This window comes from Nicotiana tabacum, chromosome 8 (genome assembly GCF_000715075.1).
Source record: "Nicotiana tabacum cultivar K326 chromosome 8, ASM71507v2, whole genome shotgun sequence".
Classification (NCBI taxonomy): domain Eukaryota; kingdom Viridiplantae; phylum Streptophyta; class Magnoliopsida; order Solanales; family Solanaceae; genus Nicotiana; species Nicotiana tabacum.
The window spans coordinates 17,094,827-17,166,915 of record NC_134087.1 but is presented as its reverse complement, the minus strand read 5'-3'; the positions used below and the strand labels follow the sequence as shown (position 1 = coordinate 17,166,915).

At 39.4% G+C, this 72,089-nt stretch overlaps 2 protein-coding genes across 3 annotated transcripts; one reads left to right on the top strand and one right to left on the bottom strand.

Moving 5' to 3' along the window:
- The first annotated feature begins 26,867 nt into the window (after window positions 1–26,867).
- Window positions 26,868–31,954, top strand: LOC107796614 (D-aminoacyl-tRNA deacylase). 2 transcript variants are annotated; one of them, XM_016619406.2, is made up of 9 exons: window positions 26,868–27,204; window positions 27,949–28,129; window positions 28,243–28,385; window positions 29,740–29,803; window positions 30,003–30,055; window positions 30,330–30,385; window positions 30,759–30,833; window positions 31,399–31,584; window positions 31,753–31,954. In XM_016619406.2, the coding sequence occupies exons 1-9, from the start codon at window positions 26,905–26,907 to the stop codon at window positions 31,838–31,840; spliced, it is 1,146 nt and encodes a 381-aa protein (XP_016474892.2). In that variant the 5' UTR covers window positions 26,868–26,904; the 3' UTR covers window positions 31,841–31,954. The 2 variants fall into 2 exon arrangements, with proteins under 2 accessions (XP_016474892.2, XP_016474891.2); XM_016619405.2 differs by having other exon boundaries at window positions 30,753–30,833.
- A 12,262-nt stretch (window positions 31,955–44,216) lies between these two features.
- Window positions 44,217–45,715, bottom strand: LOC107780876 (dof zinc finger protein DOF5.4-like). Its single transcript, XM_016601486.2, has one exon. It carries the CDS (start codon window positions 45,535–45,537, stop codon window positions 44,569–44,571), a length of 969 nt encoding a protein of 322 aa, XP_016456972.1. The 5' UTR covers window positions 45,538–45,715; the 3' UTR covers window positions 44,217–44,568.
- Window positions 45,716–72,089: the final 26,374 nt, after the last annotated feature.

The following is a 72,089-nucleotide window of genomic DNA, read 5'->3' as shown; positions in this document are numbered from 1 at the left end:
TTTCCTTTCGCATTTTTAAATTTTCACAATAAGATCTTCAATGTTCAAAACAGTTATGGAATTTATCAAAGCATTTCGACTTTCCCTATAAATCTTACTCTTATTATTTTCTCTCATTACTTTACTTATACAGCATTACTATCACCTATCTTGATGAACCAATGACTGTGACGTGCAACAAAACGCAACAAATGGACATAGATTCAGAGGAAGATGATATACCAGAAGAGATTGTTAAAAAAGTCAAGAATTTCGAGAACAATCCTAAGTCCAACTTAGACGAGACTGAGATTGTTAACCTGGGAGATGCAGAAAACGTCAAAGAAACAAGAATCAGTGTCCACTTATCGCCATCAGAAAAGAAGGAATACACAGAATTTCTAAGGGAATATGAAGACATATTCGCTTGGTCGTATGATGACATGAATGGTCTGAGTACATCTATTGTGGCTCACAAACTTCCAACCGATCCAACATGTCTACCGGTAAAGCAAAAGCTCAGAAAGTTTAAGCCTGACACGAGTTTGAAAATCAAGGAAGAAGTCACTAAGCAAGTCAAAGCCAAGGTTCTCGGGGTAGTAGAATACCCAACATGGTTAGCCAACATTGTTCTAGTACCAAAGAAGGATGGGAAAGTCAAAGTCTGTGTCGATTACCGGGATCTCAACCAGGTCAGTCCGAAAGACGACTTCCCCTTGCCAAACATACACGTCCTGATCGACAATTGTGCCAAGGATGAATTGCAGTAATTTGTGGATTGTTTTGCTGGGTATCATCAGATCTGGATGGATGAATAAGATGTTGAGAAAACGACTTTCATTATGCCGTAGGGAATGGACTGCTATAAGATGATGTCGTTTGGCCTGAAGAATGCAGGGGCCACCTACATAAGGGCCATGACCACCATTTTCCACGATATGATACACAAGAAGATCGAAGTATATGTAGATGATGTTATCATCAAGTCCAAGAAAGCCACTGATCACATGGAAGATTTGAGAAAGTTCTTCAATAGACTGAGAAGGTACAACCTAAAACTGAATCCCGCAAAATGTGCATTTGGGGTTCCTGCCGGAAAACTACTTGGGTTCATTGTAAGTCACCAAGGAATAGAACCAGATCCATCAAAGGTCAAAGCTATTCAGGAATTGCCACCGCCAAAGAACAAGAAGGACGTAATGAGTTTCTTGGGGAGACTTAACTATATCAGCCGGTTCATAGCACAATCTACAGTTATATGTGAGCCAATCTTTAAGATGTTGAAGAAGGATGCCACTACCAAATGGACTGATGACTGCCAAAAAGCCTTCGACAGAATCAAGAAGTACATGTCAACACCACCAGTCTTGGTCCCACCCGAGCTAGGTAGACCTCTATTACTCTACCTCGCAGTATTAGATGGAGCATTTGGTTGTGTTCGAGATGATGAAACGAGGAGGAAGGAGTAGGCCATCTATTACCTCGTAAGAAGTTCACCCCGTACGAGGCCCGGTATTCTCTGTTAGAGCACACCTACTGTGCTTTGACTTAGGTAGTTCAGAAGTTGAGACATTACTTTTATGCCTATACTACATATCTCATATCAAGGATGGATCCTTTAAAGTACATCTTCCAGAAGCCCATGCCCACTGGCAAGCTAGCCAAGTGGTAAATCCTGTTAAGTGAGTTCGACATTGTTTGCGTAACTCAGAAAGCGATCAAGGGACATGCATTGGTAGATTACCTTGCTAAAAATCCCGTGGATGGAGAGTACGAACCCCTGAAAACATATTTTCTTGACGAAGAGGTATTGTTCCTAGGAGAGGAACTTGCAGAATCCTATGATGGTTGGAGAATGTTTTTCGATGGAGCAGCAAATTTCAAAGGAGTTGGCATAGGAGCAGTCCTAATATCAGAAATCGGCCAGCATTATCTGGTGTCTACCAAACTCAGGTTTACTTGCACCAACAACATGGCCGAGTACAAAGCCTGCATCTTAGGGCTCAAGATGGCCATTGACATGAACATCCAAGAGTTGCTAGTAATGGGGGATTCAGATTTGCTTATACATTAGGTCCGAGAAAAATGGGAGACCAAGAACTCCAAGATACTCCCTTAACTGCATCATGTACATGAACTGAGAAAGAGGTTCACAAAGACAGAGTTCCAGCATGTTCCTAGAGTCCAGAATGAGTTTGTCGATGCATTGGCCACCCTATCATCCATGATACAATATCCAAACAAAAACTTCATTGATCCCATTCCGGTAAAGATCTATGATCAGCCAGCTTACTGTGCTTATGTCGAAGAAGAAGCAGATGGAAAGCCTTGGTTTCATGATATCAAGGAATATTTGGCAAAAGGAGAATACCCAGAACTTGCGAACACTACTCAGAAGCGCACACTTCGAAGGTTGTCCAACAATTTCTTTCACAGCAGAGGAATCCTATATAGGAGGACTCCTGATTTGGGATTACCAAGGTGTGTCGACACGAAGGAAGCATCTAAACTATTAGAAGAAATCCATGTTGGGACCTTCGGCCCGCATATGAACGGTTTTGTCTTAGCAAAGAAGATACTCTGTGCTGGATAGTTTTGGATGATTATGGAGACGGACTGCATCTACCGCTATCAGATACATGCAGACATGATAAAGGTACCTCCAAGCGAGCTTACTGCAACAAGCTCACCATGGTCGTTCACTGCTTGGGGCATGGATGTTATTGGACCAATCAAGACTACCGCCTCCAACGGGCACAGGTTTATCCTAGTAGCAATCGACTATTTCACCAAATGGGTCGAAGCAGCATCTTAAAAAGCAGTGACTAAGAAAGTCGTGGCGGACTTCATCCGCGACCGTATCGTTTTTCGGTTCGGGATTCCTGAATCAATCATCATTGATAATGGTTCCAATCTCAACAGTGACCTGATGAAAGCCATGTGTGAAACCTTCAAGATCAAACACAAAAATTCTATAGCCTACAGACCTCAGATGAACGGAGCAGTAGAAGCCGCCAATAAAAATATCAAGGAGATACTAAGGAAAATGATAGAGAAGCATAATCAGTGGCACAAGAAGCTATCATTTGTTTTATTGGGATATCGCACCACAGTCCGCACATCAACCGGGGTAACCCCCTATATGTTGGTTTATGGTACAGAAGTCATCATTCCCGTCGAGGTGGAAATTCCCTCATTAAGAATCATACAGAAAGCAAAGCTAGACGATGCAGAATGGGTAAAGAATCATTACGAGCAGCTAGCTCTTATAGATGGAAAGATAATAAATGCAGTTTGCCACGGTTAGCTTTATCAGAACGGGATGTCCAGAACCTTCAACAAAAGAGTCAAGCCAAGACAGTTCACACCGAGGCAGCTAGTATTAAAGAAAATTTTCCCGCATCAAAATGAAGCCAAAGGGAAATTCTCTCCCAACTGGAAGCGTCCGTACATAGTTCATCGGGTTCTAACAGGAGGAGCCCTCATACTTGCGGAAATGGACGGAAAAGTCTAGCCAAAGCCGATCAATTCAGATGCAGTCAAGCACTACTATCTGTAATCTTTATGCTTTCCTTTGTGATGTAATTTGAACCATGCCTGACCTGATTCCCATTTAAGAGGAGATACATAGGCAGCCCTATGGGTTCGGTCACAACTCAACAAAACTTTCATTTCCCCCCGCAATTGGAAACTGGGGCAGAATTTTGAGGAGGACCCTCAAAATTCTGAAGTAAATTTCAGCCAATCATCGCTAGCAGCAGTCAGAAGCAGCAACCCAGTAAACTGGGGTAAAATTTTGAGGAGGACCCTCAAAATTTCGTAACAAGGAAGGTTGCAATGTCTTGGACCACGTCACAGTCGCCGGCTCATCTAAAAGTTGTTCTTGATTTTACACTTATGTCATATTTTTTACAAAATCATGCATGTTTATTTCTAAAATCACTTTGTTTAGCAACGCTACCCCAATGATACGTACAGTATCACCAGATCCAAGCCGAGCAGGTCAAGCAGAGCCAACAGGGATACGAACTAACCTCCCCCCTTTACAAAACTCACGATTTTCTTTGGATGCAGGCACTTAAGTTGCAAAATAATCAAATATACTATACAATCACAAGATACAGTATCCCCGGCAGATACAGTATCCCCAGCAGTCACAATATCACCACCTATTGCATTTCATGGGCTGAAAGATCGCCAAATTGTCCAAAGGCATCATTGTTCGGAGGCACCATTTTCATAGCCTGAGAACACCATGCCATGGCCTAGGGTTGTGCATTTGGATTGGATATCCGAAATCCGATCCGATCCGCTCAATTTCGGATTTCGGATTTCGGATTTCGGATATTTGGATCGGATTCGGATTTGATTTTTTAAAATTTCGGATTTTCGGATTGGATTCGGATTTGTATAGTTTGAACCCGATCCGATCCGAAATCCAAATTTATTAAGGGAATAATAAATACTAATTTTATTTTTAGGGTTAGGTCACCTAACCCTTATTTCATTCTACGGTCTGCCTCCGTCTAATTCTCAGAAGCAAATTTTTGATGTTGCTGCGGTCTGCTACTCACTTTCTCAGTTAACCCTTCTCACTTTCTCAGTTCCCACGCCTCAGCTCAAACTCAGTCCTCACTTCATAGCTTCAGTCTTCACTCTTCTTCACGCCTCACAAGTCGCAGACTCGCAGTGTCGCACCCAGAGACTGCTGTGCTGGTGCTGCTCACTTCAGTCTTCACGTGACACCTCAAGGCTCAAGCTGCTCCCTCCTACTCGTCGTTTCCTCTAGCTCGTTAGGGTTACCGTCTAACATAGGGGACTATTTTATTGGGCCACATTTTGAATAATTGATCCAACAATTAGCGGAAAATGACCTGAACCGCTATGGAACCCTACCCGCATCGAAATCAGCTGTTGAGGGTCTGCCCAGTATTAAAGTTAATGAGGAATTGCTTAAATCTGAGCTGGCACAGTGTGTTGTGTGTAAGGATGATTTTGAGCTAGGGTTAGATGTGAAACAGCTGCCATGTAAGCATGTTTATCATGAGGGTTGTATTCTCTCGTGGCTTGAGTTGCATAATTCGTGCCCTGTTTGTCGATATGAGTTGCCAACTTGGTTCCATTTTGTGTTTCTGCTCTTCTGCTATGCTTCTGGTCTTGTAACTGTTAGCTATGTTTCTGTTATGCTTCAACTGCATAGCTTTGAATATTTTTAAAGACTGTCAGCTTTAACCAGTTACAATACTATACAGTTACAATACTATAAGTCTATACTATTAGACATTAGTAACATTTATTAATTGGAATGAAGCCAAAAGTAAAATCTTGAGGTGCTGTAATTTATAGTCATTTGTTTGCTATTTTTGGTCTTTTAAATGCTATTGTATTATGTAACAGTCATTATCCATATACAGTTATACACATTCCTTAATAATACGTACAATCCGATCCGAAAATCCGATCACCAAACCGATCCGAAATTTAAAAATCCGATCCAATCCGATATAATTCAGATCGGATTCGGATTGCAATTTTTGGAATCCGAAATCCGAAATTTCAATCCAAAATATGCTAAATCCGATCCGATCTGATCCATGCACAGCCCTACCATGGCCTGAGGACCGCCCCCTCCCCCCCCCCCTTTCCTTTTTAATCTCTTGCATATAATTATTCAAAGGCATCATGGTTCGTAGGCATCATTCTCATAGCCCGAGAGCATCATTTCATAGCCTGCGAATCCTTTATTATACACTCCATGGTCCAGGACACCATGGTCTGAGGACGTCATCCTAACCGTCCGAGGACAAATATTCATGATCTGACGGGAATTTGCATCATGTTTAATTTTATGCACAATATATGCTTGTATTGTTTATTTGTAGGTAAACTGGCGAGCAACGGTCATCTCATCAGGAGCGATCCCGCTCGAGTTCCCGCATCCCTATCAGGTTTCAGCCATCCACTCCAACTTGAATATTGCGTCTGTTCTTGAAAATCTCCATCAAGCCTACTCCGCCGATGGATACTGAACTACATATGGCTTGATTTCTGTAAAACCAGGGATATATAGGCAACTCAAAAACTAGAGTACGGCCTAAGTCTCCTCGAACCCTTTCGTTCGGTCAAAATTGGCCATCATATCTTTACCCGACAAGGGGCAACTGATGATACCCAATTTTTGTCCTGTATATTTTTAATATGCAAAATACTTTCAAAATAGCATGAATATACATATATAAGTATGTCCCAAGGTTTTAATATTTTTCTCTTAATTTTAGGGATTTTTAAATCAATTTATTGCCTTGTTTTAGCAAGAAAACCCCAATAATTATTTTCAAAATTATCATTTTGGTAATTCATCTATTGGATTCTCATACTTGCATTAAATGTAGCTAAAATAATTTTTGCATATTTTTTATAAATTTATTTTGTATTTTTAAAGCTAAATTGCACGTAATTGCGATATTAGCCTTTTTAAAGATTTAATGGTGAATATATTTATAAAATTAACTTCAGTATTTTTAGTTGGATAATTATGTATTATTAATCATTTTAGTGCTTTTAATTTATTTCTGAAAATCATTTTACTATTTTTATAAAATAAATAAGGGAAAATGGTTATTTAAATGATAGCCCCATTTGTATTTTAATTTTGGCCAGATTTGAACCCCTAATTAAACCCAATCTCAAACCCAATTACCCAACCCAAATCCTAAATCTACCCGACCTACAACCCATTTGAATAACCCGCCCGGATCCCCATTTAATCCAGATCGTTGATCAAAATGATCAACGGCCACCATTCACCCTTCCTAAATTAAACCAAACGACCCCCCCCCCTAAACCCCTCTCATTTCCCTTACTCAACCGACTATCTCTCTATCTCTCTATCTCTGGTTCTCTCTAGAACCTTCCACATCCCCATTCTCTCCGATGAGTCTCATCCATCTTCTCCGGCCATCTCCTGGCCTGAATCTATGATGGTCTCACCACCTACCAACCTTCTTGGTGTCCTAATGCACCTTAATCATTAAGTGGCGACTTTTCAAATGCAAACCCAAATTCTCAAAAGGGAATGAGTTGTCCTCCCAAATGTCATAACCCGATTTCGCGAGAAAAAGGGGGGGGGCGACATGAACTAGTGGTGGAAGTTAGGAGGGTGAATAACAGGTTGATGACTATTAAGCTAGTTATTGGAGGTTTAACTTTGAACGTTATCAGTGAGTACACACCCCAAGTAGGCTTGGATGAGGAAGTCAAGAGGCGTTTCACGGAAGATTTGGATGAGAGGGTATGTGGTATCCCGCATACCGAGAAGCTTTTCATATGAGGAGATTTTAACGGCCACATTAGAGTGACGTCTGGGGGAGAGGTATGATGATGTGCATGGTGGCTTTGATTTTGGAGATAGAAACTGAGGAGGAACATCTCTACTGGACTTTTCTAGAGTATTTGATTTGGTGATAGCAAACTCGAGTTTCCCAAAGAAGAGGGAGCACTTGGTCACCTTCCGAAGTTTGGTGGCCGAGACTCAAATTGATTATTTATTCTGTAGGAAGCCTGATAGAGGTCTTTGCATGGATTGCAAGGTCATCCCGAGTGAGAACCTCTTGACCCTTCATAGGCTCCCGGTCATGGACCTTGAGATCACGAGGAAGAGGAGGAAGAGGGCGATATATAGCCGATCGGTTCCAACCCTATACCATTATAAAGTGGCAAGAGCGGTCGATGCACCTTTTAGCCAAAAGGTCGGGATCGAATCCACAGAGAGCTAAGATATATATGGAATTGGGTTCCTATCTAATCTAGCAATGTGCGATGTTCTTAATTGCACTTTCAATCATTCTTTGTTTGTTTACTATTCTACTCTAATCCTAATGAAGCAGGAAAAATAAGCTAAGTATAATATTTTTGTAAGGATTTCTTAATTGGTCTAAAGGCACTAGGGAAGTGACTTACACCTAGGTGGATATCTAACAGGATCTAAAACTTAGGGCGAATTTGTTATAATTGGGATCATGATATAGCCATTGCACATAACTACTCACTCTATACCTCTCGATAGTTTGAGTGACTTTGCCCTAATTGGCTTTCTCAAGCCCAATTGGGTGTTCAAACAATGCAAGTAAAATTGGCTCAAGTCAGATATTACTATCTCTAGATTTAACCCTTTAATTGGGGTTATCAATCTCTTGAATGCACCCCAATTCCTTGTTGGCCTGAATTTCCTAGACTTAGTCTCTCTTTCTCAAGAAGAGCCTAAGTCAAAAAGGCACAGATCAGTGTTTGCAACCACCAATTTAACATTTAAAGCATAAATCAAGCCAAATATTATTCATCCATAAATATTTAAGCCCTAAAATTGAAGACTCATTAAATACCCATACTAGGGTTGAGCCACAACCCTAGCTAATGGATTTAGCTACTCATAATCAAAGAAGAAATCAAAGATTTAGATGAAATACAACCTATAAAAAGTAATTACAAGAGAAGAATGTAAGATTAATGGTTAACCAAGCTCTAAAATTACTCAAAAAGGCTAAAAATAGTTGTTCACATGCTCCTCTAAACAACAGATGACCTAAAATTTTGAAAAGGGACTATTGATACACAGCTAAATTTTCTGGACAAAATGCCCTTACGGAGGTTCTGCTAACAGTGGAAAATGGACTGTTGCAGCGCTATAACTACCGTCGCCGCGCAAAAGCGAGCGCGGACCACGGTCTTCAATTTTTAGCTCCATTTTTGGTTCTCTGAATCTGGCTTCCGCTGAGGACGGTAACTTCACCACGGCCATGCAAACACTACCGCTGCTATGCAATTTCACCTCGGGGAGCGGTAACTTGTTAGGCCCAAAATACAGCTCTCTGAACTTTACCACTGTTGAGAGCTTAAACAATACCGCCTCAGTGGTAGACCCTCCGCGTCCGCGCCTATTTTTCCGCTGTCAGCGCCCCTTGTGACTTAGCTTTTAACTTGTGCAGGTTTCACTCCTTTATGAGCTGGTTTTGACTTTCTTGTCTCTTTTTGACCAAACACTACAAACAAGAATAATAAGCTAACTTTCGGGAATACTTGTATACACTTTTAATTCAAAAACACTACCGCTGCTATGCAATTTCACCTCGGGGAGCGGTAACTTGTTAGGCCCAAAATACAGCTCTCTGAACTTTACCACTGTTGAGAGCTTAAACAATACCGCCTCAGTGGTAGACCCTCCCCGTCCGCGCCTATTTTTCCGCTGTCAGCGCCCCTTGTGACTTAGCTTTGAACTTGTGCAGGTTTCACTCCTTTATGAGCTGGTTTTGACTTTCTTGTCTCTTTTTGACCAAACACTACAAACAAGAACAATAAGCTAACTTTCGGGAATACTTGTATACACTTTTAATTCAAAACTTAAGCAAAAAGGAGCATAAAATAGATTAGAATCCCTAGTTATCAACTCCCTCAAACTTAAGCTTTTGTTTGTCCTCAAGCAAACAAAGTAACTCCCACCTCCTTAAGATAAAAGAAAGGAAAATTTCAGTTGTCCTAAAGTAACCTCATCAAGAATCAATTGGGACTAACAAGTACCCTCAACTCAAATTCATTATTAACAATACACAACCTTTTTTAGCACCATGGCTATAGTGCGACACAAAAGCATCAAGAGTTGACTCAACTCATCAAGGAAACTCTTTCTATTACATTGGTCATTGTGGAACCCAAACTCATACTCCTCAACTCTCCATAAGCAAACCTCACTTTTAGATTGTAGCACTCAGAACGAGGATTGTGGAAAACACACTCATCTATCTCAAAGGAAGGTTACTTAACAAGGTTTAGCAAGTATGCCTATAGGATCTCCAACACTTCGTTATTATTGTCCCATCACCTTCTGAACTAAGTGGATATCAGGTCTATAGGACCCTGTCTAAACACTTAGGCAAGCCTTAGAGTAATAAATGTAAGCTAGATCCGCTTTTGCTAATCGCTACACTCAGCAGGCAAGCCTGATTCGGACTTCTTACCTGAGTTATGTAATAAACTAAACTGCCTCAATAATTAACTTCCCTCATCTTTATGTGCTTTAATCAGACCTAAAAAGTATGTGTAAGCCATGCTAGTTATGTGCTTCTGTTCAAGGAGGTGTATTTGAGCCTTTGTCTGTTTACACGTTTCCCCTTATATGCCATATTATCTGTTTTGTATGTCGCCTTAGAATTTTTTCCTTTGAAACTTACAAATAAGCCTAACATCCCTCCCCTTTAGTATTAGTGGTCCTAAGTGCCTCCAGGACTGATAGGAATGGGACGGGTAATAGCATGCAATAGTGTTCGAGACCAATCCGCGCTTTAGTACCTTAAATGGGGTGGGAAAGGGTAGATATAGATATGACGACCACGCGATAATGTTACGTGTAGCCCCTCATTGAGGAGTGATTACTGGATATTGTATGGGGTTATCCATATTAAATATAAACCTAGGACCCATTTCTTTTATTTGCAAACTCTTTTTTTTAAACCGCTTCTTTAAAATGTTTTTCCTTTATGTTGAAATCCCCTCTTATTTGAGCCTTATTGACTATATGTTAATTGCACCCCAAATTCACAATAATTGTCTGGCCGGGAACCACACTAGTGGATCTTGAGGGGTGCCTAACACCTTTCCCTTAGGATAATTTCAAGCCCTTACCCAATCCCTGGTTATTCAAATGACTTAGAATTGAATTTCTATTGGTGTCATAATTCACCTTAATCATTAGGTGGCGACTCTTCAAATGTAAACCCAGTTCCCAAAAGGAACAAGTTATCCCTCCAAATGTCATGAACCCAATTTCGCGAGAAAAAGGGGGCGCGACAGTAAGAAGTCTTGTAAGCCCACAAAACATCATCTAGTTTCTTTGACCAGTCAGTCCTATTTGCATTGAAAGTCTTTGACTATATGCTCTTAATCTCCCTATTGGAGACATCAACTTACCCACTAGCCTGAGGATGGTAAGGGGTTGAAACCTTGTGATTGACACCATACTTTGCAAGCAAAGTGTCAAATGCCTTATTGCAGAAATGAGAACCCCCATACTGATGAATGCTCTAGGAGTGCCAAACCGAGTAAAGATATTCTGCTTGAGAAAAGCCACCACACTTCGGGCCTTATTTTTGGGTAAAGCCACGGCCTCAACCCATTTGGAAACATAATCAACGGCCACTAGAATGTATGTGTTGCCACATAAACTCACAAAGGGTCCCATGAAGTCAATGCCCCACATATCAAATATGTCAACCTCAAGAATAGTGGTGAGGGGCATTTCATCCTTCTTTGAAATTCCACCTGCTCTCTGACACTCATCACATCTCTTCACAAGTTCACATGCATCCTTGTACAATGTAGGCAAATAAAAACCACAACTAAGCACCTTTGAAGCTGTCCTCGCCCTACCATGATGACCACCGTAGGGGGAGGAATGACAAGCATCCAAAATACTCACTTGTTCTTCTTTCGGAACACATCTCGAGATCACACTATCATTAAAAAATTTAAACAAATAAGGCTCATCCTAGAAATAGTCCAAGATATCTCATTTAAGCTTCTTCCTTTAGTTAGAAGAGAGCTCACACGGAACAATACTGGCCACAAGAAAGTTGGCAACATCCGTGAACCAAGGCATGCTATTCACAGATACGGATAGGATTTGCTCATCAGGGAATGAATCATTAATTTTAAGGCCATCACTGGGCCTTCCCTCCTCCTCCAAGCGGGACAAGTGGTCTGCCACTTGGTTTTCACTCCCTTTCTGATCAACAATCTCAAGGTGAAACTCTTGAAGCAATAGAACCCATCTCATCAACAGAGCCTTAGAATTCTTCTTTGTCATCAAGTAGCGGAGTGATACATGGCCAGTATGAACTATCACCTTGGCGCCCATGAGATAAGGCCTAAACTTCCATTACAAACACAATTGCTAGCAACTCCTTTTTCCATCACCGTGTAATTCACCTGAGCATCATTCATTGTTTTGCTTGCATAATACACCGGGTGAAACATCTTGTTTACTCTTTGACCCAAGACCGCTCCTACTGCAGCATCACATGCGTCACACATGAGCTCAAAAGGTAAGCTCCAATTGGGTACGGTAATAATGGGAGTGGTTGTCAATTTGTACTTGAGAAGTTCAAAAGCCATCATGCATTCATCATTAAACACGAACTTGGCATCCTTTTCCAATAACTTGCACAAAGGATTCACTACCTTAGAAAAATCTTTGATGAATCTTCGGTGAACCCCGCATGTCCAAGAAAACTCCTAACCCCCTTGACTGAAGTAGGAGGATGAAGCTTTGAGATCACTTCAATTTTTGCCTTATCCACCTCTATTCTGTTCTTTGAGATCTTATGGCCGAAGACAATTCCCTCATCGACAATAAAATGGCATTTTTCCCAGTTAAGCACAAGATTTGTCTCTTCACATTGGGCTAACACTTTGTCAGGATTCTTCAAACACTCATCAAAGGAGTCACCCACAACACTGAAGTTATACATGAACACTTCCAAGAAGTCCTCCACCATGTCAGTAAATATAGCCATCATACACCGCTGGAATATAGCCGGTGCATTACACAAACCAAATGACATCCTAGAAAATGCAAAGGTACCATACGGACACGTGAATGTGGTTTTCTCCTGATCTTCTGAGGCAATCAAAATCTGGTTGTAACCTGAGTACCCATCTAGAAAGAAGTAGAAGGCACGCCCAGCAAGTCTATCTAGCATCTGGTCAAGAAAGGGCAATGGAAAATGATCATCGCAGGTCACTTTATTCAGCTTGCGGTAGTCCATGCACACCCTCCCTCCGGTGATAGTCCTGGTGGGAATCAACTCATTTTGCTCATTGGTAACCACAATCATACCACCCTTCTTCAGCACACATTGCACCGGCGAAGTCTAAGAACTATCTGAGATAGGTTACACAACCCATGCATCTAACCACTTGATCACCTCCTTTTTGACAACTTCTTGCATAGCCTCGTTCAACCTCCTTTGATGTTCCACGAAGGGCTTGGCATCTTCTTCAAGTAGAATTTTGTGCATGCAAAAGGCGGGGCTTATTCCCCGAATATCAACTAAAGTCCATCCAATTGCCTTTTTCCTTCTTTGAAGCACCTCTAATGTTGCATCTACCAGCACGTTAGTAAGACAAGACAAAAGAATAACATGTAAAGTTGAACTAGGGCCTAAGAATTCATACCTGAGGTATGAAGGCAAATGCTTCAACTCCAAAATGGGAGGTTCCTCAATTGAGGGATCTGTTTGCAGAGTCTTTCTGTTCTCAAGATCCAAAGAGAGCTTATGGGGCTCATAAGAATAAGATCCCATTCTGTGCAAATCATTGGCACACTCCACTCGACCTTCATCCTCATTCACATAAAGGTTCAATAATACCACTTCTAAAGGATCCTTCACATTGATCATGACATTAGTATCATCAACTTTCACTTCCATGACAAGATCCACAAAAGAGCACACTTTAGTACTATTCGACTGCCTCATTGATTTGCACATATGAAAGACCACTTTTTCATCACCCACCCGGAAGGTGAGATCCCCTACTTCCACATCAACCAATGCCTTCCCAATTGCTAGGAAAGGTCTTTCCAATATTATCGGCACCTCTTAGTTGACCTCGCAGTCCAGAATCACAAAGTCAGCAGGCAAAATAAACTTGTCCACCTGAACAAGAACATCATTAATAATACCAAGCGGCCTCTTTATTGTTCTATCCACCATTTGCAATCTCATTGAAGTAGCCCTAGGTTTACCAATACCCAAAGTTTTGAACACGGAGTAAGACATCAAATTGATACTTGCTCCCAAATCACATAATGCCTTTGCAAAATCCGCACTCCCAATGGTACATAGAATGGTGAAAGTGTCGGGATCTTCAAGATTTTGGAGCCATCGAGTGCACAATTGCACTTACTTGATGAATCATTTTGATGGTCTCACAATCCATGGATCTCTTTTTAGTCACCAAGTCTTTCATGAACTTGGTATAACCCAACATTTCCTCAAGAGCTTCCACCAAATGAACATTGATCGGCAAGCTTTTAATCATCTCAATAAACTTCTTAAATTGGTTTTCATTCTTGTGCTTCGCAAGTCTTTGAGGGTAAGGTGTTGGAGGCCTTGGCAAGGGAGCCTTAACCTTGGGCACTACTATTTGTGATATGTCTATTACGTGTTCCCTAGATGGGTTCACGTCATTTTGAGTCTCCACCTCATTATCATGAATATCAATTCTCACTTCCACATTCAAATTCTCTTCACTCACTTGCTCATCAACTATAGGAACATCAATATCTTGCACTTCAAGCTCATCACTCACAACTTCCTTTTGCTTGGAGGTATTCACATCACCACCCCGACCGCTTATTGTGATCACTGCCATTGCATGCCCGGTATTGTTACCACCCTTCGTGTTTACTACCGTATCACTAGGTATAGCCCCCTTAGGGCGAGTATTCAAAAATTGTGAAATCTGGCCAAGTTGAACCTCCAAGTTTCGGATTGAAGTATTATGGGATGCTAACTGGGCATCAGAGTCAGCATTCTTTTTCATCATTTGTTCAAACACCATCTCGATCTTTCCCATTTTACTGTTTGACGAGCTAGGACCTTAGGACGAAAATGGAGGCGGGTTGTTTGGTTGTTGACACATCGGAGGTCTTTGAAAGCCTTGCCCCCGATTCTCTTGATTGTCATTATTCCAACCCCCTTGGTTGTTGTTTCCTCCCCAATTGTTGTTGTTTCCACTCCAGTTCCCCTGTTTGTTCTTATTGACCCAATTCTGATTGGTGTTTCCCCAGTTGCTATTTCCTTGTTAGTTTTGATTCCCCCAATTTCCTTGGGATCTCCATTATTGTTGTTAGTTAGGAGAATTACACCTTTGTCCTTGATAATTGTTTATGTACTGCACTTCTTCACTTTGCTCATCATACCCATTATCTTGGTTGAAACCACCACTACCCTGCTCATATTGATCAGGACTACCTTCACCTTGTTGACCTCTTTGCCGCCTCTTGTTGACCAACATGTTGACACTTTCCATAGCATTTACTTGTCTCGGCGGTTGAACTTGTTGCAATTGAGATTTTGCCAACTGGTTCATTGTTTTAGTTAACTCTACTATTGCCTGGCCATGGTCGTGGAGTTCTTTGTGTAGGCGAATGATAGTCGGATCACCCGGTGGCATACTAGCTCGACTTTACCAAGCTGAGGAAGTATCTACCATTTCATCCAATATCTCACATGCCTTAGCATAAGGTGTGTTCATAAAATTTCCCCCTGTTAGCTAGTTCACTAAACACTGATTGGTCGTGTTAATGCCACGGTAGAATGTCTGCTAGATCATTACTTCGGTCATGTCATTGTTCGGACATTATTTTACCATTGTCCGATATCTCTCCCAGATCTCATGAAGTGGTTCATTAGGTTCCTATTTGAAGGCCAAAATCTCATCTCTCAAAGTAGCCATATGCCCTGGTGAGAAAAACTTAGCTATAAACTTGTTCGCCAACTCATCCCACGTAGTGATGGAATGGTTGGGAAGCCTTTCGAGCCAGTCCAAAGCTTTCCCTCTGAGTGAAAAAGGGAACAATCTCAATCTCAATGCATCCTCCAACATATTGGTCTGTTTGCTTCCCCAGCAGGTATCCACAAAGCCTTTACGATGTTTATATGCATTCTGAAGGGGAGCACCTATGAAGTATCCTCGCTGCTCCAATAGAGTCAACATCACATTTGTAATTTAAAAATTGTCCATCCGAATCCGGGGTGGGACAATTACACTTGCGTATCCTTCATTTAGAAGCACTCGAGGAGCGACTCTTGGAGGAGGCGGGGGAGGGTCTAGAACATTGTCATTGGCCTAACAGCCTCTTCTTTGACCTTGAGGTACTAGAGGCACCTCATTCACCATTATCATCTACCTCCTCCCCCGGGAGAACATTTCCAAGAGGATCGTTGTTTTCCATTTTGTACCTGCATTGATGACACAAACAAGTTAGTAACATAGAAGGAAAGAAAAACAAGACACAAAACTAGTTAGATAGATAGCCAAAACCGTTTAGCTCCCCGGCAATGGTGTCAAAAAGTGATCGGTTCCAACCCTATACCACTATAGAGTGGCAAGAGCGGTCGATACATCTTTTTACCTGAAAAGTCGGGATCGAATCCACAGAGAGCTAAGTTATGTTTGGAATTGGGTTCCTATCTAATCTAGCAATGTGCGATGTTCTTAATTGCACTTCCAATCATTCATTGTTTGTTTACTATTCTATTTTAATCCTAATGAAGTAGGAAAAGTAAGCTAAGTATGATATTTTTGTAAGGTTTTCTTAATTGGTCTAAAGGCACTAGGGAAGTGACTTACACCTAGGTGGGTATAACGGGATCTAAAACTTAGGGCGAATTTGTTGTAATTAGGATCATGGTATAGCCATTGAACATAACACCTCACTCTATACCTCTCGGTAGTTTGAGTGACTTTTCCCTAATTGGCTTTCTCAATCCCAATTGGATGTTCAAACAATACAAGTAAAATTGGCTCAAGTCGGGTATTACTATCTCTAGATTTAACCCTTTAATTGGGGCTATCAATCTCTTGAATGCACCCTAATTCCTTGTTGGCCTGAATTTCCTAGACTTAGTCTCTCTTTCTCAAGAAGAGTCTAAGTCAAAAAGGCACAAATCAGTATTTGCAACCACCAATTCAACATTTAAAGCATAAATCAAGCCAAATATCATTCACCTATAAATATTTAAGCCCTAAAATTGAAAACCCATTAAATACCCACACTAGGGTTGAGCCACAACCCTAGCTAATGGGTTTAGCTACTCATAATCAAAGAAGAAATCAAAGATTTAGATGAAATATAACCCATAAAAAGTAATTACAAGAGAAGAATGTAAGAATAATGATTAATCAAGCTCTAAAATTACTCAAAAAGGCTAAAAACAACTGTTCACGCTCTCCACTAAACAATAGATGACCAAAAAATCTGAAAAAGAACTATTTATACACAGCTAAATTTTCTAGACAAAATGCCCCTACGGAGGTTCCGCTTACAGCAAAAAATGGATCGTTGCAGCGTTATAACTACCGCGGCCGCGCAAAAGCGAGCGCAGACCACAGTCTTCAATTTTTAGCTCCACTTTTGGTTCTCTGAATCAGGCTTCTGCTGAGGGAGGTAACTTCACCGCTGTCGCACAATTTCACCGCGGGCAGTGGTAACTTGTTAGGCCCAAAATACAGCTCTCTGAACTTTGCCACCGCTGAGAGCGTAAACAAGACCGCCACAACGGTGGGCCCTTCGCGTTCGTGCCTATTTTTTTGCTGTCAGCGCCCCTTGTGACTCAGCTTTGAACTTGTGCAGGTTTCACTCCTTTATGAGCTGGTTTTGACTTTCTTGTCTCTTTTTGGCCAAACACTACAAACAAGCACAATAAGTTAGCTTTCGGGAATACTTGTACACACTTTTAATCCAAAACTTAAGCAAAATGGAGCATAAAACATACTAGAATCCCTAGTTATCAATAGCCAACATAGGATCAAGTGGGGATCCTTGACAGACGCTAAAGTGCAGGAGTTGGGGGTCAAGCTGGTGACTATGAGGACTTGTAGGAGTAGTGGGGACGCAAGCGCTATGTGGACCACGACCGTGCAGTGCATTAGGGAAGCCGTAAAAGAGGTATTAGGGGTTTCAAAGGGTTAGTCTAATGGTCACAAGGGAGATTGGTGGTGGAATGGAAAGGTGCAAGAAAAAGTGGAAACCAAGAAAGCTGCATATCTGAAGCTAGTGGAAAGTATAGACGAGGAGGAGAAGAGGGCAAATAGGGAGCATTATAAGTTGGCTAAGAAAAAAGCAAAGCTAGTAGTTACGGTGGTCAAGACTGCAGCTTTTAGTCATTTGTATGAGGAACTCGAGGGCCAAGGTAGGGATAAGAGGTTGTTCAGGTTAGACAAGGCGCTAGAAAAGAAGGCGCGTGACTTAGACCAAGTGAAGTGCATCAAGGATGAAGAAGGTATAGTGTTATTGGATGAGGGGCTTATCCGTTGGAAATGGCAGGCCTACTTCCATAGTCTCTTGAACAAGGAAGGGGATAGGAGCATTGTACTGGGTGATTTGGAACTCTCCTGGAGTCGTTGTGACTTTGATATTGTAGGCGGATTAGAGTTGATGAAGTTAAGAGGGCTATGCGTAAGATGAGCAGAGGCAAAGCGACCAGGACAGATGAAATCCCGGTGGAGTTTTAGAAAAGTGCGGTCAAGAAGGCTTGGAGTGGCTCATTAGGTTATTTAATATCATTTTTAGAACGAAAAAGATGCCTGAATAGTGGAGGTGGAGCACGATGGTTCTTGTATACAAGAACAAGGGTGATATCCAAAATTGCAATAACTATCGGGGTATCAAACTGCTTAGCCATACTATGAAAGTCTGGGAGAGAGTGGTAGAGCTAAGGATGAGGATGAGTGTGTCTATTTCTGAGAACCAATTTGGGTTTATGTCGGGGAGTTTGACTGCAGAAGCCATCCACCTTGTTAGGAGATTGATGGAGCAGTATAGGGAGAGAAAGAAGGATTTGCATATGGTGTTCATCGACTTAGAAAAGGCGTACGATAAAGTTCCCATTGAGGTTTTGTGGAGATGTTTGGAGGATAGAGTTGTACTTGTTGCCTATGTTAGGTTGATTAAGGACATTTATGATGGGCAAAGACCCGAGTGAGGATAGTTAGTGGGGACTCAGACCATTTTTCGGTTATGATGGGGTTGCATCAAGGGTCGGCACTCAACCCTTTTTTGTTTGCTCTGGTAATGGACGTACTGACGCGCCACATCCAAATGGAGGTGTCGTGGTGCATGCTATTTGCAGATGATACTGTATTGATTGATGAGACATGAGATGGTGTGAATGCACAATTAGAGTTATGAAGGCAAACCCTAGAATATAAAGGTTTCCAGTTGACCAGGACCAAGACAGAATGCTTGGAGTATAAGTTCAGTGGCGAGACTCGAGGAGGGGAATGGGAAGTAAGACTGGCGCCATCCCTAGGAGAGGGAGTTTTAAGTACCTTGGGTCTATTATTCAGGGGGATGAGGAGATTGATGAAGATGTCACACATCGTATTGGGGCGGGATGGATGAAATAGAGACTCATTTTTGGTGTTTTATGTGACAAGAATGTGCCACTGAAACTTAAGGGTAAGTTCTACAGAGTGGTAGTCAGATCAATGATGTTGTATGTGGCGGAGTGTTGGCTAGTCAAGATCACTCATATGCAGAAGATGAAGATAGCAGAGATGAGGATGTTGCGATAGATGTGCGGGCACACCAGATTAGATATGATTAGAAATGAGGTTATTCGCAACAAGGTGGGTGTGGCTCCTATTGAGGAAAAAATGCAGGAAGCGTGGCTTAGGTGGTTTGGGCATGTGAGGAGGAGGAGCACAAACACCCTGGTGAGGAGGTGTGAGAGGTTGACATTAGATGGACTACGAAGAGGTTTAGGTAAGCCAAAGAAGAGGTGGGGAGAGGTGATTGGGCAAGACATATTGCGCAACTTCAGCTGACCGAGGACATGACCCTTGATATGAAGGTATGGAGGTTGAGGATTAGGGTAGTAGAGTAGGTAGTTTAGAGTGTTCACAACAATAGTATTGGCATTCAGTCTCGCTTTCGGTTGTTATTAGGTTTTTATGACTAACCATTGTTTTCTTTCATTGTTGATCACCTTACTATCTTGTTGTTTTTATTCTGATTTTGCATGGCTTTTTGGTACTGTCCCTTCTTGTCTATATTTTCATTAATGTGGTGCTTATGCTTTCCTGAGCCGAGGGTCTATTGGAAACAACCTTTCTATCCTCACAAGGTAGGGGTAAGATTTACGTACACACTACCCTTCCCAGACCCTGCAGTATGGGATAATACTGGGTATGTTGTTGTTGTTGTTGTTGTTATAAAATTAAATTTGGATATTCAAAAATTTTATGAAAAATACAATAAATTACAGTTATTCTCATGTCAATATAACAAAAAATACATTTCAAAATATTGATCAAAATTTACATCGTTTGAATCTTAAAAAAACGAAAAAGTTCACATAAACTGGAAAGAAATGAGTATTGTTTCTCCATTTAGGTTAGAATATTTTTTTTAATTTTTACTCCTTGAATTTTGGTTTATATGATGATATTTTTCAGAGCCTGTTTGGACATAAGAAATTTTTTCCTTTTTTTCAAAAACATTTCATTTTTTTTTTCCGAAATCAGCGTTTGTTCATAAAATTTTCAATTTTCATTTGAAGATGCATTTTGGAAATTTTTAAAAATTTAAAAAACTCCAAAAACCTGTTTCTCAAAATTTTCACTCAAATCACTCACCAAACTTCAAAAACAACCCAAAATTATATTCATGTTCAAACACAACTCTAAATTTTAAATACCATTTTCAGTTGAAAAAACATTTCACCCTTTTTTGAAATTTTACAATTCTTATGTCCAAACGCCCACTTAGTTTGTTCAAAAGAATAACATATTTAATGATGTTATAAATAGAATTTTATTTATGGTGAATGTCTATAATTTAAATAGATTTTAGGGATTTTACTTGGTGGCTAAGTCACTCTTTCCTTATAAATAAAGGGATCCTATTCCATTGTAATTCATCTCAAATTAATAAGAATTCTCCCTACTTTTTGCTGCAATATTCTTCTTTATTGTTTCATAACACGTTATCAGCACGATCCAAATTTTCCGCCCTCAGGAGTCATGATGGCGCCTACTCGTAGAAGCTAGGCAAGCCGATTATTGCAAATTTATCTCCCTTTTTATTTAAACATATTAAACCATGTAAAATACTAAGTGGTTAAACAATGGAATAGGATTAAACAATCAGAAATGCGGAAGCCGAAACTTAATATTCCAACCAAACATTGCTACATAATTTGAAGTACAATACTACCCAAAACTGGAGTCACATCTTCACAGACAGTCTAAGAACACTACAAACAAAGTCTGAATGAAATACATAAGTCTGTCTCTAAATAAGTAAAAACAGAAAGAGAAAAGATAGGAGGATATGCCAAGGCCCGCAGACGTCTGCAGGACTACCTCGGGTCGCCTGTGTGGACTGAAGACAGCACCCTCACTACGGTACAAATGCTCCAGTATCAGGGATCTTCACACAATGCAGAGTGTAGTATCAGCACAACCGACCTTATGTACTAGTAAGTGTCTAGCCTAACCTCGGCAAAGTAGTGACGACGCTAGGACAGACTACCAAACAAACCTGTGCAGTTAAATCATATACAACAGGGATAGAAGCAGATAATTGCAACTAAAGTTGGGAAGGGAAAACATGCTGCGGAGAGTAACAGATAATAACAGAACAACAGTAGGATATAAGGAATGTCATAAATCAAGTACCAGCAAAGATAAGGAAATAAGAAGAACAGGTACACATGTAATACCGTTGCAGGCGTGCAACCCGATCCCATTTCATATGATACCGTTGCAGGCGTGCAACCCGCTCCCATTTCTTATATTACCGTTGCAGGCGTGCAACCCGTTCCCATTTCATATATTACCATTGCAGGCGTGCAACCCGCTCTCATTTCATATATTACCGTTGCAGGCGTGTAACCCGCTCCCATTTCATTTATCAACACCAATCATAAAAGAATCCCGACAAAGGACGGCAAGGGAAAAGTAATATCACATCGACATCCCGGCAAGGGAACAATAATATTACAATAAACATCCTGGCAAGGGAACAATAATATGACAATAATATCCCGACAATAATATGATAATCCTCATATGAAGCACAATAAACCACAACGGAGTCATAACAATTACAATACAAGACTCACGGGCATCCTTGACACCGACGTATAGATACTCGTCACCATGTCTATACGTCGTAATCCACAGTTAACACGTAGCAAATAAGATACGACTCCTAATCCCTCAAGCTAAGGTTAGACCAAACACTTACCTCGAACTTCCACGGCCAACTCAAGCCTCAAACACCGCTTTTCCTTTAGAATTTGCCTCTGAACAACTCGTATCTAGTCCAAATTGATTTAACAACATCAATAAATGCTAAAGAATTCATACCCAATGCTTAATTATAGATTTCCTATCATTCTTCCCAAAAAGTCAAAAATTGACCACGGGCCCACTTGGTCAAAATACGAAGTTCGAACCAAAATCCGATCACCCATTTACCCACGAGGCCGGATATGTAATTAGTTTCGGAATCTGACCCCAAAACGAGGTCTAAATTCCAATTATACAAAAAAACCTAACTCTACCCAAATCCCTAATTTTCTACCCTTAAGAACATGACTCAGACCTAGAAATCTAATGGGTGTTAATGGAAACTGAAGAAAATGAGTATAAGATTACATACCTATGAATTTGTGGTGAAGTTCCCATTCAAAAATCACCCAATTTGGAGTTTGGAAGACGAAGTTATAGGTTTTGGGTTAAATCCTGTATGTGTTCTTTACTGTTAAATGACTAGGCAAAAATAAGCTACGCGATCGCGACCAAGCCTATGCGATTGTATAGGTTTGACTCTCCTGACCTACGTGTTCGTGAGCTAAGGGTTGCGTTCGCATAGGGTTAAAACTACCCAGCCCCCGACCTATCTCCTATTCTATGCGTTCGCGTCAGCCCGGGTGCGTTCGCGTAGAGTGAACTCCTAAGGCTCCTCGTTCGCACCTGGTTCTATGCGATCGCATAGTGCAAACCTGACTCCTTCCCCGTTTGTGCATTGCGTTTGCGAGTCTTACCACACAATCGCATAGGGTTAAAAACTCAGACACCAGCAATAGCAGAAATACCATATTTCTAAGTCCAAAAACACTCTGACGCCTATCTGAAACTCGCCCGAGCCCTCGGGGCTCCAAACCAAACATGCACGCTAACCTAAAAAATCATACGGACTTACTCATGCGATCAAATCACCAATATAACATCATCAACTATGAATTTAACATCAAAATCATAAAATCACTTAAGAACTTCAAATTTTCCAATTTTCTCAAATACGGAACGATTCATGTCATTTCAAGTCCGTTTCTTACCAAATTTCACAGACTCATCTTAAATCACATATAAGACCTGTACCAGGCTTCGTAACCAAAATACGGGCTCGATACTATCAAGTTTTAAACACGTTTCATTTTCAAAACTCATAAATAATTCCAGAAAATAATTTTCTTTAAAAATTCATTTCTCGAGCTTGGGACCTTGGAATTCGATTCCGGGCATACGCCCAAGTCCCATATTTTCCTACGAACCCTCTGGGACCATCAAATCATGGGTCCGATCCGTTTACCCAAAATGTTGACCGAAGTCAACTTAAATTTATTTTAAACTCAAAATTCATTATTTTTTCACCGATTTTCATATAATGGCTTTTCGGTTACACACCCGGACTGCGCACGCAAATTGAGGTGATGCTGAAAGAGATTTTTAAGGTTTCGGAACGTAGAATTTATTTCTAAAACAAGTGATGATCTTTTGGATCATCACAACGAGACTACAACCAATTGAGTAGAGGCTTTGGGATACGTGCATGTTGCTCAACTTATACATAATATGGAGCATAATGATTACCAATTGTTTCATGAACTTTTCTCAAGAATAAATTCTAGATTTAGGGTAAGTATTTTATCTTATTTTTCTCTTTTAAATTCTTGACATTCTGTAATTTGATTTTAAATACAAGCAAAGACAATAAATTTGATTACAACTCTAATTGAGTTTGTAAGAAAATTATAACCACCTGAAGTGGTAAAATTTCTATGCATTACCATAATCAAATTCATGTATGATTGTGGGCACAAGAAGTACAAACCCATCCCATTAAATTTGCTTCATTCGTATTCCCTTAAGAGAATGTGGTAGCAATATGTAATAAGTCTGAAAGAAGACAAAATTATTATCATGAAAGTATCACTGGATGTGGACGTGGCAATAGACGAAATTATAATCGTCATCACTATGGTAATGAGAATAATAAGGATTCTTAAAATAATCTTTCACTCTTTGAAATTTGTCATTGATTTGACATGAGATTTTGTAAAGCACATATAGATGATTATGATTCATTCATGGTGTGAATGTGACAATATGTTATTTATGAATACATATTCATTCTTGAAAGAATATGAATGTGCTAGTGGTAGTGATATACCACCACACTCACCTCTAAAAGGAGGTTTGAGATAAAATAAGAAAATAATGTCATTATTATGGCATAAATGGTCATTGGTCACGTACTTATTGTACGCCAAAATATTTTGGCATTGTGATTATTAAAAGACAACGGTAATGCAAGAAACAGATATTGCATATAATTTTGACCATAACCATAATGGTATAACTTTCTCTTTAAAAGAGATATTTACCATATGGATGTTGATGAATATGTGGTAGTACCAAATTATTTGAGAGCTCTGGAAGAGCCAATTATTACTATTTTGGAGGAATAAAATTGATTATCAATAAGGCATTATGTTGTAGTAAGTCTCAAAGAAACTTAATTGAGTTTCTAAGGTATTCGCGAAAGCGGTTCGTTATATTGAGACTATAAATAAAGGAAAGATTTAATATCTTCTATTACTACAACTTGTAGCGTGGTAATATGTATGTGAAAAATTACCCGCTATATTCTTCAGTTTGTACTACACAAATAAAAGAATACCACAATAAAGTGGATGTTTATTGATATAAAAATGCATATCATAATAAACTTGGAGTTTATTGATAATTGCACATGTCATGGTATAAACCTGAACTTTATCAATATTGATAATTTATTCAGTTATCATAATTGGTTTAGCCATGTTAATTTAAGTATGATGAGCAAAAATAAAAGAGAATTCACATGGGTAAATATTAAAGAACTAGAAAGTTCTTTCCGAATTATCTTACATTGCTTGTTTTTATTAATTAATAGACCAACTAAAACTGGGATTGAATCCCATGAATGCTGAAAATATCAAAGGTGAATATGGGCCCATTCACCTGTCATGTATACCACATAAGATGCATCTATGAGATGGTTACATGTGCGATTATTATTAACCCGCAACCTGGCCGGTGTTTGCAAGGTAACTTGTTCAGTAATTTAATTTCGAGCATAATTTCCATATTTTCTATTCAAGACAGTTTATCTTGATAAGTTGGTTTACATCATAGTTGGTTTAGCAAAATGATTTATTGAGTGCTTCTGCTTAATAGCTAAACTATTTCTTATAAGAACAAAGTTATTTATATCAGTTTGATAGACATTATATACGAAAGTATATTTTATTCTCCCCTCACAAGTGGTTCAGGGTTAGGAACCAAATAATTCCATCTTATTATTATTGATGTGCGATGTATATTTCTATTAACACTATAATCCACAAAGATGGGTTTCCTAAAGTTAGTTTTTTTTAACATGAGGGGGAAACATGATAAAGAAAAAGTTATGTGGAATGAATTATCATTTGTATATCTAGATCCTCGAATAAGATAATATGAACTTGAGGTTCATAAAAAAAGATAATTCATTTGCAATATATTGCAAAGCATGCCAGGCGCATTTGCTGACCCAAAGAAAGTAACTATATTCTCGTTGCAAATACTTCTATTAAGTCCTAGAAGGACAAAGTCTATGGTATGCTTAAAGCATATAGACAAATCGATTTCAAATAAACTTCTTGATAAAGAAGATGAGTAAATTATCAAAATGATCATAATAAAGGAGGCAAGTGATCTAGAAGATCACGTGACATAATACTTCATAAAATCTCATGAGAGGTTTAGGTACCTGAAATGAATGAAGAGATCTCTATATTATGTCTTTATTAAAAATGTTGAAACCAATATAAAATGTTCATCGACGACATCTATGATACCGCTAAATATATACGAGGATCTTAAGTCTGGAGAAACAATTTCGAATAGAATTGGTTTCATATGAAAGACATGTAGTTTTGAACATGTAGTTCAAACACTTGAAAGTATAAAGTCAATAATATGTGCAATCAGTTTTCGATATCTTATTTGTCTAGCATGACATGAAAACTTGATATGCATCTTATTAAAGTCTATTATATGACTTAACATATATGACAATCCTTGAAGGATTTAAATCGCTTAAAGCATATACAATTAGCGCATATTTGTATCTTGCTATAATTATAAGCATGGTAATATGATAGCAAGATTTTTTACCCCTATGTGAAAATATTGAAATGACGATTCTAACAAGATCATACGAAAGACAATACATCTATTAGGAATGATGATTTCAAGGTGAAACAAATTTGCAAGTTAATATGGTTGATTTGTTTATCAAATCTATACAAACAATATTTTGAAGACAATGTACAAGATTGGAATGCGAAGGCTCAAAGATGTGAATTGATGCTCTCATCATGGGGAGTTAATACGCGTTGTACTCTTTTTTCCTTACAAGGTTTTGTCCCACTGGGTTTTTCTTGCAAGGTTTTTTAACAAGGCAACCAAAAGGCGTATTATTAGATATGTATACTCTTATTCCTTCTCTAGAAATTTTTTCCCATTGGATTTTATTTTGATTAAGGTTTTAACGAGGCACGTTATCTATTGAGTAAACGTTCAAGGGGGAGTATTATAAATAGAATTTTATTTATGGTGAATGTCTATATTTTAGAGAGATTTTAGGAATTTTACTTGGTGACTAAGTTACTCTTTCTCTATAAATAGAGGGATATTATTCTATTGTAATTCATCACAAATCAATAAGAATTCTCCCTACTTTTATCTGCAATACTCTTCTTTATTGTTTCATAACAAATGAGATAATTATAGTCACTTACAAGTATTAAAAAGTAAATTTTTAATTTAATGGTTAATCATACCCCATTACATAAATTGAAACAAAATTACCTTTGCAATAAAAAGGGTGGATGGGTAGTGGGGTTATCCGGCAGTGATGGGATGACCAAGATTGGGTTTTTCCGTCTACTGTCAAGAACCAGCATTTTCCTTTACCCGCATAGAAGAATATCATCATCAAATTTTAGAAGAAACCATTGCAAAAGGATGGTGACGTTAATAGTGGCTACCACCATTGACCCGGCTTCCATTGGACCTGCTTCCGCCCTTTTAGCCATGCCTGGTTGGCACCCTGGTCCGCCTATTCAGGTTTCTAATTCTACCTCTTTCTTCTTCACTGCGTATCATTCCCCCCTCTTTACAATTAATCATCTAAACTTATCAGGGGTTTTGATATATGTTTTCTACACTGCTCCGAATGTGCATATATAGTTTGACTAATTTTACACTGGCTGTGATAATAAAGGGGAAGGGGAGCTTGGCGTACCTCAGAGGCTGAGCCAGAATTTGAAGCTTATGAGTTCGGAATTTTAGTCATTTTAAGTCATTGGGTTCTAAGTTAATAATTTGCACATATTCAATGGACTTTTTAAGACAAATATAGGATTTGAACAAAGTTATTGGGTTCGGTCAAACCCGTAACTTATACATTGCCTCTGCCCCTGCCGTAACCGATAAAGTTGTAGCCACATGAACAGGAGGTCATGGGTTCGAGCCGTGGAAACAACTTCTTGCAGAAATACAGGGTAAAACTGTGTACGCTAGACAATTGTGGTCCGCCCCTTTTCCGAACCCCGCACATAGCGGGAGCTTAGTGCACTGGGCTGCCCTTTGTGATAATGAAGGGGTGCATTGTAAATTTATCTTTGTTTTGTTTCAATTGTAGCAATTCAAGCACATATATATCCTATTTTCACTAATTCAAACGTATTCAAAATTTAAAGAGTATGGTTTCAGGTCTAGGGAACTACATGAAATGAAACGAGAGGTAAAAGACATGCTTGAACTGATAAAGCTGTGATCTTTTTTCTTTTTGTTTATGAATAAGCTTAGGATATGCCAAGTTTTGTGAATCAAGATGTAAGGTTATTGAAACATGATAGAAGCATTGTGAGAGAGGACTACTTGGACAATCGTTGGGAAGAGGCCACGGGCGAGATGGTTGATGAGGTTATCTTTCTTAGCAAGCACACTGCTGCATCTAACCGTCCTGCACTCACTGTTCACCCCATAGGTAGAAATTGCTAACCGCATATGGTTTATGTTCTTTGGATTTGACGGACTTGCCTTTACCAGTATGTTGAAGTATTCAATTTATGTTGATTGTGTTGTGATGAAAAAACTTAGGTGTCCCTCACCTAAAAGAAGGGGAGCAGCCACCAGTAGGGGGGAAGCCTGCCTGGGCCGCACCACCTAATCCACGTATTGGGCCGTGGTTTAGACTTTTGAAATCTATTGCCGACTCACAGAATCTAACTCCTGAATTCGAGGTAATATCCTTGTTTAACTGCCTTTTCTACTTCAATAAGCTCATAACAGATTTCTTTTATATGAAACATCGAAAGTTTTTGTGGTTGGTTTTGACTCAGTGTTGGGGTGTGTACGGTAGATTCGTTTGTTTTACTGCACTTATGAATCAATTTCCTGTGAACATGTTCATCTTAGTTTCTTGTGGTTGGAACCTTCCCCCTGGAGAGTAGACTGTTTCTAGTTTAATTCTCAGTAGTCAAGATTTGGCGGTTATTCTGCTAAGAACTGCTTTTAAATATACTGTCTGAGTGGTAAGAGCCAAGAGGAACCTAGTTAAACTGTTTGTTCTCCTCTGTTAACTACTGGGTTTGTTTTGTCATGACTGACATTTATAGAATTGCAAAATTGTAGGGTTATCAAGGCGAAAAGCATAAAAAAGCTCAAAGGTCCATTGGGGCCTTAAAGCGCAAAGCGCAAAATAAAATGTGGGCTTTTAATAAAAAAAGGCGCAAGGGATAAAAATACAAATATGTATGTCTAGTACAAGACTAATAATTATAAGCATGAACAACAAATGTGGTACAAGAAATTGGAAAAAAAATTAAGCTTATCAGGATAACGCTTATACCTTAAAGCCTTGATGACAACACTGAAGGGCCCGCTAAATGAGGCGAAGCGCTCAACATGTTTTGATCCTCGCTTCAGGGCTTAAGCGCGCCTTTGACAACATTGGATTAATCCATGGGGTTGATAACTTCCATGTTTGCTTGATGTAAAACCACAGTTTCCACTTTATGAGTGATATCAAGTAGTTGACCATAAAGTACTTCTGGACTCCACCTAGCACTAAAGTGAGATAATAATCATGAGGCAAAGGGAGAAGTAGTAACAAATAAAATGATTATTTGTAAGATTTTAAATAGCAGTACAAGTATACATATAAAATTGTACACCTTGATATTTGTAATATAAAACTAATGTAATAGCAACGAAAGGTGACAATTTTCCATGTAAATATTTTGTGAGATAACACTCGTCAAAAAGGATTAGAAACATTAGTATTACAAATAGACGAAGTTGAAAACATGATTTTTTTTTTTTTTGGGTCAAAGAAAAGATGAAATTTATGAATTGCAAAGATATCATCAATATGTATAGTTTCTTTATTTGACTGCTGATCGTTGATACTGCATTTAAGTTTTAACGATTATGTGTCGATGCTGGATCTGAACATAGAATTGATTTTTTCCTTGCACCATGGATTTCGCTTTCAGTACCAAGTGCAATCCTTTTGATATTTTCTAATTTTATCTACTTTGTAGCGTAAGCATCTCCATGTGCGAACCTTTATAGTATATCTATTTCGTGGTGTAGGTCACATTGGAAGCTACACATCATGGACCTTTAACTAATGCACCCACAATGTTTGTTGAGATTGGTATACTTTCTTTTACCTGTCATAAATTTCATTTGACCCTCTGTAATAATATAATAATATTAAGTTTTTTCTCCTTATCGAAAAACAAAGATTGTGTATTTTCTTTCATCGTTAGAGTGATATACCTCATCTAATGGCAAAGACAAATGGCTATGTTTCTATCTAATCAATTGAAAGCTGTTTATTGTGTACTGTGTAGGCAGCACAGAGGAATACTGGAAGAGACAAGATGCCGCACAAGCCATTGCCTTAGTTGGGTATCCTTTTACGCCACAAACTCTTTTGCAATAGTTATTTAGTTTCTCATCTGTTTCTATTGTTAGCAGACCCCCAAATCTTGTTGTTATGCTGAATCATGCATTGGCGTCTGCCAGGCCAATTGAACCCTTTAGCGCTGCATTCATTACAATTTTGGGCTAAAAGAAATCAGAGGAATATCTTTAATTCTCTTTTTCTAAAATAATATTAGAATTCTTCCCTCTTTGTTGGATATCTTTTAACCTTCCCTCAACTGTGGTGTTTGCAGTTAGTTTGGGAAGGACTGGGGCTCAACGGAGGAGCTGCAGTGGGGGATTGGAGCAGGTACAGGCCAATTACTTTTATCTTGGTTATACTGTACTGTGGCTATTTATACTTCAACATTGCTCCAGCTCTTTTTTTTTTTACAAAGTCTGACCTCATGAACATTTGTTAGGCTAGAGGTTCACCTGTCTCCATAAAAACTTGTGTAGCTTTCATCTGCTTTTCCTGTTTAGCAATGCAATATGTTCTCATGGCTAAAATTATTTTCAGCTTATACGAAGATAGCCCCTGAAAAATTATTGACTTCTTCTATAGGGGAAAAAAGAACATAGGATATGATCTCTCCGAGGGAAAATAGACTGTTCTCGCTTGATTATGATATTAATTTCTGACCTTTCTCCAATCATTAATATTTACTTTCAATAAGATGCAGAAGTGGTAGTCAGCAAAAGATCCTCCTAGGAATTGGTGGTGGACATTACGTACCACGGCATATGGATATAGTTCGGTGAGTTCCTCCGCCACCTGAAACAGTTATTCAAAAGTAATGCGAAATAAACAGACATATCCAGGTGAGAACTTTAATCATGGCATCAATGAAGCAGTTCGCTCATATGGAACTCTAATTATTGACTGTGAAAAGTGTCTTTCCTCTTCCCCTTCCCCTTGTGTATAAAAAAACATCTGTATTATCAAAGCTGGAGGATTCTTTGAGGAACATTACATGCTATTAATACGACAGTTCCAGTAATATTTGAGAAATTTTTTCTTTTGTATATACTCGGCACAAGTGGAAAGTAAAGGTTAGCTCTCGTTGGAATTGCTTGTGTTACTTGGCCTCCCTAATCACTACATATTTAAAAAAAAAAAAAAAAAAAAAACCATTCCATCTTCCCCTCATTGGAAAAAAAGAGAGGAAGATAGCTGCTACGAGCTTGAGTCTTCTCCTTGAACTGTTTGGAGTGATTATTGAAATGTAGACTTATTCGTCTTCGTTGATAGGGTTCTAGCTGAAGATTCATAGCAAGCTTATTTCAGTTTATGCTCTTATTATGATTATGTGAATAATGCAGGAAAGATGGAGTTTGGGTTGGACACCTTCTTGCTGGATATTCGTTACCGATGGAGGACCCTGGTCCAACCAAAGCCCAGGCCAATTTGGAGGTGTGTGGAACCTGGAGACAAGCAATTAGAGTTGCGTTTGACACTACTAGAGCAGCTTTTCCTCAAGGAGAAGTACTAGCACATATCGATAACAAGTAAGTTCTCTTGGATTGAGAAAATAATGCATCAAATTGGATCACAAAATATACTTTTATCAGTAGTGAAGAACATTTGTTCTCTCCAACTGGTATGCTTATGCATTAGTTATACCTTTCAACACAACTACTGAATTACTGATCTTAGCTCTTTATCTGTGGATTCAGGAGTTTCAAAGGTTGGCAAAAGAATGCTATAGTCGGATTTTTAGCAGAGCAGAACATTAAAGTTGGAAAACCGAGTGATTTCTACTGATTCTTTTTGGATGATTATTTTACAATTTTCTTTTTTATCTTTTAAGTAAATACTCCATGTGATTGAAACTTTAAGTCTTCAATTAACTGTCTATTTAAAATTTTCTTTTTTTTTTCTTCTTCTTCCATGAATAGTTTCTTCATTTTACTTCATAATTTGTATGAAATGTTCATAGCATATTATGGCATCATTTACAACCCAACTTAGAAAAAAGAATCTCGTGTAACCATATGTAAAAACAGAATAGAAAATTTAGTTAGATTAGGAGCCAGCATATTCCATGTTTTAGAAGGAAAAGGGTCAAATTTACCCCTGTACGGTCGGAAAAAGCTTTAAATGTATCTCTCGTTATACTTTGAGCTAATATATAACTCTGTCGTTATACTATTAGTTTAAATATATCTTTTTTCTGTTAAGTTTTTCCAAAGTGGACATTCAATCCTACGTGGCATGACATTTGATGAGGTGGATGCAACATAGCTTGCCACCTTAGTGCCCCTAACCCATTTTACCCCTGCTTTTTATTTCTTTTTCCACCACTAAAATTTTCTTCCCCTTCACCGCTATTGTCACCATTACTGCTACCTTGAAAAATATTGTATTTCAAATTTTAGTCTTTTATATATGGATTAGGGGAGTTAAGGTGGCATGCCATATCATATTCACCTCATCAAATATCAGTGTCATGTAGGATTGGATGTCCATCTTAGACAAACTTTATAAAGGAAAGGTATATTTAAACCAATAAAAGTACGGTAGTGATATATTTCAATATATAAATATTTTTTTATAGTACGGGGATATATTTAGCGTATAAATATATACAATGTTGATATCTTTAAAAGAACTTATCAACTTCCAAATATCTAATAAGCAAAAGAAGAAAATGGAGGATTTGTGGGGGCTTAATGGAGAAGTACAGTAAACACTACAGACTACAGACTACAGAGGCAGGTAAGGGACACAACAAATGCATGAGTATGACTAAAGACCACTTATGCACATGCATGTGACATAATATCCCCCCCTATATGTTTAGGTGGACCCCGCCCTTAAACCCCGCCCAAGTAAGTAGTAACCACCTCCTTATAATAGCTTCACCGGTCCCCACCATATATATATATATGTCACATCACATGTCATCTCACTTGCATCATTTCACATCAACTCTATACCCAGTCGCCACTACTTTATTTCCGGAAATTTTATTTTGTGTTTCATCAATTTTTTTGCACAATTTTGTGAGCCCAGATTTTTGTGGATCCAGAAGTGTAAGATTGTGGTTCACAAATTTGTGAGATAAAAAGAAGTCTCATACAACTAGTGTTAGTTGTATGAGACACAAAATAAAACTTCTCCTCCATTTCTACTCTCTCCCTCTTTTTTTTTCTAGGGAAAATATTACGTTAAATTATACTCCATCCGTTTCAATTTATGTGAACTTGTTTGATTGAGTACAAAGTTTAAGGAAAAATAAAGATTTTTGGAATTTGTGGTCCTAAACAAGTCAAAAAGAGGCTCAGAGTGTTTGTGTAATTATAGAAGCTTTTCATTAAGGGTACAATTGGAAGTTTAAGCTAAATTGTTTCCAAAATTAGAAATGAGCCATTCTTTTTGGAACGGACCAAAAAGACAAATAGATTCACATAAACCGGAACGGATGGAGTAGTACTATACAAAATTTGATTGAACCTGCAAGGGTAGTTTGGTTCTATATCAGGTTATTTCAAGTTTAATTCTGGAATTATAATTAGGATTATAACCAAGATAGATAATTATATCTTGTATATGAAATAGATAACCCATAATTTTAGTATGAATTTTATCTTGGTTTTAGGTAATACCCAAATTCAAATACTAAACAAATTTAATCCCAAAATCATGTACTAGGATAATCCCTCTAATCCGTATAAACAAGCGGCCCCTTAATCAATCACTAAAAAATCAGCCACTGGCAGTAACTACACCATTAACTTGCTTTAATCAAAATTGGTAACCCAAAAATATTCAAAAACCATGATTCATAGTCCGTTTAGCCAAACGGCTAAAATCAATATATTTGTCATAATGTTTCTTTTCTAGAAAGTTAATTTCTTAAAAATATTTTTGATGGTAAGTTTCTGAAAAGTACTTTTGATGGTAAGTTATTTGTGTTAAGCTAATTTAGTTGAAAAACACTTCTAAGAAGCAGTTAATGTTTGACCAAGTTTTTAAAAAATGCTTCTAAGCATTTTTTTTTTCTTCTCAAAAATGATTTTCAGATAAATACTTTTGGAAAGAAGCTACTTTTTTGTGCTTTTCCAAAACTGTTTCTGCTTGTATTCAAAAACCCTCCTTTTTTTTTTCTAAACACTTAATCTAACACTTCAACTTTGGAAAAATCACACTTTTTAAGTTTGGCCAAACATGCTATCAATTAATTCGAATATTAAAAGCTTATTAAGAAAATAAAGGGTTTGTTTATCGAAATATTTTCCTTTTTCAGATTAGAACTTTGAAACATTCCGTTATGAGTGTAAAGGGTTCTCTCAAATTCATTTACAGTGATATAAACACAAAATAATTGTATAACTTGAGAACTAAACCAGTTTCTGAGATATTTATGTATTATCTCCCCCTCCCCCTCCCCCCAAAATTCCAACCCACACTTTGAGTGGTTATTTACTCTGGCAGTCTCTTTGTACTATTCAGTTCGCCCTGTTGCAGCTACGCTGTCAGCGATGAAGAGAGAAATTGCTCACAACGGGACAAACCGACCTAGATGGCCCACGTGTACGTCCAATCACATCACCACACGTACTCCCACTTGCACAAATCATGCCACGTTAGAACCATAATCGAGATTCCGGAACAAAAATGTAGTTATTTTGGACAAGTAGCACCTTAATAGGTGTAAAAAAAGATGATATTTTTATATATAGCTCCCAAATACTGGGCGCTATACATTAACGTTACCTGTGCCGTTAATGTATAGCGCCCAGTATTTGGGCGCTATATATAAAAAGCTAGCACTAATAATATAGCGCCCAAATATCTGGCACTATACATATTTTATAAAAATCGATAGTCTTCTTCGAGACGACGATTCTGCTTCATCTTCCTCAATATTTAACATTTTCTTTTTCTTGGTCCCCCACTCCCATACCCGCTGCCCCACCATTTTAAAAAAAAAATTTGGGTCCCCCGTCACATAAAAGGTGAAGAATATAGGTCCCACATTCGAGTAGAGCTTCGTATTATTGTTGATTCACACTTCCGGAGTCAAAATTCAATCTATTTGCTTTCCGAAAATTCTAAATCGAGGTATTTCGGTTTATTTTAAGTTGAAACTTTTATAATAATGCATATTATTTGATTTGTATGTGTTCTATTTCGGTTTGTGTTTTTTTTCGAAACTAGTATGTTAAATTTATCCGGATTTAATATTAGTGTTTTATAAAGAAATATAAATTTGTCAAATAAATTTGTCTGTTAATATCCTGATTTATATATGTGTGTTTTTATGCCGTTTTGTGTTTTACTTGCAATTAAATTTATTTGTTGTTTATGTTTAGTTTAGATTATTTTTTAGCGTATTAAAATCTAGACATTTTTAGTGTAGTAAAATGTAGATCCTTTTAGCGTCGTAAAATTTAGAGCCTTGTAGCGTAGTAATGTGTAGTATTTTGGTTTAGAATTCCTTTTGTTTAAGTATCTTATACTGGTAGTCGAAAATGCAAACTTTGTATAATTAAGTTAATAATTGTATCAACACACATAATTACTAATGTTAATTTGGTGCCACTGGGCCTCAAAATATCGAGCCCGGAACCCATAGGTATATATATATATATATAATTTTACAATTAAGTTATTAAAAATATGAATTTAAATTATAAAACAAACATATAATTATTAATGATAGTTTGGTGCCACTGGGCCTCAAAATATCGAGCCCGAAACCCATAGGTATGGCTTTACTAGCAGTTGGGTACTTGGGACAGGCGAGGGGACTTGACCCCATCTCCGTAGCACTTTCCTATTCAACGTTATATGGCATGGTACCGCACTGTTTTTCGACTTTTTATCGGGAACCCAGTTCATCAGGCACACGATCGGTACGTCCCATACGCCGGCAGACACGAGGCCCTGGTATGTTTTCTGTTATTATTAATTATATACCTATAATTTAGTGCCAAATATGTAGTTTATATTTCTTACTTTGTGCAAGCGATTGGATTGCATACCGTCTATCATAAGGGGCAGCAGATGCAGAGTCATGTCCACGATCCTGTGGCCATGCAGGAGTATAGTCGTTGATTCATAGATGTGGCTGCCCAGACACTGCAACGAGCCCGATCGGATAAGCGTTTGGCACACGAGGCTGATTATATGGACCCAGCGCAGTACCAGCGAGGTCGTGGTACCCCATGAGCTGGACGTGTCCGACGAGCTGGTAGTGCCGGAAGACGTGGTCGTGGGCGTAGAAGAGGTGGTCCCCAGCAAGGGGGCGTTGAGGCTTCTGCTGATGATGTTGCTGCTGATATGGCAGGTGGTATTCATGAGACGGACATGTCGTCTTATAGCCTTGGAATTTATCGCACTCCGGTGACATCGCAGGTGACCCCATCGGGTCAATTATTGATCACGGGATCAGATATTCAAGGAGTGGATTGGAGTAGATACTTCTCAGGCCCGTTTATCACTGATGAGGAGCGACCAACCCGAAATTTTTATAGTGGGCACCAACTGAGTTATGGCTCCACATCACATGCGGAGGTATGAGTTTATTAGTATTGAATTTGAATTTGTTTTAACTATAACTTATTTATTTTCTTTAACTTTATTAATTTCCTTTTTAAGGCTTCATGCGATGCTGCGACATATGACTACATTCAGGATCCAGACACGATGATGGTAAGACAATATAAATTGTTGTGAATTGTTATGTAGTTTTCTATACTAAGTTTCATATTATTATGTAGCCTTCTACTAGACCTGACATCACCACCGATACATGTCATCCTGCACCGCATCCGGCTATAAGGAGACGACTTGATGATGATGATCCTGATAGTGCACCCGGGCGGGAGGGTATGCGGCTGCATTGAGATACACCGGATGCGGGACACATTAATTCGGCCTTCCTTTTTTTTATTTGATGTAAATAATATTTTTGTATACATTAACCACAATATTTAATTGAATATGCCCATTACTTTTTTTAGTTTCCCATTCGTTTGATAGTTTCATATAACAACACAAGCACTTAAACTTAACCTCCACTTCAATTAAAATAAAATTTAGTACAACAAACAAGGAAAACATTACTACAGCACATACACAAGCACAAACACAAACATAGTAGGCCAATATAATAAAAATACATGAAATATGAAAAATACACTAAACACATACATGCCAATGTTTAGCTCAGGTTGTCATTTATTCTCCGCTCCACCCACTTAAATCGTTCTTCCAGTTGTTCTTTTTCTTCTTCTACCTCTTTCAGTTTCGCCTTCAGCTCCGCAAGTTCCCGTTTATATTTTTTTTACGTTCCTTTTGTGCTTCACAACTCCATTGTGTTTTCCATTTTTCTTCTCCCACCTCCTTCAGTTTCGCCATCAAGTTTGGAATAATTTTATTGTTTTCTTTTTCATGTTCCCATGGTCTTAAACACACATTATGAAGATACTGCAGTTGTTCTCTGTAGCATTCTTGATAACATGGTTCATCAATCCATTCCTCAAAATAACAAATAGGTTCGCCAGGAACCTTGTAAAACTGGTTCATACAGTGCCAGTAGCGGCGTCCAACTTCACCACCGTCCCAACAATTTTGCATAAAACATGCTTTTCCACACTTGCATTTTGGTGGACGAAGAGGTTGAGCCATTTTGTGAAATATTTGCTTTTAGTAAAAAACAAGATACTTTTAATGAAATATTTGCTTGTAGTAAATTTTGAGCACACAAAATAACTACAATGATCCCGTTATTTATAGGCGAGACAACACACACATAACGTAGTGTTCAACCGCGCTAAATACATAATGTACTATCTAATGGCGCTATATTTTGCATGTTAAATATCATGATGTTGACAAGACAACTTTATGTCAGCTGGTCAGCTTTTTCAGTTCGACAAGACAACAAACACATAACGTAGTATTCAACCGCGCTAAATACATAACGTACTATCTAATGGCGCTATATTTTGCGTGTTAAATATCATGATGTTGACAAAACAACTTTATGTCGGCTGGTCAGCCTTTTTAGTTTGACAAGACAACACACACATAACGTAGTGTTCAACCGCGCTAAATACATAACGTACTATCTAATGACGCTATATTTTGCGTGTTAAATATCATGATGTTGACAAGACAACTTTATGTCAGCTGGTCAGCTTTTTCAGTTCGACAAGACAACACACACATAACATAGTATTCCACCGCGCTAAATACATAATGTACTATCTAATGGGAAAGTACAAATCATAATTAACAAGCATAATTTTATTTCATAAATCTTGCAACATAGACATAACAACTGATTATTACAACATCAAATCATGGGTAGTTAGGTACACTAGAAGAACACCCACCACGAGCTTGATCAGTTTTGCCACCCAAATCAGCTGAAGGACATTTACGACGGTCGTGTCCTGTTTGCGAGCATATACCATATTTGCGCGCATAAACGGTATCACTAACATCCATTTGGTTCTGTATACGCGTTCTCTTTTGCACCTGTATTTTATGCAAATAAGACTTGTTACACACCATTTTAAATGGTTCTGGAGGCCAATAATGCTCAGCACCCACTGGCTGCAACTTACCACTGTATGTGTTTAGGTACTTGGAAACACTATATTGTTGATCAACATAGTTGGTCTCAGCATAACCAACACGTTGAAAACACTTGATGGCATGTGAGCAAGGCATGTGGTAGATGGACCATTTTCCACAAGAGCATAACCTTGCTGATTCATTTATAGTATGTACATTATTACCCCGATTATTATGGATGGCGGTGCGAACTTCAAAAACACCTCTTTCGTTATCATACTGCAAAAATGAATGTCAATGTGCTCGCCATCTGTATTTCTCAAATCTCTGCATCGGCACTGGCATAAATTCAACACCCATTTCCATCAATTCTGTTGCAACTGCAGACCGTTCAACAAACCTCTCCACCATATGCTTGAACGACATCCGTACCATGGCTGTGACGGGCAATTCTCTTGCCGACTTCAATAACCAGTTGAAAGACTCTGACACATTTGTAGTAAGAATTCCCCATCGTCTGCCACCATCCGCATACAAAGTCCACTTTTTCGGATGATGTCGCATTAACCAACAATAGGCTGCCTCGTCTTCTTGCCTGATAGAATTCATATGCCTTCGGAATTTATGTTGTTGGTGGTCTGTTACTGCCATCCACATCAAATCATGTAGACCCTTGTTGGGATGTGCCTTCTGGAAATTGGCCTTAAAGTGCCTCACACAGTAATGGTGGTATGCATAAGGTTCTTTCCATGCAGGAAAGTTCTCCACAGAACTTAATATACCACCGTGCCGATCGGATATTAGACAAATACCTGAACGTTATTTGACAACATGCTCTTTCAGGTGGTTCAAAAACAGCGTCCACGTCTCTGTGCTTTCATTGGCACAAATAGCAAAAGCTAGAGGAAATATCTGTCCATTAGCATCTACTGCCACGACTATCAATAGCTTGATATCATACTTTCCATAGACATAAGTTTCGTCTATGGATATTACGGGCCGGCAATGCGAAAAACCATCAATTGCTGGCTTAAACGCCCAGAACACGTAATTGAATATGTATTCTGGTGTTCCCGAACTCCGCTCAAGCTTCCATTCAACAACTGTCCCGGGGTTAAAGTGCGGCCATGTACTTTGGCAGAGATGCAAATGACTTATCCCAATTACCGTAGACAATTTCAAACGCTCGTTTGCGCTCGAGAAATGCCTTTCTTTTCGTAATGGTATGGCTATATTCCTGGTGGACTAATGTAATGCACTCTTTGATTTTATACCTTATGGGCGCTTCGAGGTGCGGAATACGTACAAGATAAATCAAGTCAATATCCAAGTTGAAGTGATTCCCGTTGAATGTGTCCATTTCACATGTGTGGGTGGGAATATATTTACCTACTTTCCACATACCTGTCTTCTTCTTAGTTGCAAGCAACATCCAATTATATGGCCAAAACCACCTGCGTCAAACAACCTTGTATACCATCGGACTTGACTCCCATACCTGCATCTCACGACACTCTTTTACGTTGTGTATTTTACAAGCCTTGCTTACGCGCGCTTTATCAGGAAAAAGCATCCCCTTTGCAAGCACCGTTGGTCTAGACTCATCCCACATTGCTGTCCGAATTTCATCAAAATCCCTTGTGAGAGCTTCCACATCCGGCACGATTGGCAAGTTATCAATGTAAGGAATCTCCCTTGAATGAAATGGCACTTCTGACTCGTACACTCTTCGTCTAGGGGGCCTCTCTTCAAATAAGGCCTTCCTCCTCATCCTGCGGATCACCATCCTCACGAGGAAAGGGTGTCTCGTCTCCGGATTCATCGGCATTGTTATCGTAATCACTGTTCTGTTCCTCACTCTGTGCATCTGCCAGATCCCGATGTAATACGTCGTTTTCGGTCAATTGAGTGAGTACGGGTGGTTCAACTTGCTCGTTTTCACTGCACAACCAACAAAAATATAAGCTACTGAATTAATAAATGATTTCCATATGGCTATATCACTTCACTTACAAGTCGTAATGTGATGAAATTCCATGATAGACGTTTTTAATTAGATGATGACTACCGGATGGGCCACTTGTAAAATTGATATCCGGCCGGTACCCCCTATTAAATATATAAGCGTTAATACAAATTCAATACACAAAAAATATACATAATTAACACAAATGAAAATTGAAGTTTACTACTCGTCTTGTAAATTATGGAAAGCAGGGTATAAATTATTTTCTCGCTGCTCATTCGCCGGCGGTGATAAGTTTAAATCAAGGAAGACACTTTCATCCGGAACCTATCCGGCAAAAACTGCTCCAGAATAACCACCCGATGACTAGAGTTTATCTCTACTACGCACAACCTCGTTTTTTGGAAGGCCTTCGACCTTCACGTACATCTCCAACATTGTAATTACAAGAAATTCCTGGCATTCATATGGAGTCCTTAGAAAATCACTCAAAGTTTCATCCTCGTCGATGTTAAACGCCAAGTAAAAAGCAACTCCTTGCGGAGTGACGAAATACGGATATCTTCCGGTTACTTTAAGTATCACTGAATGTTTCATCACACTCATTTTTTTGCATAACAACGATATCAATTTATCATACTCCATTGTAAGTGGCAATTTAACATGACACTGAGCAGGTAAACTGTAGCCCACAGAGTTATTCTCCATCACAACCTCACCCACCCCCCCCAATATAATGAAACTCTTATTCTACGCTCTTCAGACATAATGAAAAAATGCTGGAGAATTTAACAACAATAAATGTTTCAACAAGAGTATGAAAATGGCTAGCCGGGAAATTTCTATGCTATACACCTTTTGAATGAATTTCTATACAATCGAGCTAGGGATTTTCGACCCTTTCTCCAATGAGTCCAGAACCAAAATGTGGTTCTTTTGGACAAGTAGCACCTTAATAGGTGTAAAACAAAAGATAACATTTTTATATATAGCGCCCAAATACTGGGCGTTATACATTAACGTTAACTGTGTCGTTAATATATAGCGCCTAGTATTTGGGCGCTATATATAAAAAGGTGACACTATATGTATAGCGCCCAAATACCCGGTGCTATACATAAAAATTTATGTATATGGACGCTATATACCTTTTTCCTAGCTCCACTAATAATTCCTGACTTCAATAATTCAAAAGCGTATAGTGCCCACTTTTTGGGCGCTATATATAAAAAAAATCTGGCTAGCCATTTTCTATATAAAGAGGTTAGGATTGTATAAAAATTCATTCAAAAGGTGTGTAGCATAGAAATTTCCCGGCTAGCCATTTCCATACTCTTGTTGAAACGTTTATTGTTGTTAAATTCTCCAGCATTTTTTTATTATGTCTGAAGAGCGTAGAATCAGAGTTTTATTATATTGGGGGGGAGAGGGTGAGGTTGTGATGGAGAATAACTCTGTGAGCTACAGTTTACCTGCTCAGTGTCATGTTAAATTGCCACTTACAATGGAGTATGACAAATTGATATCGTTGTTATGCAAAAAAATAAGTGTGAGGAAACGTTCAGTGATACTTAAAGTAATCGGAAGATATTTGTATTCCGTTACTCCGCAAGAGGTTACTTTTTACTCGGAGTTTAACATCGGCGATGATGAAACTTTGAGTGGTTTTTGGAGGACTCCGGATGAATGCCGAAAATTTCTTGTAATCACAATGTTGGAGATGTACGTGAAGATCGAAGACCTTCCAAAAAACGAGGTTGTGCGTAGTAGAGATAACCCCCAGTCATCGGGTGTTTATTCTGGAGCATTTTTTGCCGGAAAGGTTCCGGATGAAAGAGTTTTCCTTGATTTAAACTTATCACCGCCGACGAATGAGCAGTGAGAAAATAATTTATACTCTGCTTTCCATAATTCACAAGACGAGTGGTAAACTTCAATTTTCATTTGTGTTAATTATGTATATTTTTGGTGTATTGAATTTGTATTAAAGCTCATATATTTAATAGGGGCTACCAGCCGGATATGAATTTTACGAGTGGCCCATCCGACAGTCATCACCTAATTGAAAACGTCCATCATGGAATTCTAAATTAAAATACTACACATTACTACGCTACAAGACTCTAAATTTTACTACGCTAAAAGGGTCTACATTTTACTACGCTAAAAATATCTAGATTTTACTACGCTAAAAAATAATCTAAACTAAACATAAACAACAAATAAATTTAGTTGCAAATAAAATACAAACGGCATGAAAACGCATATATATAAATCAGGATATTAACAGACAAATTTATTTGAAAAATTTATATTTTTTTTTATAAAACACTAATATTAAATCCGGATAAATTTAACATACTAGTTTCGAAAAAAAAAACACAATCCGAAATAAAACACATATAAATCAAATAATATGCATTATTATAAAAGTTTCAATTTAAAATAAACCGAAATACCTCGATTTAGAATTTTCTGAAAGCAAATAGATTGAGATTGACTCCGAAAGTGTGAATCAACAATAATACGAAGCTCTACTTGAATGTGGGACCTACGTTATTCACATTTTATGTAACGGGGGACCCAATTTTTTTTTTAAATGGTGGGGCAGCGGATATGAGAGTGGAGGACCAAGAAGAAGAAAATGTTAAATATTGAGGAAGATGAAGCAGAATCGTCGTCTTGAAGAAGACGATCGATTTTTATAAAATATGTATAGCGCCGGGTATTTGGGCGCTATACATATAGTGTCAGTTTTTTATGTATAGCGCCCAAATACTGGACGCTATACATTAACGGTATAATTAACATTAATGTATAATACCCAGTATTTGGACGTTATATATAAAAAATATCATCTTTTTTTTACACCTATTAAGGTACTATTTATCAAAAAAAAAATCACATTTTAGTTATGGATTTTCTCCAATGGCGGTCCACATGCCTTTCCCACAACCCCATTGCTCATTTACTCTCCGGCCGCACCAAATCACTGCTGTCCGTACATTTCCCTAAATATCCTATCTTATTATCTAAATCCAACTACAACGCCTACGTGGCCCTTCTTCAACTACATTCGCATTCCATCTCCAGCATCCATATTCAAGGATATTCATTAAAAATGATTATTGTCTCTTCAACACGCTTCTCACGCAGGCTTCATTCAATTATTTTTCATTGGCCATGCACAAAAAATTCAGTACACTCTAATTCAGGGCTTCGAGCGGCTCTAATACCAATATGAAAGAAAACATTATAGTATGTTATGTAATTGGCTTTACAAAATAATACTACGTTCCTATTCTTTTTAGTTTTCTTACTTCTCACATTAAACGTTTAATTAGAGGTAATTTAGTCATAGTAGATATTCTTTTATAAAATTTAGTATTTTCTTAATGAGCGTAATAAAAGCAAAGAGTATAAAACTATGAATGATCTTTGTGCAGACGCACGCTTTAAAATGAACCAACAACAATAATATGCTAGTATATTCTTACCGTGTAGGATCTCAAAAGAATAATGTGTATGCAGATCCAACACTTACCTACGGAGGTTGAACCATAATGGATAATGCAAGTTCTATCATTGATTAAGCAGTTAAGGAAGAAAATGGATAATTAATGCAACGAGTAGAAATGAATAGTACACCAACACGTACACAATTAACATTTCATAAGTTGTTCCCTATACTTCGTTCACAATTAACTTGACTTTCACAATTAAGATACACTTGCATAAATATCTAAATATACCCCTCGCCGGGAAGTTAAACAAAAAGAAAAAGTAATTAGCGTGGAGAGGTCAGTTACATTTCCATATTGAAATTATAAACATCAAACCCTAACTCCAGCCAAATCTAAAACAGGTCTAAACTTAAAAATATGAGAATTTAATATACATACCAAACATATATAATTCTCCACTTCTTTTCTCAAAATTCCAACTTCGTTTATTTTTATCTGATATTTTCAAAGGTTAGAAAAGGAGAAAAAGATCAAGGGAGAAAATTAAGGGAATGATCATTTTCACTCCACTGTGTTTGACTCCAGTAAGATTGATCAACGGTTCCCGTTAAATCATACAGCCCATGTTCACCATCTCCACCCCCACCTCCAGTTTGCCAATCTAGTGGAGCGATCTCATTGTTGTTTACCCTGCTCTGCTGTAACCCAAACTCGACCCGACCCGTTTGATTCATGAAACCAGTATCCATTTGTTCCATCTTCAAGTCATTAACCGGCTGATCTGTTCCCACCATCTTCGCCGGTTGATTCCAATGCTCATTTGAGTTCTGGTTTTCCGGCAACCGGTACGCCGGCATCTCCATCATGTTAAACCCTACTACCGATGGATCGTTCGACGACGTCATCAGGTTCGTAAAGTTCCCAATGTCCTGGAAAATATGGCCTTCGGCAGAATGATCTATTAATGGCTGATGATCAAAGCTTGAGTTCGTACTAGTAGGTAGGAAGAAGTTGGATTCGTGAAAGTTGAGAAAAGTTGAAGCTGAGTTTGAAGAAGCTGCCGACACAACCTCAGCGGTGGCAGCACCGGAGGTATTCGCTGCTGCGGCGGCGGTTGTGGTTGCAGTAAGGCTGGAACTTTCACTGCTAGAATTAGAGTTTGACTTATGTTCCTCCGAAGCCTCGTCGGCAGCTTCGGCAGCAGCGTCGGAAGGAGGAGCGGGCTTTGGTTTTGAACGCTTGCTTTTCCGGCAGCCACCACCGACGGGAACGTTACGGAGGACTCCTCCTTTAGTCCAGTATCTCCGGCAACTTTTGCAGAAGTGTCTCGGCTGAGAAAGATTGTAGTTATTATAGTAACAGAACTTTGTGTTTGGAGAATCACAACGTGGACACTTTAAAACTTGCTGGTTTTGGTGATTGTTAGGCCTTAACCTCCTGTCTCCTCCACCACCAAAAAACCGTCCTCCACCGCCGCCGATCGGATGTATATCTTGCATTTCTCAAACAAATACTGTAAATATGAACGTAGCAGCTTATATTGGCGTTTTCCCGGTGAAGTTTCCGGCGAGATTTCACATTTGCCAACTTTAAAACCTGCGACTCTGAGTATAGCAGCTTCTTTTAAAGCAGAGAGATTTATCTGACAAATATCCTTTGCATATCTTCCAAAAAAATAGTGTTAACTTATATTTAAATGTTTTTATGATTAAAAACAGGAAAGAAGACGAAAAGACATAAATGTCCCTAATGTACTGTTAAATTACTATTCGGACTCTGCGGAAAATGTGGAGTCCATTTTGTTTGTGTTTCTTTGTTGTTACGACGATGGTTGAGTGAGTGGGGGTCGACATGGTTCGACCGTGATGTGACCGTACAGTCCGTGAAAATGGGATGATTTGTGTTGTGTGGACGAGAGTGACACGTGAACGGTGGAGAGTGAGTTGATTATTAACGATTACGAATCATAGGGTGTTGAGTTGTCGGCCAATACGATATTTCTGTAGTGGGTAGCTTGGTGTCAGCTACAACAGATCCACAACTTGCCACGTTGTTGTTAATCCGCTTTGTTTATGGGTTGCTGGCGGCAACTGTTTTGATGTTCCTTTGTTTGCGAAAAATCTTAAAATCACACTAGTTTGATTAAATTTAGAAATAATTCTTGACATCTTATCAAAATACAAGTATCAAAATACAGGCGGACAATATTTCTTTTTTCTTTTCTATCATCTACAGTTTACACTATCACTATTTGTATATCATGCTTCTTTATAATTTTAAAATTAAGTAAATAATCTTTTTAGATTTTTTATGTATAAATAACAGATCTATTACGTATAAAAATAAATTTTTTATGTGCAAAAAATAGATAAAATTATAAAATTAAAAAAAATTATGAAGAGCCACGAAAAAAATTGACCTAGAGAATAGGAGAGGAAGGTATTTGCGTAATATGAAGTTCCTGAAATGACGTCAACATATTGTTTATACTACAATTTGGATGAGCCAGAACAGAAGTTAAGGCCCACTCAAGGATTACTTTGTATTGTGACCAGTTGAATTAGTTAACCACTATTGGACGTGTTTAATATCAAAAATGAGTCAAAAGTAATATAGGTAGTCCAATTTGGGTAAGAAATTGTTGGCGAAATGACTTCTTGGCCACTTAAACCTTGTAGGGCTTTTGAAAGCCGATACATAAACTTTTGTCTTTCCCATTTAAACACTCAAACTCCTGAAACCTATAACTAATAAACACAATTGACCGTTGACCCATCCCATGTGGCGTCAGTTGGTCCTAGTCAGCCCCCTGCGTGAATGTCACGACTTTTAGGAGCGCGAGAGACCCCCTTCCTAACGCCCAACGGTAAAAAATAGGGCCTATTTAAGTGAGGTCTTATTCTTTCAATTGGATACACATTATCCCTCTATTATATGCATTTGAAGCTTCATTTCGCCTATTTCTTAAAATCTGAAGTTTTCTTTAATTTTTTTTTCTTTTTCCAGATTGTGATAATGAATCAAAGTCCTGTATTTTGTCATTGTGGAGTCGAAGCTCATATTTGCATCACTTGGAAGCTAACAAATCCAGGAAGGAAGTTTTATGGGTGCTCAAACTATGGTCGAGCCAATTCTTGTAATTTTTTTAGGTGGTTTGACCCACCTCTTCCAGATCACTATAAACAGGTGATTTCTGGGCTGTTATCAAGAATTAAAGAGAGAGATCGACTACAACGTAGTAAGAGGGTGAAGATCATTGTAACTTTAGTTGTTGTAGTAGCACTAATAATTATACTTTTCTTCTTAGTGTAGTTAGCACTAACTTCATAACCCTATATACAATGATAATGACGGAATGAATGATGTACTTTTTGTGGAATGAAAAGCAATTTTAACATAAACAAGCACACATATATAAACAACCAAGTTCGATCAGCCTTCTTGGTTGACAAAATTAGTACTGAACTGCTGTCTAGTAGCAGAAATAGTTTAAACATTGTTCCAAAAGAAAAGTCATAGTTAAACAGATTTAAGTTAACCTACAAATTAAGTTCTGCAATTAACAGACTTAACTTACCACAAAAACAAACAATCAGTCAGCTTCAAGGTTGAGATTGGTTGATGTTTTGCTGAGATTGGCTCAAGTTTGGACATGGAGACTGCTTGGCTGAGATGAAGAATGGACTTGAGGTTGGCTAAGGCTTGCTTGAGTTTGTTTTCTCCTCAACTGTTGTTGAAGTTGCCTTTGTGATATAGCATTTCTTCTTTGCCACCTTAGTCCAGGTGCACTGTATCCAAGATCGATATTGGTCTGCCCAGCATCCACTACTTTTGTAGGAGCAGAATGTGCCCTATCTCTTGCTCCACACTGCTTATGAAGCCAAATTAGTACCCAAACTACTAATATATAAATAAAAATTCAAATCCTTAATGATCTTACCATTTCTATCACTGTTCATGTATCACTAAACAATATACCAAATCCAGTAGTTCTTGGTCTTCCTCGTAGTCCACTACCTCTTGGCCTTCCTCTAATACTAGCTATAATATCCTCAGAAGTTCTTGATCTCGTACTTCCAGTATCCTGATGTAAGATAAAGTACTTTCTTGTAATTTAAAAATTTTGGTCCTAATACAGATTAACTAAATTAACTAAAATGAATACTTACAGATGTACTTGCAACAACTGATGGTTGAGTATTTCTGTCCCTGGCAGTTCCAGAATCACTTGTAGGACCTGATTGTTAAGTTGTTGTTTGAGCAGCCTGTGATGGTTGGGTAGCACCAGCATTACTGGTTCATGTTGTTCCAAATCCTTGTCCTTTATGAAATTTCCAAAATAAAAAATGAGATATAGAAACAACCAAAGTACAACACATAATCAGATACAAATTGAATGCATTACCAGGATAGGACACCCCTTCTTGTTATGACCTACTGTCTTACAATTAGAGCATGTCATTGGTGTCCCTTTCCTTGATCTCTTACCAAACTTCTTCTTAGGTTCATCTTGAGCTCTTTTTCTATTTTTCTTAGGTCTACCAGGCATCTTGGTAATCACAGGAGGCTCAACAGTTAGATTCTGTATTGATGGCCACATCTCCATGTTGGTTACTGGCTGTATGTGCAACTAAAAGCCTTCAGGTATGTTTCTTTCTTGTACCAGTGGGTTACATAGTCAGCAGACTCAAATATCTTAAAAAATATTGCACATATTGCATGGGAGCATGATATTCCTTTGAGTTGCCATGATCTACATATGCATGTATTGTTGGAGAAGTCAACAATATGTTTTTAAACCCCATGTTGTATCTCATACCCAGTATCCCCATTCCATTTAAATTCATGCTTAACAACATATTGAGATTGTTCCTCTATGTACCCCATTGCCATAGAAGATACATCAGAAATCCACCTTGTTGCAAATTCTCTCATGGTAGTCATCCTCTCCATCAACTTCACTCTAATCTCTTCTAACATGGTTATGATAGACTTGTGCCTAACGTACAAGATCCAACTGTTAAAGGTCTCACACATGTTGTTCTCCACAGAATCACATTTACTCCAATCTTTGAAGAATGTTCTACACCAACATTGTTTTGGGTATCTCAGCAAGTCCTCAATGATCTTACTATCACCTAATTCTGCCAGCTCAACTATCTTAGCCTTCAAATATGCTTCAAATTAAGCCCTTGCACAGGCCCAAAACTTCTTCCTTCTTTCCTCCCCTTTCCACTTTTGTTTCCAGTTGCTCCATATGTGTCTTGAGCACATTTTGTGCTCAGCATTTGGTAACAACTCAGAAACAGATGCAACAAGTCCCTTAAGCAACAAAAAAAAATTAGAATATCAGAAACATATATAAAGTATCCAAGTAATTAAAAGAAGACCAGGGGTGTAGTATATACCTTTTGCATATCAGAAATTATGGTCAGCCCCTTACCTTGGGATTCAGTGAGCTGTAGATCATGCATCAGGCACCTAAAAAACCATGACCATGTGTGCTTTGTCTCCTTTTCCACCACTGCCCAGGCAACAGGGTACATTTGGTTGTTACCATCTTTACCAATGCATGATAATAGCTCACCCTTACACACACCCTTTGGAAATGCTCTATCAAAGCTAATAACATTTCTACACCCTTTCAACCAACCAACTTTACAAGCATGTAGACAAATATAGATACCCACAAACACCTCCTTACTAGGTATTGTCTTATTGGAGGTCTTCACAAAAACAGTGCTGCCAGGATTTGTAGACCTCAACATGTCAGCATAATCATATATTCTGGCAAACTCCTTCTTGTAATCACCAAGATATTGACCCATGACCTGATGTTTAGCCCTAGCACATATGGATTTTCCAACATACATAACATACTTTATCCTAATCAAATCCTACAACTTCCTAAGCTTAATGTCAGGTTGGTTGATAATCTTGTCCTTGAAATGTTTAGCTACCCATGTTGTATTAGACATCTTGTTTTTGGTTGCTCTAAAACACTTATGAACAGGATAGTAGCTCTTGACAATGAAATTCCCTGTGTGTCCCTCCAAACTTCCCAAAATATGCCATCTACATCTTGTTGAGTTCACACATTTTGCCCTAACCCTATGTTGTTCATTAGGCCTCAACTTAATTTGAACTCTTCTTTGTACAGTATAATCTTGCAAAGCAGATCTGAACTGTTTCACATTTTCAAACACCATTTCCAACTGGAAATAAATTTTCTTACAAGCAGGATCAAAGTGTACCCTACTGCTGTATCTTCTTGGTTGAGGGTTATGCACCCCATCTTCTTCATCTACTTCATCATCTGTATCCTCACTACTTGGATCTGAACTGTCCAGATATTGCTCATCCCCTCCCAACTTTCCAGTATATTTGAATCCCATATCTTTATACATGTCTTCAAAACCAGGGTCTATACCTACAGGTCCACTAGGTATCTCATCAGTATTAACTTCAGAAGATCTTAATTTACTACTCTTTGCATTCACTTTAGCCTGTCTAGCAGCAACAACTTCAGGTTCTAGGTCACTTGATCAGAACCATATAATGACTCATCTATATCATCATCATCATCATCTTCAGAAATAGCCTCATAATCTTTATCACTCTCAGTACTTAGCTCATCACCCTCAGCATCACCCTCAGCATCACCCTCAGCATCACCCTCAGAATTAGTTGCTAAATGAAAGGTATAGAAGTCACCTTCATCTTCACTAGACTCTTCTGTTTCAGAAGAACTTTCAGCAGCCCTCTTTTTACCCTTCCCATGAATGTTATCACCCCTATTTATATCATTGTTAGGTGAGTGTGTTGCCCTAGCATTAACATCACTTGTTTGCCCATGTGACATTTCATTAAAGCCAAATGGCTTAACATTAGTGAGGTCCACATTTAAACCACCACTACTTAATATTTCATCTAGGTCCAAATTAATACATGGTGTATTAATTGTGTGACATATATACATATCAATAAAATCCCCATCCTTGAGGTCTTGACAGAAAGCTAACACATCAACATCATATTTCAGAAATCTAAATTCTCCTTTTTGGTTAATTTTACATGCATATTTATCTACGGTTAAGTACCTCATATCCTTAGCCCAATAATGAAATTGAATTATATGTAATTCATCAATGTCAGCTTGAAGAACAACTGACCAAGTTTGACCATTTACATACCTCATAATTGGGTCAGCCACTAACCACCCTAGATGATGAAACTGTAATTTCACATAGACAACCATTGAAACCTATAAAAAAAGGGGGACAAGTCAAATACACTTTAACCTTAAAAAGTCATAAACTTTAACAAAATGGGAGACAAGAATATTTTGATATTCAAAAAAGACCTAATTTTTTAACCCTAAATGCCATATCACTCATGAAAAAGACAAACCCCTAAAATAAAGTGAACGTACGACTGTTTTCCCTATACCCTAATATAAAATCCCATAATTTGCATGCAGACAAAAGCCCTAATTTTTTAACCCCAAATGCCAGATCAGTCATAAAAAAGACAAAAAAAACCTAAAAGAGTGAATATTCGAGTGTTTCCCCCAAATATAAAATCCCTAATATAAAATCCCAAAAGGCGAAATGGCTTCCACTATATCAGATGAAAAATTATGCATGCAGACATACATATCTTTCACATTATTTGAATCACATCAAACATTACCCACATTATTTCATAAGAAATTAGAAGACAAAGATGAAAACGACATCAAAAGAAACAAACTAACCTTCAGAGACTAACGTTACTGAAATCGAAAGCTCAGACGAATCTCGATCAGCTTTTCATTAAAAGAGGGGGGGACCCCAATCGTTTGGTTTTGGAGTGATTAAGATTATTTTGGAAGGAGATGACCAGGTTAATCAGCCATTGCTTAACCTAGGTTTGAGAGGGGAGGGATGGTTAGAAAGAGGAAAAAAGACGAAAAGTGGGGGAGGGTTTGTCGGTGTACTGATTAAAAGAGGGGGACCCCAATCGGTTGGGTTTAATTTCGCGCCATTGACGTGTACCGGACTCATTGGTCATTTGCTGACTGGATGGATACGTTAGCGAATGTATAATACACGTGCCTAGGGTCAAGGAAAAATTGTGTTTATTAGTTATAGGTTTCAGGAGTTTGAGTGTTTAAATGGGAAAGATAAAAGTTTATGCATCGGCTTTTAAAAGCCCTACAAGTTTGAGTGGCCAGGAAGCCATTTCGCCGAAATTGTTTGACTCAAAAGATATTGAAACCTTTTTGATCAAATCAATCAAAGAAGAAGGGGTAAATATTAGCTAAGTATAATAATCTCTAGACGGAAATATGGATAAGAAGAAGACGGGTAACAAGATTGCTTTATCGATCTGAATCAGCAAAATCCTTTCAAGAACATTTCTAATTCATAAGTAGAATTATAGCCAATATTCTCCATCTCCCTTTTACAAAGTTATGGTTCGCTATATATATAGGGAGTCGGTCTCCTCTAAGCTATAAAAGACAGATTATAAGGAATATTCTTAGTATTCCCTAACGGGCCTATATTATTACAAGGATCGTACAATCTCTTGTTTGTCTCAAGGTCGTCCTCTGCAAGGTGTCAGGTTATGGGGAACTCGCCATTTCGTCGTACTCGTCGATGGTCGTGGTTGTTCAAATTTAGACCCATACAGAAATAAGCATCAAATCCAATATCCATGCTCGATTTTGGCTTGAGAAAAATGAGTTATTGGTTTGAGGGAATTATCCTACTCGAAGGGTATTAGAAAGATGGGTATGCAAAGTGATTAATAGTTAAATTCTCCATCACAAGTCCTTTACGGTGAGAGTGCACATAATTTAAATAGAAAGCGCAATGCAACATTCCCAGATGTTTTAGTCATCCTCATTACAATAAGAGTAACAGGCCAGGTAAGCTCCTCGATATACATATTGCTTGACCAAAAATTGTTGAGCTTTTTGTTAAACCAATTAATAAGGAAATAGAGAGTGAATCCTAGTTAAACATAATGAATTCTAGATCTAAAATTAAAAAATATTAATGGGATGAGACCGTGTTCAAGAACAATAAATATCAAGTGTATGACCAATGATTGTCAATGAATATAGTAACAAACGCATGCAATAAATGTAGATAATGGCATTAAATGCAATAAGAAGGGATTTGTCACCCAAATGTTAGGTGACTTGTGTATAAGTTCAAATTTGGACGACCACGACCACTGACGAGTACGGCAAGGGACGAGGCCCTTACGACGCAACGTCCTTTGGTCGTTGTAGAGGGTGATGACTGACAACGGTCAATGAACACACAACATTGTAGTAGTGTAGGCACAACATGAGACAATAGGAATATGCTTTTTGAATATTCTTTATGTTACACTTTTTAGGGTTTAAGAGGGGATGGTCCCTTATAAATAGAGGGGGAAGACTTTGTAAAGGGGGATCGAAAAGTGAATACAAAAAAGACAACTTCTTCTTATTATAGTTCGGGAATCCACACATCATTTTTTACCTTGGTCAACAACATCCACTGCAATATTTCTCTATATTCGAAGTTATTATATTTACGCTTAATTGTTTGGTTTCGACATATTAAGAAGTATTATTCACCTTGTTCATCCCTTGCATCTTTCAATCTAGATTTTATTATGCTTGGCTGAGATTACTTATTCATCTTCATTAATTGGTTTAATCAAAAAGGTTTCGATATCGTTTGGTCAAACAATTTGGCGTCGTCTATGGGGATTTCTTTAGCTAAGATTTTAGTCTCATCTAGACTCTTGAAATGGATAATCACCTCTTCTTAGCTTTGTACAATCTAAAAATGGCAACGAAAGGAGATGCAAGGCAAAAAGCAATAGTAGGAATCATAACCAACCTCCTGAACACCATCAACGAAGACAGCAGGGAAGATAACGAAAACGAGACACTGGACACCACACCCATGAGAGACGTTTCACCTCCCCCGCATAAAAGCGTAACTGCTTCGAGTGAGAAGGAAGCCTCCATATCTACAATAGGAGAGGCACCACCAGCAGTAAGAAGACTACTGGAAGAATGGCTAACAAGTACTCTGAACACCATACTTGATAAGCCTTCCCAAAGGCATAACAGGATTGTTGCACATGCAGATGTCACGATAAGCAGTGATGAGCAAGATGCCCCCTGTACAGGTAACACTCATGTCGCTAATGACACAGGTAATGTACGCTTGCAGCCGTTTTAAAGAAAATGGAGAAGATGGAAAATGAGAATAAGGCACTCCGTGACCAAATGAAGGAACACCAAGAGAGGGTTGACAAAATATCAGGCGACCCAAAGTTATTGCCAAAACGCGACGTTGGTTGATTCGTCGAGCAACCATACAGTGAAGAAGCGCCCCCCTACACCATTCCAAAGACCTTCAAAATGCCGTCCCACCTAAAGATATATGATGGTACTACCGATCCAAAAGATCATATCATCCACCACGTCACAACCGTAAAAGGTAACGATCTTTCAAAAGAGTAGGTACCATCGGTGCTATTGAAAAAGTTCAGCGAAACCCTAACAAGGGGAGCCTTGACCTGTTACTCTCAACTACCGGTACGCTCGATAGCAACATTCGAGGAAATGGTAGACAAATTTGTTACCGCCTATGCAGGAGCCAAAAAGGCAGAAGCTAGGGTAAATGATATATTTGACGTAAGACAGATGCACGACGAGGGACTCAGGGACTTCTTAACTCGGGTCAACAGGGTGAGAATGAGCTTACCGAATGTGTCAGAGAAAATGGCAGTAGCATCCTTCCAGAACGGACTAAACAGGAACGGGTCAAGAGCGACCAGAAAATTGCTAAGCAAGCTAATGAAATACCCTCCAACTACTTGGGAAGAAATCCATAACGCCTACTACGCCGAGGTACGAGCCAACGAGGATGACCTCAATGGCCCGACCCAACGGTTGACGTCATTTCAAATTGAACCAAGGAAAGACCATCGTAACGACGGACGAAGATATCAGTCGGGGCCCCGTCTCGGCCGAGAAAGGCATCAGCCTTACGTCACGACGTCTACCCCACATCCGCCGCGGATGCTCCTTCTCGATACACAACACCATATCGACATGAGAAAGTATGCCTCCACTTTTATCTGCTCACAATTTTTGTGTTTCTCCTTCAAAAATAGTGTACGCACTAGAGAAACTAGGTACAAAGGTGCAATGACCGCAAAAGATGAGATTAGACCCCAACACCAGGATGTCAAATTCTTTCTGCAAATTTCACAAAGAAAGGGGTCATAAAACCAAAGATTGCATAGGACTGCGGTAGGAGGTAGTGCGAATAATGAGCCAGGGATACCTGAAAGAGTTGCTGAGCGATTGAGGATGGGCTAACTTCGCCCACGGACGCGAACAGCCCCAGGGACCTCCAAAACTGCCTTCTCCCACTCACATTATACAAATGATCATCGGTGGGGGCGATGGCGCAACAATCAATCATGTCAAGTTCACCTTCACACTCAAATGATCAATCACCCATGAACGGTATGATGACCTCGAAGATAGTATCATCTTCGATAAGTCAGATGTCGACGGTTTGTCTTTCCCTCACAATGATTCTCTTGTTATAACTTTACGTATTGTAGATACTGATGTAAAAAGAATACTAGTAGATGACGGGAGTGACGCGTGTATTATCCATCCTTGAGTCCTCATACAAATGAGACTCGAAGACAAAATAATACCGCACTGCATAACGCTAACAAGTTTTAATAATGCAGTCGAACGGACTTCTGGAGAGATAGTGCTACCCGTCCTGGCCGGAAGAGTCACCCTAGAAACGACGTTTCATGTCATGAACCAAGAAACAGCCTGCAATGCCATCATAAGGCGCCTATGGATACATGCCATGCGAGCGGTCCCTTCCAATTTCTATCAAGTGATCAAGTTTCCTACCCCATGGGGAGTATTCAACATTCAAGGCGAGCAACGCACCGCACAAGAATGCCATCGCATCGCCCAAGATTGCGCCCACACCCAGCAACTCAAAGGGGCAAATGCGGAAGCATAACAATCAGCGATGTCAGGAGCCAAACTTGACATACAGGCAGATGTTATCAAGTACCCTGACATCGTGGAAGCGTCCGAGTCAATGATAGAAAATCTTGATCCCATCCTACTAGACAACAACGACAGCATAAAAAAGGCCTATATCGGGCACAACCTCTCAGAACCAGGTAAGTTTCATAAATTCTTGACTAACCATGCCGATTTATTTGCCTTTTCCTATGCAGATATGCCAGGTATCCCAAAGGATATCACCACACACAAGCTATATGTCGACCCCCTATACTTGCCAGTACGACAAATAAGAAGGAAGTTCAATGTTGTGATCAACGAAGCCGTCAGTGAAGAAGTCGATAAGCTGCTCGCAAATAGCTCCATCCAAGAGTTAAAATACACTCAGTGGGTTGCCAATGTGGTCATGGTGAAAAAGAAAAATGAAAAGTGGAGGATGTGTGTAGATTTCACGGACCTAAACAAGGCATGCCCAAAGATTCCTTTCTAGTGCCATACATCGACCAACTAATCGACGTAGCAGTAGGACACGAGTTGCTAAGCTTCTTATATGCATACTCGGGTTACAACCAGATCCTCATGGAAGAAGAAGACCAGGAGAAAACCACTTTCATCACTCACCAAGGAATGTACTGCTATAAGGTCATGTCATTCAGACTAAAGAATGCAGGGGCAACATATCAGAGATTGGTCACCAAGATGTTCAAAAACCAACTCGGTAAAACAATAGAAGTCTACATCAACGACATGCTGGTTAAGTCAAAAAGGAAAGAAGATCATATCGATCATCTGAAGGAAGCCTTCGACATATTAAGATAGTATGGCATGAAACAGAACCCCGAAAAATGCGCCTTTGGCGTAACCTCGAGTAAGTCCCTCGGTTTCTTGGTATCAAAAAGAGGCATCGAGGTCAACCTGGAACAGATTAAGGCCATTGAAGGAATACCCAAAACATTGACCATCAAAAAGCAGGTACAAAAATTTACAGGATGGATAGCTGCCTTGTCGAGGTTCATCTCACAGTCATCGGATTAATTCCATAAATTTTTTAATGTATTAAAGAAAGACAATGGACTTCAGTGGAATTCAGAATGTGTCAACGCCCTAAGGAAACTGAAAGCATACCTGTCATCACCACCCTTACTCACCAAGGCAGATCCAAGCGAGTGCTTCCTAGTCTACCTAGCTGTATCCGAAGTCACGATAACTGCAGTTCTAGTCCGAGAAAACAAAGGTACGCAATCTCCAATCTACTATATCAACAAAACCTTAATTGACGCCGAAACAAGGTACACCCATCTTAAAAAACTGGCTCTAGCATTAGTCGTAACTTCACGAAAGCTTAGACCATATTTTCAGTGCCACCCCATAAAGGTGGTGACAACCTTTCCTCTCAGGAACATCGTGCACAAACTCAAATTTTCAGGTAGGTTGGCTAAATGGGCTATAGAATTGAGCGATCACAATATAACATATCAACCGTGAACAGCAATAAAGTCGCAAGTGTTCGCCGATTTCGTCACCGACTTCAGTGCGGAGACATTGCCCGAAATCGAGCAAGAAGTGTTTCGCGCTTCACCTGAACGACCCGACTTCTTTGTCATCTACACCAACGGCGCATCCAACGCGTCGGGATCGGGACTGGGACTCGTACTCGAAGTCCCAACGCGCGAAGTAATTCGCCAATCTATACAATGCCATGAAATGACTAACAATGAGGCCGAGTATGAGGCTGTAATTACAGGACTGAAATTGGCCCTCAAGTATGGTGCTCGGCAAGTCATCCTCCGCTGTGACTCTCAACTTGTTGTGAACCAAGTTTCTAGGACTTTCTAGGTTAAGGAGCAGAGGTTTCAGAAATACTAGACCGAAATCCACAAGCTGCTGTCAGAATTCGACGAATGCCGACTCAAACAAATACCCCGAGCACAAAACATCGAAGAATACGGTCTCGCCAAGCTGGCAGCAGCAACTAAAAACATCACCAAGGAAAACGTGGTCACCCTCCTCCACTCGTCAATAGACCAAATTGAGGTACATTCTATAAATTTAACTTGGGACTGGTATAATCGCATCATATCATATTTGCAGGAGGGAACACTCCCACAAAATAAAAAAGAAGCCAAAAAGCTCCAAATACAAGCGTCCACATACAGCCTCATAAACCATGACCTTTACAAAAGGACGTTCATCAGCCCTTTAGCCAAATGCCTTGGACCAAATTAGACAAGGCGTGTGCCAGAAGAGGTACACAAAGGCCACTGTGGTGCCCATACAGGCAATCGGGCCCTCGTTAGGTGTATTATTCATGCAGGATACTACTGGCCCACTATGAAAAAAAGAGGTCGCAGAATATGTCAAGAAATGCGAGCAATGCCAGAAATACACACCTATGATACACCAGGCGGGGGAACTCCTACATCCGTCATTTCTCCATGGCCGTTAATAAAATAGGGGATGGATATCGTCGGGCCCCTCCCAGCAGGGCGAGGTAAGATATGCTTCCTTGTGGTTTTTACTGACTACTTTTCCAAATGGGTGGAAGCAGGTGCGTTCGCTCAAATATGTGAACAAAAAGTCATCACGTTCATCTGGAAAAGCATCATATGCCGCTTCGGCATCCCCAAAGAAATCAGTTGCGACAATGGACCCCAGTTCATCGGGAAAAAGATGACTGAGTTCTTCGAAAAATGGCACATCAAGCAGATACTCTCCACGCCATATCATTCTACTGGCAACGGTCAAGCGGAATCCTCCAATAAAACAATATTGAACATATTAAAGAAAAAGCTCGAGGGCGCCAAAAGGCTATGGCCTGAACTGCTACTAGAGGGGCTATGGGCCTACCACACAATGCCAAAAACCAGCATGGGTGAGACGCCGTATTCACTGGTATACGGTACTAACATAGTCATACCCGTTGAAGTCGGGGAACCTAGCCTGAGATACTCCAATGAGAGTGGACCAAGCAATGACAAAAGCAGATTACAAGACCTGGATGAGGTCGAAGAACGAAGGTATATGGCACACATAAGGATGGTGGCCCAAAAACAACAAGGAGAAAGGTACTATAACAAGAAGGCCAAAGTACGACCATTCAAAGTCGGGGACTACGTGCTAAAAGCCAAAACTCAAGTAGCGAAAGACCCGAATGAAGGGAAATTGGGAACAAACTAGGATGGGCCATATAAAATCACAGAAGTAGCAAGCAAAGGAGTGTTCCAATTAGAAACAATGGAAGGAAAACTACTACAAGATAATTGAAATGTCGCCCACCTCAAGTACTTCCACTTCTGAAAAGAGACGTCGCTCAAGTCATACTCTTTTTCCCTCGCCCGGGTTTTGTCCCAATCGGATTTTCTCAGGGAGGTTTTTAATGAGGCGACGAGGGGGACATCTCAAGGTTTGAAGTATTATTCATTGCCACGCCTACTGATTACATCTCCAGATCGATCAATGAAGGGACTAGATATAAAGAATATCCATTATACGTATGAAATCGACATGTACCGCCATTGAATGAGTGAAGTCGACATGTATATCCGACATATGAATAAAATCACTCCATTATGTACACGAAATCAACACGCCTCCAATGTATGAATAAAACCGGCATTTATGACACTCCAATAAATAAAACAGAGTGCCACCCTCACGACGGGATACTACTTCGGCACCATCTCGAAAGTAATATCCCAATGGCTAAAACCATCGTCGAAGAAAAGAGTTCTAATTCATTTGAACCATGACAGGATACTACTTCGGCACCAGCTTGAAAGTAACATCCCAATGGCTAAGGCCATCTTCGAAGAAAAGAGTTCGACCTCATTCGAACCACGACGGGATGCTACTTCAGCACCAGTTCGAAAGTAACATCCCAATGGCTAAGGCCATCGTCGAAGAAAAGCGTTTGACCACATTCGAACCACGACGGGATACTATTTCGGCACCAGCTCAAAAGTAACATCCCAATGGCTAAGGCTATCGTCGAAGAAAAGAGTTTGACTTCATTCGAACTACGACGGGATACTACTTCAGCACTAACTCGAAAGTAACATCCCAATGGCTAAGGCAACCATTAAAGAAAAGATTTTGACTTCATTCAAACCACGACGGGATACTACTTCGGCACCAGCTCGAAAGTAACATCCCAATGGCCAAGGCCATCAAAGAAAAGATTTCGACTTCATTCGAACCACGACGAGATACTACTTCGGCACCAGCTCGAAAGTAACATCCCAATGGCCAAGGCCATTGTCAAAGAAAACAGTTTGACTTTACTCGAACCACGACGGGATAGTACTTCAGTACCAGCTCGAAAGAAATATCCCTACGTCCAAGGTCGTTGCTAATGAAAAGAGTTCAACTAAACTCACAACCCAACAGGTTTAACATTTCAACAAAGATTCGGAGTAACATGAGTGCGGAAAAAGTCATCGTCAAACAAACAAGAGAAATGGAATAATAACTCAGATGTACACGACCAAAACAATTTTTATTACAACAAATATATTACAAATATTTGTTTTTACAAAGGGCTCAGAGATGCCCTCACAAAAATGGTGAAACAAAAGTAAATACAACCGAAAACTATGCCATATCATTCCCTGTGGCATACACCTCCTCGTACCAAGAATTGGAGGCGAGTTTGTCCGCATCACCAGAACTAATATCATCCCCGCCAGGTGTGATGGGGTCATACCCACATGCCTCACGAGTTGCACGGGCCTTGGCACGCACATCCTGAAGCTCTGTCTTGGATGCCCTCCCGTCAGCATAAAGAGCCTTGTACATATCAAGCCGGGCTTCAGCGTGAACCCACAACTCAAACAAATGGCGAGGCACGACAGGATCAGCCGAAACATGGGATGTAGAGGCCTGCAACTGACGATGCACGTCCTCCGTTTTCAAAGAAGCCACCTGCTCATTTAATGCGGACAACTCCGCCTCCAAACCTTGAATACGCCCCTCAAGTCACGCTACCTTAAGTGTAGACACCTCCGACTCCTTGGCCTGCTCCAACCTACAAACACGGAGGGCATCTTCTAAAGCCGTTGCCTCCGATACGGTGGCTTCCTTGTCCTTTTCGGCATGGGCCAGACTATCAGCAGTTGCGCTCAATTCACTCTTAAGGTCAACGACCTCCACTGCCTTTGTGTTTAGTTCGGTGGTTAAATTGGCCACCTTTGCCTGGAGGTCGGCATTTTCGGCCATCACTCCCTTATTTTGCTCAAGCTCATCTTCCCTGACCTTAAGGGCTGCCTCAAGCTCACTACAACGGGCGACGGATTTCATAAGGTCCTCGTCTCGCTCTTTCAATTCCTCGACCTTACACGCCAACTGATCCTCCCTCTGCTTAAGCTCATCATGGAACAGCTGAAATTCACGATCCTGAGTAAAAATGCCGGCCATCGCACGATGCTTGGTGCAGTATTCTTGATACTTAGAGGACATTTTCCCATAGATGTTCGTCCTCCTCCTTTCCCGATGCTCACGCTTTATCTCCATGATGAGGGTCTAATATGAAAAACCAAGTTAAAATAAAGAGATGGGCCAAGAATAGTAAAACAGATCCAACGATGAAAAGAAAATAAAGGCACTCACCCGAAGAGCCATGCTGGAAATGCTCCATGACAACTCCGCATCGTTCATCGCTCTAAGTGCCTTGCTCTCAAGAGCAATACATAAAGGGGCAAAAACGGACGCCACCTGATCACAGTTTGACAGCAAGTCATAGTCTCAGGGACAACTATGTGTCGATCAGAACCCTCCATTCTGACCTCTACGTGAGTGTGACAATACAAAAATTCACGTACATCCCCTAGGTCGACGTCCAAACTCGAGTCGTCGCCCTCGGCACGTAAAGCCCCTCCGACAGTAGATGATGTGCCACCCTCGGCAGAGCGCATAGACCCCCTCCTTGGTAAAACCCTTCTATTTAGGGAGACATCCCCGCCAAGATGGCATTGGCCATAAACGGGGGCACCAGTGCCGTCTCCGACGCACCTGTCCCACTCTTACTAGTATCAACGGCCACACCTTTCCCGAGCTCTGCCCCTCTTTTTTCTCAATGAAGATTCGTCCCCATTAGAGGACTCATCCACGATGTGATGAACCGGTAAAGAAGAGATCTCTTCCCTCATAACCATATCCCGGGAGGAGTCTCTCACCTATACCGGCTGAGCACGACCCTCTCGGACGAACTCATCCAAAGTGATATGCATTCTTGTGGAGGCGACTGCCTGGCAAAATGCAGGGACTGGGGCCCTCCGCCTAGAAGCTCCACGACCTGTCATCACAAAGAGCCGTATCAGTATACAATGGCAAACAACCGAAGAGTGGTATAGAGGAAGAAACTTACCGGATAAGACCTCCGGCCCAAAGCGTTTCACAAAAGCGGGCTAGTCCCGAGTCTCCACTGCATGAAGCAGCAAACGGGTTACCCAATCTCTTATACTGGCGATGGGACGGGGTGGATGCCCCATATCTGCAAAAGAGAGCCGCAAATAAACACTAAGTTGGACATAAAAAAAAGTAAGAAATTTATGACACCTACGATTCTCATTCCACCGCTTCGGGAATCTAGCGGGGTCTGACACGATGTTTTCAGTTCTGACAAAGAAATACTTATGCCAAAATATGCGACTCGCCCTATCGTCAGTTCCGACCACTAGTCCTTTGGTTCCACGGTGCCTCAGATGCACCATAGTACCCCTGTGAAAGCTAGGAGAAAACAAATGCAGTAGGTGGTGAACGGTAACTTCTCACTCTGCCAACTCCGCATATTTTGTCAACACCAGAAGTATTTTGTACGTGTACGGAGAAAGTTGCGCCGGGCAAACCTGATAAAATCGATAGAATTCTTCTACTAACGGGAGAAGGGGGAAGGAATGACCAATCATAAAGGGGCATTCATAAAAAGCACAATACCCTGTTCTATGGACCTCCACGAAGTCCCTTCCCATTGGAACCATCTCGATATGAGGGGGAATGTTGTATTTAGCACAGAGGGCATCTATATGGGCCTGCTCAGTTTCAGCTACTACCGAAGCGGGAGTAGGAGCAGGTTCTTTAAGAAAGTCACTTCGAGACATGGGGTGTCTCGGCAGTAACTCGTCTACGGTGGGAAAACTATCCCCTTCCTCCACCGTCATCTCCTCACCACCGGAGGGGAGCGCCATGGACAGCGGGGTGGCGTCAGAAATCCCCTCACGATATCAATGTGTTCTAGGAATATCTATGGCGAAAGATGTGTTGATAAAACAGAAAAACCTAAGAACGGCGAACGGAAGAGAGAAAGCAAAGAAATCGCTAGAGCAAAAGCTGAGGGTATAAGAAGGAATAACCAAAGAAGAAATGGCCAAGAGTTTTTGAAAAAACAAACCCTCTACCTATTTAAAGGGTTGGGTAGCGCCAGAATCGAAGCGGAAGGCTACAAAATGGCACCAAAATCGAAGCGACAAACCATCAGCCTCTTTCTCGGAAATGCGCGTAATGATGACGCACGTGGAATGACATCATTTCCCAACAAGACAAACCACCCAGGATATCGTGAAACACGCTAACCTTCCGTTGTTGGCCAAACCATTACAATTCGTAATCCAAATTTCTCCGCAGGTGTGGGCGATGTCTACTTATCGAGGACTCACCAAGCCGTAACCTCAACAAGCGGAGGGACTAACTATATAAGTCCAAATTTGGATGACCATAACCACTGACGAGTATGGAAAGGGACGAGGCCCTTATGACGCAACGTCCTTTGGTCGTTGTAGAGGGTGACGACTGACAACGGTCAATGAACGCACAACATTTGTAATAGTGTAGGCATATCAAAAGACAGTAGGAATATGCTTTTTGAATATTCTTTATATTACAATTTTTAGGGTTCAAGAGGGGATGGTCCCTTATAAATAGAGGGGAAAAACTTTGTAAAGGGGGATCGAAAAGTGAATACAAAAAAGGCAACTTCTACTTATTATAGTTCGGGAATCCACACATCATTTATTACCTTGGTCAATAGCATCCATTGAAATATTTCTCTACATTCGAAGTTATTATATTTACGCTTAATCGTTTGGTTTTGACATATTAAGAAGCATTATTCACCTTGTTCATCCCTTGCATCTTTCAATCTAGATTTTATTATGCTTGACCGAGATTTACTTCTTCATCTTCATTAATTGGTTTAATCTGTTTCAATATCTTTTGGTCAAACAACTTGGACGATTTTCTTCCCTGACAACAACATGGGGTGTTAGGAAATGGAGATGTATAAAGAATCTTTGGATCTAGTGAATGAACTACATAAATTGACAATGTAGTTAGTGAACAAGCTTTGGTATATTCCCTTTAGTCAACCCTTTACAGTGTGCTCTTATCAAAAAATGAAGATCTCTCTCTAGTTCTTTATCTCTTCCTATTTATAGGAGATATCCCTGGAAAACACTAAAAAAAATTACAATAGAAAAATATTTAATGGAATATTCCCTCTTTCTACTCTAACTTATCCTACCATTACTTTCATACGCCCGTTGCTCGACCTCGGCGCTAATCTCTCTTAAGATGACTCCTCGCCCTTATGCCATGGTCGGCTTAATCCTCGACCACGTCCATTTGCAACTATTAAGTCTAATCGAAATTTTGACCAATACAGTTTGTCCCTCTGATTGTTAAGGTTGTGATCTTGGACGTCCTTGATAAGTGGATCTTGTTGATCGCTGCCAACTCGACGCTACACTAAGGTAGGAAGAGCGGGTCGCAATAGCTTTTACCTGGTATAAGGGTCGGGATCGATTTCCTCAAGGAGCTAGTAGTGGAGCTATAAAAATGTTGGTTCACCAGATTGCAGGGATTCCTCTGATTCTCTTAACTTCTCATAATTTGTGATCCAGGAATCAGGAAGAATTTTGACAAGTTCATCTCTGGAAATTTGTCTGGGTATTTGGGTGCACATGGTGTTTCCTTTGGTAGCATCAATATTTAAGAGTAAAGCATTTTCTCCTTCGGGAAGGCAAAGATCCATGGCATGATTTTGAACTCGCCACGCCATTTGGTGATGAAGAGTGGCTTGGATTGAATCTTTAGCTTGAGGGGCTCCTTGGATTTGGACTTGGTTTTTTAGAGCTTCAGTTAAGTATGGATCATAAAGGGACATGTTGAAATTTGGAAAGATAGTTATGAAGACAGTTCCAGCATTCAAGGTAACTTCTACAGTACCCAAATTTACATGTTGGTACTCTAAGTATCTTGTATCTAGAAGAGAAAGTCGAGCTACAACAGGTTGACCTTTTCTTCCGTGATATGTTAAAGCAATTCGGATAGCACCAAAATGGATATGGGTAAAACCATGATCTCTCCATTGTCTGGGAAAATCATCTGGGATTTGAAGAGTGATAAATTGTTCCTCTCGAGTGGCAAGAATAGGATGCTGGTCAAGTTTTGAGGCAGCAACATATTCTTTGACCCCTTTTGGTCTGTGTTGGACTAAGGAACAAATTTGGGTCCAGGGTGCAAAAGATTTTTTGGCGAAAGCTGAGTAGGGGTTTATGAGGGGTAGTTCAATAGAAGATACTTTTTGTTCATCGGGCAGGATATCTACTTCATAAAGGTAATCATATTTTTTGGACAGGGTTTTATATAAAGTAGGAGACATATTCATTTTTGCTAGGGAAGAGGATGATGGAAATGACTCAGACATATTTAGCAAACTGTTCCTCCCTCCGAAAGGATGGGCTGGCTCTGATACCACAGTATAAGGAACAGAGTAAGAGACTCCAAGAGAGCAAACTATATCATAGATACGAAAGTTTCCCTACAAAGGGGCTGGCTTCAACAACTCATAAGGGACGACTTGCCAAGCTACACAAATAGTTAATTTGTTTATAGTCGCAAAAGTTTTCCTACAAAGGGGCTGGCTTTAACAACTCATAAGGGACGGCTTGCCAAGCTACACAACTCAGAAAACTTTTGTACTATAACCAACGTTATCTGTTTATAACTCAGAAAACTTTCGTACTACAATAAGCTAACTTTAAAAGAGTATTCTTACTCTATTTTCATACATGGACCGGCCTTTCCATCCATTCGAAAGAAAGAACAAGAGAGAAATTTAGAAAGCACTCATATGTAATATATCACAAAAGATTTACAAAGGTTACAAGATGATCCTACCATTACTACAAGGCCTCCTTTATATAGGGCTAGGAGGTTATTACAAGACAAACTTTTAAGATAAAATAAACCTATCTTACATGGCTAACTTATCTACATGTAGGTCCTTCTTGGCATGTGAAGGACTTTAGGCAAACCAACTAAAAAACACCTGAAAACATGTGAAAGTGGTGAAATATACATGGTGTAGCATGTGAATTCATGAGGGAGCATGTGACGCCATGTAAAAGTATCGTGTTGCATGTGATGAAGCATGTGGAAGAATGTGAAAAACAAGTAAAAGTGGGGCCCGGATAGTATAGAAAGATGTGGGAATTTGTCTTGGCATGGGTAGGATATTTTTTAGGGTTTTTTGTAGGTAATGTAGGATTATGGTGGGATTATCAGGGATTTAGATAATTAATTCTAGGGTTGTCTTCTAGGCATCTTTTCAAAGACCTTATGTAGTAATGCCTTGAACTGGACTGTCCTTCTCCGCTGTACTCTTTCTCCTTTGGATTGAGAGATGTAATCCACAACTTTAATCTGGAAATGTCATGAGTGATCTTTTCTCGGATGACTTCGTATGGAGTTTGATATTCTTTTGTTGCTTCTCGGACTATTTCCCAGTGAGGATGAGTGTTGGTGTAATTCCAGCTTGCCCAATCTTTTGGCCATATCTCTTTCGGGATGCACCTATTTTGCTGAAAAAGGATTCTTTGTGCCTCAGTATATTCTTCCTCCATTGATAAAATTGACACGGGAAATTTCCACCAGAATGATGCCTCTGCTTGTGCTTGGACTTTTCCATTGATGATCTTTACTGGCCTATAAAACATGAATACCTTTGCTGTGTAGGAATCGCTGAAGCATTTCATCCAATATCTTCTAGGCTTGAACCATAATAAAAATACTTTAAGAGCTGGTGTAATGTTATCAAAATCCTTGAAGACGTTGCATTTTAATTCCATGAAAATATAATACTGATGGCATAGGTACCAGAAAAACCATAATAATTCTTGTGGAAAATCCTTGGCTTGAGCAATGAATATGTGGCAGAATGGATATTCTGGATTGACACCATAAGGCTTGAGAATGGATCCTCCATATTGCCGGAAAACTTGGAGCTCATAATGAGTTCTTCTTTCCATAATAATTTACGGGTCAAAGGGATCCATGAGGTTGAACAACTCCGGTGGATGATCTGATGGCTTTAGTGAACCTGTTCCTGATGCATTTGAAAACATGAAGATGTGGCTGATTAGCTCCTGTTTTGTCTTCATTTTTGCGGGTGAAAATCTCTTTGAGAATTCTTCTGGTCGAGATAGAAAATCTGCAAGAATATTATCCTTTCCTTTCAGGTGCCTAACTTGAAATTTGTATGGAGAGAACCATTGAGCCCATCTGAGAATATGAGGATTAGGAATAATTTTTGAATTTATCTGGATCATCTTTGGGAAGGCCTTCATATCCATTTCTGTTAGAAATTCTGTATGGATAAGGAAGAAATTGAATTTCTTGATTCCATTCTTTACTGCAAGAATTTCCTTAAAAGTGGAGTGATAATGCTGCTCGGCATCTTTGAACTTTCCACTGGCGTATCCGCATATTTTCCTCTGGCCATCTTTTTCTTCATATAAAACAGCACTCCAATATTCGTGGCTGGCATCAGTTTGCAATATCTTTTTTCCATCTGATGGGATGTACAGAGACTTGACATTTTTTGATATTTCTTTTATTTTTCTGACTGCTTCATCTTGTTTCTCTCCCCATGCTGGAGCATTTTTCTTGAGCATTTCTGTGAGAGGTGAAATGTATGTAGAGATATTTGGGATGAAATCTCTTACATAATTTATTATCCCCAAGAACTGTTGGATCTGCTTTGTTGTGAGGTTGGTATCCGGAAATTTGAGTAATTCCTGACATATATATGGTCCTGGACTGTATTCCCCTTGGGCAAAATGCATTCCGAGAAAATCAATCTCCTTTTGAGCAAGAACCATCTTTTTTGCAGAAAGCATGATCCCGTACTGTGTTATTAAGGCCTCAAATTGACGAAGCAAGTTGACATGTTCTTCCAATGTATTGCTAAATAGCAAGATGTCATCAATGTATACTACGAGGTATGGAGGATGGGTTGGAAGATTTTTATCATGGCTTTTTGAAACAAAGAGGGTTCGGTTTTTAACCCGAAGGGCATGACTTTCCATTGGAAGTGATGATCGGGGATGCAAAATCCTGTCTTGGGTCTTTCTTCAGGGTGGATTCCCAATTGCCAAAATCCAGATTTTAAATCAAACTTGGAAAAATATTTGGCTTTGGCTAAATGGGAGAAAAGGGTAAGTTTATTTGGGATTGGAAACTTATCATCTTGGAGGAAATGGTTAAGTGGCTGGTAATTGATGACTAACCTGAGTTTTCCTCTTGTCTGTTCAGCTCTTTTGTTGACATAAAATGCTTCGCATGCCCATTGTGAGTCTGATGGCTCTATCAGATCAAATTCCAAAAGTTCTTCACATTCTTTCTTTGCAAGCTGAAGATGGTCTGGATTCATTCCTGAATGGCTGGCTTTTGTTGGATTGATATTTTCATTCTTCTTGAAAGGGAGTTTGATAAAAAAACTCTTCGTTTTTCCATAACGGGCATTTTCCTTTCTTCATGAAGTCCTTGTGGGATTCAGCACATGAATGTTCAGTGAGGTTCTGCTCAATCTCTTTGATTTGTTCGTCGTTGGTGATTTGGAATAGCCTTGGAATCTCAGAATAAGGTCTGAACTGCTTTTTAAAAGCTATCCCGTTAGCTTGATCTGGAGTTGATCTCTAAGTTGTCTGTAAATGTCGAATCCAATAATAAGATCCTTTCCTGGTACATCAGATCCTAGCAGCTTGGTTCTATACTTTAATCCTGGAAAGAACTCAATTGTGACTGGGTGCTTTGTAACAACAATTGTGGTCAAGATTGCATTTGATGCAGTGTTGAAATCCTTAAAATGCGGCACCCATTGATCTTCAAGGAGAACAGCAGGATTTATGAGTGAAGAAGCAGCTCCGGTATCGATGAAAGCAATAACTCGAGTTGGTTTATCCCATTTGGATGAATAGACCTTGAGTTCTACTTGAGGAACGACTGCGAGAGCGTTGATCTCCTCTCGGGCTTCGATCACTGGTTCTGAAATTTGGTATTGCTCATTGCCTTGATCTTCATAGATATCAAGAGAGAATAAAGTTTCTTCATTAGGTTCATCATCCACAAGGAATATGGATTCAAGGTCCTCCTCTTTTCCAAGATGTATGCCAGTGTAATCTTCGATTTCTTCAAGGAGTTTGACAGATCTTCTTGATTGTGGACAATTTTTTGCAAAATGTCCAATCTTATGGCAAATAAAGCATCTGTTGTTCTTGTGAAATTTCTTGGCCTTCTGCGTCTGAAATATTTTGTGCGTCTCTTGGACCTTGATTTCCCGTCTAGAATTCTTGGCCATCTAAATCTCCTGAATTCTCTCCTTTGCCTGGATGTGCGGCAGGAACATCCTGATCCGGTGATTAGATTAGATTTGTGGCATGCTCTGTCAAGCACTAGATTGTGCTGGATGATTTGTTTTAGGGCTGAGCGCTTTGTACAAATGTCATCCAATGCAACGAAAATAGCTTGCCTATTGTAACCAATTTGTGGGATTGTTATAGACTGAAACTTTTCTTTAATGATGGTCATGGTCCGGCTTCCCAACAACTTTGGAAGGGAAGAGACAAAGGCTTGCTTCAGATTGATGTCTCCTCCGATTTCAAAGTATATCTTTGCCATTTTTTGAAAATGCCTGTCAATGTCATTTCTGTCGAACGACAAACACTTCATCTCGAAGAGTTGTCTTCGCATTTTCTCTTGTCTTTGGCCAGCATCTCCACAAAAAACTTCATGTAGGATTCTGATGTTGAGGGAAAAATCTTGGGAAGTAAGAAAAGTATTTTTGTCTTGAATTCCAAGTGAGTTCCACCAATCTCTGAGGATTCCTGAGAACCGTGAAGTCAGTTCTGACAGGATGATATACTTTTCTCGTTCCACCAAATTTTTGGTCACCATCCAAGTATAGAAGTCTTGGATCCTTTGATGCCATCTTGAAACCTTGACGTCATCTAAGGTGAAAGTGTGGAAGCCAGTTCCAACTGGTTTTGACGCCATGGGCTCATATCTCCTTTCTGGGATTGGCTCATCTCTCATGCCTTCTTGTTCCTCATCTACTTCAGATTCTTCCGGGACTCTTGGCTGGTTTACAAATATTGGAGGATTGTTGTCTTCGGAAGAGTTTATTGTGGATTCATTGCTTGATTGAGAACTATCTTCCATTGTTTCATCGTCTGATGAATTCAGAGATTCCGACCATGGAGTATCTTCTTCTGATATGTACCTTGGCTGGGAGACATAGAGGTCTGGAGCCTTCTGGTCAGAAATCATCAGATTGTCGGGGTTGGACCCTTTTGAACTTTCTCCTTGGTCTCGCCTTTTCTTGGTTTTTTTCTGTGCTGCAAGGGCATCTTTCCTTTCCCAAACCATTTTTGCGATATCAAAATCATTTTCTTCTTTTAAGGGTTGGGTGAAAGAGATTGGATTTTGTGAGATAAGTGGCAAAGTAGAAAGGGTGTAGTCTAATTTAGGTGGGGAATATGCTTGTGGAGACATAGGAAAGAAGGTAGGTTTTGAGGAGTAGACTGGGGTTTTTTGTGGCTCAAAGTGGTCATTTCTCAGAAGTTGAATTTGTTCTTTGATAGAAATCGTCTCCTTTTGTTGTTGTTGGAAGAACTTGAAAAGTGAAGTTCCTGGCGGACAAATCTCATATTGTAAATTTGCCAATCTTTGTTCCAAGGCTTTGATTAGTCCGGCATGTTGAGACGATGTCTGCTCTATCCTTTTCTCAATTGTTTCCACTTTGCTCATCATTTTGTTTTGTGCATGGGCCACATTCTTTATGGTGTTGCCTATGTTGTTCAACACCTTGTTTTGGCAGATGGAGTTTTCTGATTGCCAGTTCATTGTTGCTTCGATGTCACTTGTTGGGGGGTTTTCTCCAGTGGGTAGCACTATGTTTTTCTTGGGAATTTTTGGAGCATGGGTTATACCCTCTTTTTCAAAAGGTTGAAGTGAAGGAAAATCAAGGTTATGACTGGAGCTTGAAGGACTTAGCATGAATATCTGTGGTTGTGTAGGATTTGTGGTTTTTTGAGTTGGTGTAGTTTCAGGTTTAGGTAGATTTTTGGATTCTGGGGTATGAGCTGATGGTGATTTAGGTTTAGGTGTGATTTCATTATCCTCCCAGCTTGGAGTGAATTTTTCTGGTAATTTTGGCCATTCCTGGGGTTTGTAACTGACAAGAAATTCATATTTACCTGGACGGCTTAATGAGCCAATTGAAGGATCTTTATTTTCATATTTTGCTCGAAATTGTTTTTCAGTGGTTTTCCCTTTTTTCTTGGATTTTGGTTTGCTTTTGTTGATGCCAAACCTTGCATCATATTCTCCAATTGGATCTTCAAAACAGTCTTGACAGTCGCAATCAAGATCCCAAGGGCAGTGTCCCGTAAAGAGGCATTTGAACCACCAAGTTCTTTTTCCTTCTTTATCAAAATTTTGACACCAGTCATGTTCTTCCATGATACTTTGTATATTCCAAAAGAACTCTCCATCCGGTTCAGGATATGTATCTGTTGTATCTTTGGGTTGAATCATTTGGCAAGAGAAGATGGTTTTATTTGGTTTTTTGAGATGGGAATGGTCAAAGCTTATACAAACGGTTTTGTCATTTCTTTTGGTAAAAGTTGGTTCACCAGATTGCAGGGATTCCTCTGA

Coding starts and splice junctions, on each gene's coding strand:
- LOC107780876 (XM_016601486.2), bottom strand. CDS start 45,537: ATGCAAGATATACATCCGATCGGCGGCGGTGGAGGACGGTTTTTTGGT.
- LOC107796614 (XM_016619405.2), top strand. CDS start 26,905: ATGGTTAATCATACCCCATTACATAAATTGAAACAAAATTACCTTTGC. Junction 27,205..27,948: donor ACCCTGGTCCGCCTATTCAG/GTTTCTAATTCT, acceptor GAATAAGCTTAG/GATATGCCAAGTTTTGTGAA. Junction 30,386..30,752: donor GCAGTGGGGGATTGGAGCAG/GTACAGGCCAAT, acceptor ACTTTCAATAAG/ATGCAGAAGTGGTAGTCAGC.